Source organism: Diadema antillarum, unplaced genomic scaffold, assembly GCF_040938485.1.
Source record: "Diadema antillarum isolate AM-2024a unplaced genomic scaffold, OU_Dant_1.0 scf00000081, whole genome shotgun sequence".
Classification (NCBI taxonomy): domain Eukaryota; kingdom Metazoa; phylum Echinodermata; class Echinoidea; order Diadematoida; family Diadematidae; genus Diadema; species Diadema antillarum.
Window position 1 is genome coordinate 506171 of NW_027270970.1, and position 72089 is coordinate 578259.

Sequence of the window (72089 nt, forward strand, 5' to 3'; positions counted from 1 at the left end):
AATCTTATTACGTGGACCAAAAGGAACAAATCAGTGAAAAAAACGCCAACTTTTGATTTTGATCCTGTCATTTGTGTAGGCCTAAATTAAAAACAAAAACAAAAACAAAAACAAAAACCGATGATATCCTGTACCCGGATCTAATAGTCACTGCTGATGTGCATTCCATGGAGTGAATTAGAACTCTTCAAGGGGTCCTTGTTCAAAAGAGAGGTTCATTGTCGACTTTAGTCTGGAACATTATGATTTATGAATAAAAAAATAATGTCAGTGATGGATTTGGAGTGGATGGCTTGTCAGCCGATTTTGGGAGAGAAGAAAGAAAATGTGAAGACATTTTTTTTTTAATGTACAATGAGCCATCGTTATTTGGTCACCCCCCCCCCCCCCCAGCTAAAAACTTAGAGCCACCCCTGAATGGGCTTCATGTATCCTAAAGGTGGTCGAGAATATATACAAACATGATGATCATGGATTTCGATCATCATATTCAAAGTAGGCATGTTCTAACTAATTCCGGGGTCATTTCGAAGTCTGAGGGAAATTAACTATGTTACGTTTGTCATCATTGCAGAAATAAATCGAAAATATGAAATATCAAATATGTACGAACATTGACTGTCATCTTGGACTGCCAAACCTGGAATGGTTGTTTTCTCTTTTTGTCACGATCTGTGTTCGCGTTTTTTGTTTATGTTATTATCGGGGGGAGGGGGTGGAGGTTGACCCACTGCGAGCACCCCCCACACACACCCAAACATGACAAAAACCACGTTATACGTGGCCCCTGATAAATGTCTTATAGTGTTCCATACAATTCGTTTATATGTATCCAACGTCTCTTTGTCACGTAACGTTTGCGCAGGTAGGCATCTCATCAGATAACAGTTTCATTATGACCACTAAATGTTCCTTTACACTTATACTTCATTATAATTATGTTATAAGATGGAGTGTAAATTCTTTATACGTACTGAGAAACCATTTGTCTGAGTCAAAGGCATCTATAGGCATATTTTGTAATTGATAACGAAAATGAGAAAGGCATGGGAAATATAGCATTGCCGGCGGGGTTGAGGTGAGGATCTCCAAGAGTTTAACTTTTTGCGAGATACTTAGAAACTACTCCATGAAATGTCAAAGAGCATGCAATTCTAAGAAGAATTCAAAGTTTATTTGATGAAAATCAGTTTTGAAATGGCTGAGATATCCAAAAGCAAAATAAAAGAAAGTGATCCTAATCGCGGGTCCAACATTTTATTAGGATGGTTTTATTTTGGACATCTCAGCCATTTCAAAACCATTTTTCATCGAATAAACTTTGAATTCCTCTTAGAATTATATGCTCTTGCATGTTTCATGAGAGGTTTCTAATTATCTCAAAAAGATAAAGGCCTAATCGAAAAACTTTGAAAGAAACCCCACCTCAACTAAAACTGTATCATCCCTTTAAGCATCTTGTGTGGCTTTTGAAAGATGAATGATGAAGCCGGCGTTCAAGCAGTGTATGTTCGTACAAAACTTTTCGTTTGTTTGTTATCCTCGGTTATAGCCCCATGCATGGTTATCTACAATCGGGTGTAACCGTGTGAGCAGTCACATGTTTGTTGTTCCTTTTCATTGTCATGTGAAGTCGTGATATGATTATACACCACCTATCACACCTTAATAGGTTACCGAAGAGAGAGAGAAAAAAAAACAACATGTATACAATACTTTGCCATTGTGTTTATTTTGCTTGTCATTTTCTTTTGTAAAAGATATTCCATTCTCACCATTTAGGGATCTAAAAAGATTTTCATTGAATTTTGGCGGAGATTACCACACATATGCGTAACAAATGAGCAACTGGAAATTTTGACATCTGTGGAGCTCTATGCTCTCCTACATTTGAGAGATTGCCCATTTTTTCCATCAAAGTAAGGTATTCATCGTCTTGTTGTCTACATTGACGAGCACTGCTGAAAGCGAATGGGTCACCTACAAGCTCAGATGGCGAGGTTGGTTGCGAGCTTGTACAGCCAGCAAGCAGGTTAAAATGTTATTGGATTCGTCCAACAGACTGACAATGGCCATCCACTCTCTAAGTGCGAAGGCTAAATACAAATGCGAATAAGATTTCAATCATCTTTTAGAACATACCGTAAGAAGTGTACTAATTGAAAATATTTAAGCGATACAGACATTTTCAAGATCCTTATGAATGCTATTAAACCGGATATTGGAAAGAATTACACACCCTTCTCCCTAGAATTCCCCTACGTAAACATTGACTATTCCGATCATGCGCAGAATACTTTTGAGCTGCCATCTTGGCGAAGACGTCGTAAATTTACGTGGAAATCTGTGGATCAAAAAATTGTTTTTAGAGCACGAAACAGGGTTATGGTGAGTGGATTTTGATGACAATACCTACAATATATACTATTGCAATGATAAATATGATTCATATGAATTGGGAAGCAGTTTTCTAGTCTTATTTTCAACGCACAAATTTGTTTGTGGGCGTGTGTTATTCAATAAACCAACAAGCGTATTCATTCTACTGTGTAGTGGTCTTGCAGGAACACCGATCGGTAAGCCAATTACCCGTAACTTATTTAACGTTTTTTCGTGTGTTATAGGATATGCCTCACTGTCCTGCCATTTGGAAAACCAAAATCGATTACTTGACTAAAGTTTTCTCCAAACTTGGAGAGTTGGCCACATCTCTTTTCACTGCAGTTCATGTTATAATATTGTACGTCAGATTCGCCGTAGTTCAAAAGTAGACACAGTACACGAGGATTCCATGTAGAATGTTTAGTATTGCCGTTTGTTGAATATGCTAATATTAGTGGTGCACATGCGCGCTCTATGTATTCCCCGAGTAAACGGTGCTGGAGAGGCGCGCTGCCCTAGAGGCGCTAGGCGGAGAGAGCACGAAAGAAATGTACGTATGCAAAATACAAGTGCTACTGTTTCACGAGGACGTAGGAAGCATAGTGTAGTGTGGTATGGAGTAAGGGATTTCTGTATTGAGTAAAGGCAAAGCTTCGAAGGGAGGCATACCCGAACAACGTTCACTGTTTTTGCATAATATGTAGTGAACCACTATATTCTTTTCTTCTGCTCACTTTGTGTTTGGAGTTGGTGCAACATATTTTGGCTGGACTTCATCCAGTTTGTTTTATTTATTCTTTTAAGTTTATTAAAAAAAAAACTTTTTTCAACATATTATCTGGGCAGGATGCATCATACCAAGGTACATAATTATGATAGATTAACATATTCCTTGATTTGTTTTACTTTGAAAACTAATCTGATATGAAAGCAATCAGTCATCCAACCTAACTTGTGTAACTTTGGGTTCTACAGTTTGTTTGGTCTTTTTTTTTTATGTCAGCATCTACTAGCCACATTTATACAATTTTAGAATGTACGGTAGGCCTATAGGGTCTAGTAGAAATTTCTTCTTGCACACAAAATATTTTCATACGGGTATCTCTGTATCAGCGCTGTATAGTTTATTGGCCTACTGAATTATGATGCTACAAATAAATCAAAATCAAGGACGCCTGTGTAAAAATAGGTTGTGTTCTTTATGATTCATTTCCAAACTAGTTGTCCTGAAATGGCATTTTACTCAGGCATGAGTAAAAATTACGATATTGAATACAACATTTAATTGTGCTGACAGCTAGTGAATGGGAAAGCTTGCAATGTTATACTGAGTTTACATAGATATGAAATGAAGTTGAATACCCAACCGATAATCAACTCTTTAAAAAGAAAGAGAGAGTTTGGTAAACTAACATAACATTAAATTCAGTTGTTTGTTTTGTATCAAGATTTAAAAAAAAAATCCACATAAAGTGACACTTATGTTATCACAAGCTGTGATTGGCCACAGTCCATATCATGTGCATGATTGATATGCACTTACACAAAGCCAAATGTCAGTGCCTTGTAACTCTCCCATTTAAAAAAAAAAAAAATTTTACAAAGATATAAATCCGTTCTTTTTGTCAATGCAGTAACTCTAACACTCTGCCCTTTACAAAGTCATCAGTACTGAGTTTTTCAAGCTCTTTAACAGTTTCATGTGAGGAAAGAATGAAATTTCATCATCTTGAATTCATCACATATGAGAGAGGGGTATATAGTGAAGATTTGTGTGCAGGTTTATGGGAGACTTGTGACGTAATGACTTCATTATAATATATCTCATTTGAATTTGACATTGGCTGTGACCAATGTCATGGTGTCAACTACATATGTCGAGACTTCAACTTTGAATATCATGATTCTTGTTATTTTGTCTTTCCTTTAAAAAGTACAGAAGCATGTTTGAATTATTTGAAGTCTTTATCACATATAGCCATATCTTGTCTATGAATGCAATTGTCTTTATGATCCGTCTAATTTACAGTGTACCATGCAATCATCCAGTAAGCATATTGTTAGTGTTTTAAATGTCCCTGAGAAATTGTAGGTAAACCTATGCATGATTATAGCAACAGACATGATTATAACGCACGAGTCAGAGGGTTGGTTGAGACCAAAACAACACTGCAAGAATGTTCTATGTGCCACTTTATTAAACATTTTGGTCAATATCGTCTATTTGTGCTATGATGAAATTTTAGATGTCATCATTCCATATGATTCAGGACATATAAACAATAATATATATATATATATATATATATTTTTTTTTTTTTTGGGGGGGGGGGGGGGGGTGGGGGATTTGATTTAAGCTTCCAGAACAATGCAAGTGTTAATAGGAGGCTCTCACAAGTATGCTTAAAGTAGATGTAACTTTGCCATCACATGATGCTAGTTTAGCTGTGTCATTCAGAAACACTGAACTCTGGACTGTGAGAGAGAAAAGAATCATTAAGTCAGACACTGCTCATTATATAAGACAATCACAGTTGATAATGCTACGTTTACACCAAGTTCACGGTGACCACGAGAGCCCCGTTTGCCCAAAACATAGTACGCCTTGGATAGATGGGACATTCTCCTGTTTTTTTCCCCTCGGTATTCTAGTCTTGTTCATTCCAGCTCTCACTCTGGTTAAAATATAGCTATCAGATGCTGTTCTCATGGCATCTGGTCAGGCTAAACTACACAATATTTTCCGTCGCGTCTCATTAGGAAAGGCCTCCAAGTTTTGGTACGACCTATTGGGTTCCATCGCATTTAGTTGCATTCACCCAGTTTAATATAGCCTACAAGGTTTCTCATCAACACTGGCACTGCAGTGGCAAATTTTTTGACGGTTTAAAAATCTGACATGGCATCCACGGCAATCACGTCCTGGCAGTTTGCCTTTACCATCCCACCACGTTGTCTCACGTTCACCCCGTTTTGTTCATGGTGGCTCAAAACGTGGCTGCCGGAACATGGTGTAAATGCTGCATAACATGAAGTTTAGAGAGTTTCACTCCATAATGGTACATCCCTTCCCTCAACAATCAACAATTTTAAAACCATTCCAGAAATTGCCTTGGAGTGAAATGTTTTAGTCTCATCATTTGTCATGAAGGTATTTGATCTGATTTGAATTGTTTTTAACAAGCATGTGTTTGAATTATTACCACATGTATGACAATACAGCTTTGCTTGTATACATTTTCAAGAGATATGTTGTGTGCTACAGGAAAGATCCTATTTTGACAGCCTTAATTCCGAAGTTCCAATTTGTTTAAAGGTATAATGTTTATGCGTGGACCTACTACACATACATGGTCTATGAATGAAGCTCTTTCTTTGATCCCATCATCCCCGCCGCCGCCTGATTATATGCATCTTAGTGAGTACATTCAGATGTTTGGGTATTGAAGATTGTGTAATCATGCATCTTCACTGACAAAAGAATGGTTTCCCTCATTTTAGTCCTTCTTGGATGAGGTGCCTTTTCAGACTCAACTACCTTTGAATAAACACCAATGATGGGAAGCAGCAAACCTCAAAACAAACTACCGGTACTGTAAAAGAAGGAATGTTCGCGTGCATTCTAATTTCGTGAGTTTCGTGAGAGCCAAGATTCGCAAAATTAAAATGCACACGAAAGTTCTTGTCTCCACTATATGCATTGAATGCTTGAGGCAACTCGCGAAAATTTAATGCCACGAAAAAGGCCGTCGGCTCCAATTTGCGAAAATTTAATGCCGTGAAAATGTCGTGTTTTACAGTATGTGTCACAAACTTGGTAACTTAAGTGAATGAACAGAGTTATTATCTTCTGATTTAGATTTCTCTAAGTGCTGTATTGTTTTTATCCCAGCTGGCTGTCAGCAGTGATGACGAGATCAAAGCAGGAATGCATGGTTACATTTTTATTGTGATGCTTTTGACAGAAATAAGTGCATGAATAATTTCACGAGCAATGGATGTCCGTGTGCAGTAGGTCCATAATTTATGGAAGAGAGTCCTCGATTGGAGGCACTTTGTTAATTGATTCTAAAGGCAGATTGTGATGACAGAATTGGACAGGTTCAGTGCAAAAAAATTGAGAAGTAAATGTGTCAGAGTTAAAAATGTCAGGCAAATATGGCAGAGGTACTAACATGAGGGATAAAAATATCAGTAGTATTAATGTCTCAGAGGTAAAAATGTCAGAGGTTTTGTACATGTGTCTGTCATAAATGATTTTCATGTGACCCTTACTGGATGCAATTACTTTCATGTCATTTCCTTTTCCTTTTCTTTGTATCAACTGGAAATCACCTTTCTGGGTATGGCAGTGTTGATCACCGATACACAATTTGCATCATAAAATGTTGGAAACTTCAAGAGATGATATTACATGGCAGTTGCCTGAATTTCGCTATTTTCATGGGGGGGGGGGGGGGGGTGGCTGCAGCCCCCAGCATCCTAGCACCCCTCCTTTTACAGTTGTATGTAGTATATTTCTTTTACATTGTAAATTGATGAAGATTATAGGGGTCACATTTTAGTGTAGATTTCTGTATCAACTTTTTATACTGGAAATAACAGTATAGTTTGATAAGTAATTAAATGAATTTGAATAAATGGATGAAAGCATGATATTTGTACCATTTTTAGCTCACCTGAGCCGAAGGCTCAAGTGAGCTATTGCGATCACTCTTCGTCCGGCATCCGGCGTGCGTCGTCCGTCATGTGTAAACTTTTTACATTTTCATCTTCTTCTTGAGAACCCCATAACAGATTTTCACCAAACTTGGCAGGTAGCATCCCTAGGGGGATAGGATCTCAATTTGTTCAAATGTGCACCATGGCCCACCTGGGGGCCCCAGGGGGGCCCAAACACCCTAATATTAAGGAATCTTTAAAAATCTTCTTCTCTAGAACCAGAAGTGATAGAGCTTAGTTAATACTATGAGTTAGTACATTGATGACTGTAGTTTCAAGTTTGTTCATGGGGGAATCAGGGGTGCCCCCCTTGGGACCCAGGGAGGGGAGTAGGGAGGGGTCCTAATGGTGCCTAAATTGTACATTTTCATCTTCACTTTGATATCCCCATGTCTGATTTTCACCAAACTTGGTAGGTAGCATCCCTAGGGGGATAGGATCTCAATTTGTTCAAATGGGCACCATGGCCCACCTGGGGCCCCCCAGGTGAACCCCCTAAAATTAAGGAATCTTTAAAAATCTTCTAGAACCAGAAGTGATAGGGCTCAAATAATACTACATGTATGAGTTAGTACATTGATGACTGTAGTTTCAAGTTTGTTCATGGTATTGGTGGAATCAGGGGTACCCCCCCCCCCCCCCCCCCCTCTTGGGACCCAGGAGAGGGAATGGAGAGAAGTCCTACAGTTGTAATGGGGCCTGATTTGTACATGTTCATCTTCTTCTTGAAAACCTCATGATGAATTTTGACCAAACTTAGCAGGTAGCATCCCTAGGGGGATAGAATCTCAATTCCTTCAAATGGGCACCATATCCCTCTTGGGGGGCCCCTAGGGGGCCCACCCCCCCCCCCCCCCCCCCACATTAAGGAATATCTAAAATCTTCTACTCTAGAACCAGAAATGATAAAGCATAGTTAATACCATGAGTTTGTACATTGATGACTTTAGTTCCAAGTTTGTTCATTGCAGATCCAGGGCTGCCTGCCCCCCCCCCCCCACCCTGGAGTTGAGGGGGGGGGGGGGGATCCATGTGCAGACCTAAGTTTCCAATGTTCTCAGGTAAGAGTGTGCAAGAATGCATGGAAGGTAAAATTGCGATACTCAGGTGAGCGCGTGACCCCCGGGTCTCTTGTTTTTTCATCTGACATTTTTACTGCTTACATTATTACTTCTGACACTCTAACGTCTGAGATTTTTACCTCTGACATTATTACCTCTGATGTTTTACCTGGCACCATTGGACGGCCCTCTACAAATAGTACAGTACATATGCTGTTACTGCCCTTGGTAAAAATAAAGTTAATATGTGAAGTCATGTACCTCAGAAAAGAAATATCCTGAGCATCTTCTGAAATATGAATGAAAAGATTCACCCCAAGTATCACTCATATCAACCTTTATGTAATACATGCAATCAAGTATTTCATGTCCGCGATATGATGTTTCTTCTGCTTATTGTATTTATGAAAGTTCAATCTGAAAGATTCATTTGACTCTAACTCTTCCATGAAACAACACTATATTTCAACAATGTCTAATTTTGATACAATGGCGATTTCTGTTCTCTATGATATTTTCACAGGCCAAATGATTGAATAGAAAGCAGGAGGAGCTATGGAAGGAAACGGAGTAGGTGACACTGCACCCTCAGACTCGGAGAGTTCTGTACCCACTGTGCCCTTGCCAGCGGGGCCAGGTTCACCCCACCAGCAGCCGCCCACCGGGCTGCAGCCAGCTGCACCTGTCACGGCTGTCAGTAGCGACAACAATGGTGGGGCACCAGGCAAACAAGGTATCGTCATCCTGCAGCAGCCACGACCAGGATTCGTTAGATCCTTCAAACAGACCTCTCTACCACCAATCAGGATGAAGCCAACCGGAATAATGCCAAAGAAAAATGTTCTCAAGGAGAGGCCAGTTATCGTCAAGAAACGCCTGCCGTCACCTGGTGCTCCCATTCTTGCAGTTCCATCCCAGCCTCAGAAGATAATGCCGACCGTACCAGTAGACGATGAGGCTGCTGCCATAGCTGAAGCGAAAGCCACTGCTTCTGCTGCCGCAGCGGCTGCTGCAGCTGCAGCTGCAATAAGAGCAAAGACATCAACAACCTGTACCCTTCCATATTCACCCACTCCTCCAAAGTCTGCTATAAAGAGTCCTGTCCCCAGCCCAATCCCAGCTGCTCCAGGTGTTGCCCTGCAGAGGCCTGTAATTCCTTCAAAGAAACCTCTTGACACCCCTTCTGCAATCGTTCAACCACCTGCTCCAAGAATCCAAGCCACAATGGTAACACCACCTCAAGTGCAAACACCACCAACACCAGTACCAGTCCAAGCGCCTGCTAACTCTCAGCAACCTCCACTTAAAAAACTAGCAGTTCTGGCAGCTACGCCAGTGCAGAGTGTCCCAATAAAGACAGAGGGATCTCAGGCAGTTAATATCTCTCAGCCTGCCCAGATTCCTATTTTGCGTCCCGATTCACAATCTGAGCAACAGCAGTTACGTCCGCTGAAAGTACTTGTGACCAATCCTCAGTCTCTTGGTACAGGAGATGTAAAGGCACAATTGCAAACTGCCATTCCCACTGATGCCACTAGCCAAGTTCAGTTAGGCAAGGTGCTGCCCAGCCTACCAAAAGCAAGGCTTGTACCAGCCTCCATATCACCAAAAGTTGTGGTTGGTGCTCCTGCATCACATGGAAATAAAGGCAGTGCACCTCAGCAGGTGAATATTTCTGGAATACAGGCTGTGCAGCAGCCAGTTCCAACAGCACAGCCAAATACCACCCAAGTTGCCCAGCAGATAACAGTTTCATCGGCAAAATTGCAAAGTGGTCAGTTCCAGTTTGTGGCTGCAAATGGACAAAAGTATGTGCTGACATCCTCCCTGTTTCCCACTTTCACAACGACCTCACAAGGAAATGTGGCTCAGGTACAGACGAGTGCATCAAACGTGCAAAGTCCTGCATTGCCTGCAGTCAACCAGCCTATAACTCTTCAACTTGGTGCTGCCAATGCTCCAGTGAACTCGGGCAGTGCCCAGATTCAGCATGGAAAACAAACCCTCCAACAGGTGTCTGGTGCTGTTATTAAGGGTAAACCAGTACCAGTCCAGCAGGCTCTTGCCAAGATAGCCACATCAGCCCACGTCAGTGGTGGACAAAGGATTCAGATACTTCCCACCGTCCAGGGTAAGTCCAACCTCAGCCTGATTCCTGGCCTAACCCTTACAAGTGGTGCCCAAACACTGATAACCCCAGGTATAAAATCACCACAGGCAAAGATCACCACCTTAGGGCAGGTGGGTGCTCTGACCAATAACCCTCAGCCAGGGATTCCTAAACCTCAAGGTGTACAGTCCAGTGGAACCATCAACCCACCAACCCCAACAACAGTACCAACAACACCAGTCAGCGTCATCTACCAGCCTCCAGTTCAGGGCTCAAAGAACACTATTGTCATGGCCAAGCCTGCCACAGGCAACCAACCTGCCAAGACCACCACCACCACTCTGCAGCAGCTAATACCACACCACATTATAGCCGGAGGGAACAATCAGATTCTCCTTCAGAGCATACAGCCAGTTCTTGCGGATGGTGCCCATGTCACTCCCAACTCTGGCAACATAACACCACAGCAGATGAGGACAAAGATTGTTCAAGCCCCTGTACAGGTAGGTATACAGGGTAGCCTGCCTTGTAGTCTGGTATCAATGTATAGATGCCTGTAAACATATGCCTTCTCTCTGTACAAAAGCCATCGAGGAGAAAATTGTTAAGTGTAGAAGCAATTTTTTTTTTTTCAAGATGATTACACAAAACTCTAATCATGCAGATTTTATTTTATGATGTTAAAAATGCATATTGCAAAACCAAGTATATCAGTAGATTAATTTATGACAGAATTGTGCATAAATGTCCATAGTACAGTATACCTCAATTCTGGATGTGCAATTTAAGTCAATACATTTCCCCTCATATAACTAATTTTCTTTTGAATAAAAACACATCAGCATTCAAAAAAAAAAAAAAAAATGCTGCCATTATCCTTATCTTAATTCTGTAAACTCAGTAGATGACATTTGCCCTGACCATTACCAAATAAGATAAAAAGTGGTAATCTGGACCCTATCAGTGTATCAGATGGTGCTATACCCACCCTTGGTGCGATGTTTTCTGATAAGTCCTCAGACAGCTGATATTGACTCTATGATTACATTATCTTATATGACTAAATCTCATTAACTCATTTTTATTCAACATGTGTTCCTTTTGTTTAAGAGACTGTGATATTGTAGAATATGATATGTTTATTATACAAGATGTCTCATTGTAGAAAAGCTGCATGACTTCAGCTGGGTGAAAGTTGTGTTGATTGGTTTCATGATTCAATCTTGCTATTAGTAGAATCCACCAATTCTCTCATTGCTTGACAATTTAAAGGTAGAATGTAGAATAAAAGACACAAATCAAAGTTGATGTAACTTTAGCTAAATATGCCTAGGATGATGGATAAATAGTTGGCTTAATCACTCCGGTGTCAATTAGACATTTTCTGCAGCTCCAAAGCACATCCATGGTAGTGTTTTAAAAAATTACATCAACTGCTGTAAAACCATCTCTGTTTAATTGACTATCAAACCATGCATTAATTAATAAAACATTTATGTTCATAATGTGTCAGGAGTTCTGATATCTGCATAAAGTTTGTCATGCTATAGAATTAAAGTCAGGTAAATTAAATATCATGGGACATTCAGAAGTATTATTTTCAGTATTGTGATGTGGAATATACAGCAATTGTTTCTTCATTGTTAGTTATTTGGCTTGCTTGATATCAGTCTATTTCTAGATTCAGAACCTGTGAATTCTGAGTATATTGTGATTTATTTCAATCCCTTCCAAAGATTGCGAGTGCCCCTGCAGCCAGTGCACCCAACAAGCTGCCCGACACCAAGCCTGTAGTCTTGCCTCCACCAGCTTCCCAGAGTGGAGGTGGGACCCTAGTGACGCAGCCATCCACCCTCATGCAGCCCCAGCTACTGCAGACCTGTGGTGCTCAGGCTACCATTGGACTGATCCAAGTTCCCATGGTAACATGTTTCTTCGAGGCATTTTGTTGTTGTCTTCTTTTTTATGGGCTTATCTGTATGTGTGCTTAAACAATTTGTGCCAATCTTCTTACCAGGCATCGTTACAACTGATGGCTGTATAGAAAGGCTTGAAAACAGTGCGCTGTCTTTAGCTTTATTTCTTCATGTCAGTATTTCATCACATGAGGTAACTTTAAAAAAAAAAATGGAGAACTAGAGAGAGGCCATACCTATAGATTCAGCTTACTCAAATGAGAAAATGGCAGGTTGATAGAAAAACTAAATTTTTTTAAACTGAAAAAAAAAATGCTCTGAGTACAAAATCAAAGGATGTATGCAATCATGCAAAATGATCAGTAGAGTGTAATTCATTTCTTTAGCATCTATTGTATGTTTCAGCTATTTATGGGTTATTGTTTGTGTTACCTGTGCATTTCATACAATAATTTTATCACAAACAATCCTATTTTATTGGAAACTCTTTGTATCGGAGACATGAAGTTTCTACTCCGTGGGATATGATTGTAAGGTGAAGGAAACCCTAGTCGTTAGAAATGGAAAAGGAATGAAAGTAGAAAAGAATAGATATATGTGTGCTCTTGTGTATATATGAGGATGGTGGATGTTTGTATGTGATGTGCAGTTAGGAATGCATTCACTTTTAGCTAGGAATGATCATGACAAAAAGAAGAATGTCTTGTTATCAGTGTTTGAGTCCTCGCTTGGCTTGCCGTTTTGACATAGGAGACAGAGAGTTTTACAGGCACTGACTCATGCTGGCATCAAGCCACAGGCATATTTGTTCAGAAGCAAAGAAATTCTGTTTTGGAAGCAGAAGAATAAAACTCACCCATGTTTCCACATGGTTTGTCAGTGATTTTTGTTATTCAAAACAATTTCAAGGAATGTTGTCGAGGCATTAGTGATCTAGAGAATATTTGTCATCATTGGAATACAGTGACCAAATTGTTTAGACTCAAAGACCAGGTAACAGAAGGATCCAGGTTAAGGTTACAGAAACAAGGATTTTGCAGTTAGCTTAGGTTGCTTATCAAAATGAATGAGATTTCTTTAATTCTTGTTTCAGCATGCAAAACATTTGGCTTTATATCTCCTTTGTTAATATAAAGTTTTAGGATATGGAGCAATATATTATGTTCATAATGCTGGTGAATATTTTATGATATAATGGTAAACATTCCAAATTCACCGATTATTTATTTTTATGTTTGAGCTCACTCTCATGTGCATCCTTCTCACCCAAAACCTTTCAAACTAGGTGAACCTGAGCCATCCTATCCAGCTTCCAACAACTGCTGGCCCCTCTGCCCTGGCACCCAGTACCAACACAGAGCTGGTGAAGAGCAGTAGTACAACCCCCCAGCTGGTTGCTAGCAACGCCATCTCGCCAGGCCAGATCTTTCAGCTGGTTCAGGCCCCTGGGAAACTCCCCATCCTTTCCCCGGCCCTCAAAGATGTGAGCACTACTCTTTCTCCCTTTCTTCACCCTGTATCTGTTTTCTGTCTCTCTCTCTCCTCTATCTCTTCTGTTTCTCTTTCTCTGCACCCTCTATATCTGTCCTCTCTCTCTCTCTTCACCCTCTATCTCCTTTCTCTCTTTCTCTTCTCTATCTCTCCTCTCTTCTATCTCTTCTATCTCGCTCTCTCTCTTTAAAATATCTTTCTCTTCACCCTGTACATAATATGTCTCTCTCTTCTATCTTCTCTCTCGTCTCCCTCTCTCCCCCTCTCTCTCTTTATAATCGCTATATCTCTTTGCCATCTATCTCTTTTCCATCTTTCCTCTCTTCTATCTCTTCTAACTCTCTCCCTCTCTTTTAGATATCTTTCTGTTCACCCTGTATCTGTCTCTCTCTTCTATCTCTTCTGCCTTCCACATTTAAGCAAACATGAAGGTCACCTCAAGGTCAAAGGTCACAGGCAGGGGTCATTGAACTTTAGGGCCAAATGTTAAGTTTTTACAGCGCGTTTCGATTATGGCTCATAACTTTTGATGTATATGTCCGTTTGGTACCAAACTTGGATGGTAGATGTCCCTTGGGGAGTTGAAGGTCACCACAAGGTAAAAGGTCGCAGAAGGTCAACGAACTTTTAGGGCCCAATGTTAAGTTTTTACGGCGCGTTTCGATTATGGCTCATAACTTTTGATGTATATGTCCATATGTTGCCAAACTTGGATGGTAGATGTCCCTTGGGGATTTGAAAGTCATCACAAGGTCAAAGGTCACAGACAGGGTCAATGAACTTTTAGGGCCCAATGTTAAGTTTTTACGGCGCGTTTCGACTATGGCTCATAACTTTTGATCCATATGTCCGTTTGTGACCAAACTTGGCTGGTGAATGTCCCTTGGGGAGTTGAAGGTCTGCACAAGGTCAAAGGTCATAGGCAGGATCAATGAACTTCCAGGATTTAGAAAAACATTGATTTCTTCTACACGAATGGGCGAGACACATTTTGGCACTTGCCTTGTTCTGTCTTTATGAGGGTATCATGGAGATTGTTTTACATTGTTTATGGTTCAAACATTAAACTCTGTTGTGTGCATATGACTGGGATTTATCATTCATATTACTGGGATAAATAGTGCTGATTTGAATTCCACAGGGGCATGTTATATTGCCATTATAGAAAACTGCATTGTATGCTATCAAGCAAAAGTGCAATACTGATACTCTTCAGTGTGATAAAACATGATGTTTTCAGTCACCATGTTGATAATAACTATCTATACTAGGTAAAGATTATGAGTGTTAATCATATGACTTTTGTCACGCGGTACTAGCATCTGGAGTATTCATAATATATTTTAATTGGATATGTTTACATCTTAATGCAGAGAAGGAATATAGAATTATAGGACCATATGGGCTGCTGTGACATCACGTGTCTATTATGACACTTGGCATAAGCTGTGGTGTCAATACGTTGTTAAATTTGAGAGGGCTTACCAAGAAAGAACGATGAACTTTGATGTTGCTTTTGTAATTCTGTGTGTGTAGATTGAAGCCAAGCATGCTTCGACGCCTATCCCTATTGCTCCAGCCATCAAGCCTGCTATCAAGCCAGTGGAGAAGGTAGAACAGACGGTGGTGGTGAAGGAGGAACCCAAGGAACCACTTTCCAGTATTGATGTTGCCATCAAGTGAGTCTGTCTTCCGTACTCCACCCAGAAGAATGCCATGAAATTTACTAGTGGTCCAGACTGTCTCTTTTGTCTTGTTGTGTAATATCAACACAGTATTGCCTAAACTTCAACCAAGTACTTGTGGTTTAAATCTAAGATATAGAGTCTCAAGAAACATTAGTTAGTGTGAATACATCGGCCTGCTTTTTTTAAAAAAATTGAATACTATGTAATGCTGATATATTGGGTAATAAATAAATTTCATTGGTACTCATGTTTTGTTTTATTTTGTTTTTTTCATACTCTTGGCATTACTACCTTTATTAGATACAGGCAACTCCCGTAATAACGAAGTCCTCTGGACCAGTAGTTTTTTTTTTTTTTTTTTTTTTTTTTTTTTGTTAAAGCTGAACAAAAAGTATATGCAGATATATAGATGATAATTCTGGGATCTGAAGTTCACTTTGTTTTATCCGGAATTTCATTCTAACCCTGTTCATTATTTTGGGAGTGCACTGTGTAGGTAATACTGTGTATTACATTCACCAACCTCCCCAGATCTCTTTAGGATATTTATATATTTCCCACAGTGCTTTTATTTCCCAGTACTTGGTTCTGTCCTTCTGCTTTGAACCACAGGTATGGAACTTATCCCCAAGCCCCTATTCCTATGGGCAAGCGAAAAGCTGCTGAGATGGAGGATGACGTTGGGAAGGATGACATGAATAAGGTTCTCAAAGTAGATGGTAAGTACACAGTGGAGGAGACTTGATCAGCAGTTCACTTTGAGAGTGGATTGCATAATGAGTTAAGCGCCATTTTTAAACAAGTAAGTCCATCATCAGATAGAGCAAAATGAAACCTTTCCAGAGATAACTCACTTGTAACAAACAAATATATATGAAATATTCTTGAAGTTATTGAAAATATCCCATAGTTTCTTATCATTTACATTTCTTTTACAGCTGCTATAATGGCTGTTATATTTTGCATCAAAAATTTATCCTCTGATGATTGGTTGAAAGGGATTCACGTGATTAAAGGTATTTTCAGCTATGTCAGAAAGTTGACACTCCATAAGTACTATTTGCAAAATGACGTCACTTCTATGACGACATTTTGCAAATGGTAAACTACTGTATACGCCAATATTTTCGCGTACAGATATTTTCGCGAATCACGGTATCAGTGGCATTTTCGCGTGTTGTTAAATTCACGATTGATAGTAGTAGTAGGGTCTACTGCCAAGAAACACGTTCAAACACTTGCCAACGTACTCGTAACGTTTTTCCATTTGCATTGTGACTCCCAAACATGAAAATAGAAACGACACAGTAGAAGATTTATAAAATGAAACAATTACGGCATTCACCAAGTACTCAGTACCTACCAAATGTTGCAACAAATAGACGACAAAGTTTCAGAGCTGCGCTAGCGCTAGCGAAAGTTTTACATGCATCCTATATACACGGCCCTGTCGCTGTACACAAGTGTCGCGCTAGCTACACCCAGCTGCGCATTGGCGTCTGCAAGGCCCTGCACACACGGCGTCTGGTCGGGCTACATGCATCCCTAGGCCTCACCCGTGTACCCAACCACGTTGAGCCGGTGTTCGTTCGCATAAGGTAACGTAGCACGGAGATTACACATTTTAAATGCACGTTTAGCATCGTACTACACTTCCACAATCGGTCGCACCGTAGCGTACGTACTAGTAATATAGTATGTGTATGTACTGGCCGATGTAACAGCCGCGTTCTGGTCCGGCCAGCGTTGGATGCATCTTGTCATCAATTTGCACATAAGGTATGACAGAGTAATATTTTCGCGTGTCTTTAATTTCGCGATCAGCCCAAAGCTCGCGAAATTCGCGAAAATAAAACCCTCGCGAAAATAACGGCGTATACAGTATTTGCAAAATGATGTCACAAAGCAATTCTGAAACTGTGCGCAGCTCTGTACCCGTCAATCTGTAGAATGTAGCAATTTCTATGAAAGCAATTGTTGCGTAAAATCAATTTTGACATTGCGCACTGCTCGAAGCATCAGTCTGTGAAATGTATCAATTTCTAACAAAACAATCATGACGTCATAAAAACACTTCAGACTTTGCACGTTGCTTTGCACTGTGCGTCACGCTTAAAATGTAACATTTTTAACAAACATCACAAAGCAGTTCTGACATCGTGCGCTGCTGCGTGTAGGATCCCTTCACAACATCAATTCCACCATACGACTTCTCGCTTTGCATTCCCCCCCCCCCCATTTGCCCTTCTTTCGTCTGAATTTTTGATCCAAAATATAAAACAAATATACTTTGCCTAATTTCGAGTTTCTTGTTAAAACTATGGGCCTCGGTGCCTACAAAAGAACTATTCACTTCGGGGCTGCACCCCTCAGTGAAAAGTTCTTTTGGAGTCACCTCTGCTCAGTCTTAACAAGAAACTCTCAAGGCCAAGTATATTTGTATATTCTATCTCACATTAACAAGAATGAAGTGAACTCATTTTGTGATCCAACTCTTGGTTCTTCCAGCCTTGCATGTAAAAGTGTCAACATTCCATAGTGCTGCAGAAAAATATGTATTTTATATGCTAAATTGTGTCACCCTCTATGCAACATGTGCAAATACACCAAGGGGACTGAGAAGGAGATTGGTGTCAATTTGGTGTTTAAAGCAGCCAACATTCCTAGGGACACTTTGCCATCATTTTCTTCCTTATATGTACACTGTAAAGCATGATGGATTGATACTTTGAGTCTGTTTGAGCCCAGTTAATGGAACCACAGAGGTGTGATTTGCAGCAGATTTCAATCTTTCTGTCTTGTGCTTGCACCGTGGACTTATTTTCAAAGAATATCAAAGTGCAAAGATGAAGTCAGTAATGGTTATATCTGACAGAAATGAACTATACATGGATGAATGCTTAATATCAATCCTCTATGCTAACTTGGAATTGGATTTGATGTGTGTGGTCTTTTCTTTTTTGTCCCCGCCGAACGAGTTCGAGCAGGGGACTATGAAACGGGCTCCGTACGTGTGTGTGTCCGTGTGTCCGTCCGTGTGTCCGTCCGTCCGTGTGTCCGTGTGTGCGTCTGTGTGTGATCAAAATCTTCAATTTGCTACTTCTCTGTCATTTATGAGCCAATTTTGATTCTGTTTGCTTTATATGATAGCACTACATGGGAGCTTTGAAAGTTCTACACAGAATTTCAGTCGTGACCTTTGACCTTGACCTTTGACCTATATTGTACATTTTGCTACAAAATGCTACTCCTTCGCCATTTCTAACCCGATTTCGATTCCGTTTGCTTTATGTGATGGCACTAGGTGAGGGCTTCAAAACTTCTACACAGAATTTTGACCTTTGCCTTCTTTGACCTTTGACCTTGATTTTTGACCTATATTGTACATTTTGCGACAAAATGCTACTCCTTCGCCATTTCTAACCCGATTTCGATTCCGTTTGCTTTATGTGATGGCACTAGGTGAGGGCTTCAAAACTTCTACACAGAATTTTGACCTTTGCCTTCTTTGACCTTTGACCTTGATTTTTTACCTATATTGTACATTTTGCTACAAAAGGCTACTCCTTCGCCATTTCTAACCCGATTTCGATTCCGTTTGCTTTATGTGATGGCACTAGGTAAGGGCTTCAAAACTTCTACACAGAATTTTGACCTTTGCCTTCTTTGACCTTTGACCTTGATTTTTGACCTATATTGTACATTTTGCTACAAAATGCTACTCCTTCGCCATTTCTAACCCGATTTCGATTCCGTTTGCTTTATGTGATGGCACTAGGTGAGGGCTTCAAAACTTCTACACAGAATTTTGACCTTTGCCTTCTTTGACCTTTGACCTTGATTTTTGACCTGTATTGTACATTGGCTACAAAATGCTACTCCTTCGCCATTTCTAACCCGATTTCGATTCCGTTTGCTTTATGTGATCGCACTAGGTGAGGGCTTCAAAACTTTACACAGAATTTTGACCTTTGCCTTCTTTGACCTTTGACCTTGATTTTTGACCTGTATTGTACATTGGCTATAAAATGCTACTCCTTCGCCATTTCTAACCCGATTTCGATTCCATTTGCTTTATGTGATGGCACTAGGTGAGGGCTTCAAAACTTTTACACAGAATTTTGACCTTTGACTTCTTTGACCTTTGACCTTGATTTTTGACCTATATTGCACATTTTGCTACAAAATGCTACTTCCGGCGGGGACATATATTACGCACCGCGTAATTTCTACTTTTCCTTGTTTTCTCATAAAGTGGAATCCAAACCTGAGGAAGAAAACCCTGATTTCTCGTGGGATGAGTACCTGGAGATGACGGGAGCGACGGCAGCACCCAGCCCTTGCTTCCCCCATGTAAGTTTTTCAATTCAATGCCCAATGCCCGCTGTGTGAGGTGCATCTGCAAATTCTCATGAATTGATAGTGACCTCGGATCTGTGTGAATCGCACTACTTTACCACGAGTCAGTCAAATTTAATGCAGTTGAGGCTGACCTACTGTGCAGCTCTAGTGTGCGCACTTCTGTAAAGCAAGAAATATTCGGGGCATGAAATTTTCACAAGTTTCCCCTGGCATTCAATGCTTATTGTGAAAACTAGACCTTATGCGTGCATTTTGATTTTGCAAATCTTGACTCTCTCGAAATTCGTGAAATTTAAATGCACGCAAACATTGCTGGTTTTACAGTATGCTTTTCTGCTTGGTCACCATATATTGAACATGTTGAATACCCATTGGTCACTACCATCACCACCTGTGTGGACACAAGCTACAGTCAAACCTTCCTCAGTGGTCACCTGTCTATAGTGGCCGCCTGCCTATAACGGCCACTTTTTCCGTCTCCCTTGGGTGGCCTCTATAGACAGGTTTGACTGTATGGTGCTCAGGTACCACAGCTGGGTGCCCACTTCATGAATTTTCCATTGATCGGAGGAGATTGCTCCCACTCTGGCAAGATCTCTCTAGATCGCTAGACACAAATCGCACAGTGAGCATTTGGCGTTATGTTTTGAATGCATTTTTCATTGCAAGATCTGACAAGTCAAAGCAAGACAAGCACTCAATCTAATTACTGAGAATTTGAACCGTTATTTTTCATGAGAATCATTTATTACAGTCATTACTGTCGTGGGTAAATATTCTATCTTGACCAGGTATGGTTTCAAAGGGTCTGTTTATTTCTGAAATATCCCACATCACAGAGGTGACACCTTTTATTATTTCATGAATATTTGTTAGGTATTTCAGAGAACCAGGATATTTTTGAAGGCTTGAAGAGTGTAAAGAAGAAAAGGAAATTGATTCATATCATAATATCAACATGGTCTTGAAAGGATATGACATCATCTTTTGTGTGAGAGATATCATTATGTCATTCAAGAAGCTTTACAGTCTAAATGTCATCAAAGCATTCTTTGATTTAAAGTCCTTGCTCTTTCCTGACTGACAATATGCTTACCCTTTCCATGAACGCTGACGTAGGTGGAGGCCAGCCTGCAGTGCTACGTGAAGACAGGCATGAAGGTTGAGGTGCCCAACCCGGTGTTGACCTTCCCGATCCATGTCAAGAGCTACTGGGTGGCCACCATTGTGGCCGTCTCTGGCTCCCTGATACTGCTGCGCTATGACGGTTGGGATGAGGGGGACCGATCAGGGGACTTCTGGTGGGACCTGGTCAACATGGAGGTTCATCCCATTGGATGGTGTGCACGAAATGGCTACGTCCTCCAGCCTCCCAATGGTCAGTTCCTGCTGTCTGTCATCATTCTTATTCAGCCATCCATTATTCAGAGACTCCAACTCTCCCGCTTTAGACAGGAGATCTCCCGCCAACAGCCCATTTTCGCGAAATCTCCTGTTCTCCCACTTGAGATTTAATTTTTCCTGCCAAAACACCTTTTCTTAAAACCTGGAATTAAATTTTGATGAATCCAAGGGATTCATGGTCGAGCATCATTAGCTCTATAACATCTGTCTTCATGATATGATGATTATGATATGAAGTTTTCTCAAACCAAAATATGATTTTATGATTTGAATCATTGAATCATTATTTAGTGCCCTCGTATGTTGAAAAATGCCTGAGATGGCACGAGAGAACATCTAGAATCCTAAAGCTGGACCCTGGCCACAAGGGACTTTTGCACTCATGATGTGCGCTTTACCATTCGCGCACATCAAGTTAGAGTCTCCAGTTTGCTACGGGTTTCTGGCAGGAGAATCTCCAGATCAGAAGGTGCTTGGGGTTGGAGTCTCCGATCATTTCTTGGTTGGCAGTCTAGAAGAAAGTATTGCACTGTTTATCATCATCATCATCATCATCATTTTTATCTTCTCATTCTTCCACCTTCTTTCTCTTCATCAGTAATGTCATCGTCATCTTCCATCCCTTTCTTCTGCTTTTTACCATCATTATGGACATCATCTTAATCATTACGATGTCTTTCCATCATTATCATCAAAATTGTTTGCAAACCACAATTTGATTTAGAGCTATGACAAAGAATAAGAGGAATATTCAAGATATGGATAAAAAATAGCTCTCAAGTTTACATTTCATCTCAACATGAACAGACAACTACCTCGATCTCCAAGACCTAGTTTATTTTCAGAGGAAATTTCCACTTTTTGACAGTTTTGCCGCTTTTGAATGACTTGACACAAGATCTCAGTGCCAGGTTGACATAGGAGATCACATTAGACTTGCGAATCAAGAGATAATTGATATAAGCACAGGACGTGACACCACCCTGCTCACCAGCATTACTGCTCTTCTTCTGGCTTTCATGTTTTCTCATCTTGATGAATCATATCCCAGCCGTCTATATTCAAGATATTCTAGAGAAATTTTGTTTTCATTCACAATTTACATTTTACATTCACAATTTACATTATTCACAATTCACAATTCACAATATCTTTATTTATATAAAGATATATAAGTAAATGCTATTTAGACAGAGCTTTTTAATCATGTCCCTTTCCCCAGTTTTCTGTGATCAGACTTTTGAATTGATAGATCCAGTGGGAGATACCAAGAATGTATACACTCGTGAAGACATTTACTTAAAGTTGTGTCAATGTTTTTTCTTTCCAGCCCTAATCCAAAAACCCATCAACTGGCAAGAATTCCTGATCCAGACACTGACAGGAACAAAAACAATTCCTGAGCAAATCCTGAGAGAGGTAAGGTCAATTCTTTCCTTTATACTCAAGATTTAAGAAGCTTATGTTAGTCAGATAAGTAGTTCCATTCCATTTTGTTTTAGAAGTGCAATTTCAATGAAAATATGGAGAATTTGTAATTCCCAAACATATTTAATGTCTTCTTTATAATGAAACTTTTACCATATGTCTTCTTTTTGATAAACTTTTAGCATATGAACCATACTTGTTCTGTATGTTTTGATTTTACTTTCGATATTACAGGGAACATGTCATTGTTCTCTAGTTTGCTACTATCAAACCGCGTTACATACAATTATGTGTGACACTTTTTGCTGGAGAGATATTCTACTCAAATAGAATTACTATGGTTAAGTGCTCCATCCTTCTCTTTCTAGTTTTCTAGTTTTTGAAGCTGTCTTTAGAGGTCTTGCATATGATATTTGAAAGAATTTTATATAATGACGAACAGGTGTCATGACAAAGCATGTAACTAACGGAAGATTTTTCTGAGAGTGGAAAATCATTCCATAATCCCCTAGCAGTGCATCTGACTCACTCCCAACCTTCGGTTGATTTCAAAACTCTGTGATTGATTAACAGGCTCCAGCCAGCCTCTACCCAGTCATGGGACTCAAGAGGGGCCTACAGGTGGACGTCATCGATGAACGCTGCCCTCTACAGGCCTGGATCTGCACCATCATGGAGAACTGTGGGGGCAGGCTCAAGCTGCGCTACCTGGGCTACACCCACGAGGACCAGGACTTTTGGCTCTTCTATCAGTCCTGGCGGGTCCACCCACTGGGCTGGGCTAAGGACAGAAAGGTGGCCATTGGACCTCCTAAAAGTAAGCCCTGCTTCATGAATAAACCTACACAGACTGGACTACTGTATGATGTCTGTTGTTGAAGACTGATCTATATGGTCTAGTATCCGTGATGAGAATTATTCATAAGCAAGCATGAATTAAATATTTAGTTTGACCATACAATGTGAATATGCTGGCATATCAGCATTCATTCTTTCTTCAGAAGCCTTTAGAAAGCATGTAAAACAAATCATAAAGCATAATTAGATAACGCCTTTAAGTCTAAACTTATCACTGGAAGCAGAAGCATCATAAATTGAATCCAGATTGCATAAATTGACCACCTCATGGATACATCACACTGAACTCCTCAGGCTCAGGATTGGATCTGTGAAATGGCCCTCTACAAGTCTTTGCCTTACTGGGCACCATCATAGGTAATTCAGGTAATAATAATGATAATGATAAGAACATACTATTGAAAGTTTCATGCAGATTAAGCAATATTCATTACATCATGACTCTCACTATGAGACGATGTGTAACCCTTTCTGTGTGACTATCACCATTCATGACTGCTAGTTGTGAAGGACCAGAACCCCCAGTGCAATGCAGGTAACTACCAGTCCCTGTACAAAGCTGCTCTTACTAAGGCTGGGATGGACCCTAGTCTACCACCAGAACTCTTCAAGGTAAGATACCTCCCCTCCGTCTCAGTCTGCTGCATCTTTCTCACTGGCATTCCCTCCAACCCTGCACTGTTTGCTCTCTGCCCCCCCTTTCCCCCAATTCTCAAATGAAATGTCCGACGTAAGATAGCAAAATAACGTATGTCGAAAATTCATGAAAATTGACTTAGTCACATATTTCAGCTTATTTTAGTATGATCTAACTCTTGACCAAATCTTGGAATCAGAACCCGTTCCATTACTGAGATATGACGCCCCCTCCCAGTGGGAATTGTTCAAACTTTGTTGGCAAAACAACTTCAGCGGCAATACGCTTGCTCTTGCTCAACACACGTCGGGCATGGACTTGGCAAAACAACGTATCTACATGCAAGACGTTGTTTTGCCATATACATGTTTATGCAGTAATAGGCTGCGCGCCGTGTGTGGCTGCAGCAGCGCACGCATATTGACGTTGTTGGACATTATATGTGCGCCAGTGATTGAGACTTGCGTTGTTTTGCCGTAGCAATAGCAATAGCGTGGTTATGTTGAGACGGCAAAACAATGTATGTTTTGATTAAATGCAAATTATTCTAAATGTGAAGGGTCTAGTGAAATCAATTTGCATGCGCTGTATTACTGATACTGTTGGTCCTTCTAGTTTAAGATATGAAGTGTGTAACAAAAACTGAAAAAAAGCTGTAGGATTGCGAAACTTCAAACTCGATTTACTGGAAATAATGTTGGATGTAGATACGTTGTTTTGCCATCTCAAGGCCGATGTGTTGTCTATGTGTCACAGGGTCAGATATGTGACAGCTGTTATTGTTCTGCATCTGCGTATTTTTCATTTTAATAAATTTGCCATTTCATTTCATTTTCTTTACTGAATTTCTATTACTGCATATTGTTGTCTATTATGTCTTGTTAGACCATAGTGATTGCACAGAAAGACTGTTCAGTATTTTTATGCCTCCGCCACGAAGTGGTGCCGGAGGCATTATGTTTTCGGGTTGTCCTTCCGTCCGTCCGTCCGTACGTAATCAATTTTGTGGACAGCGTAACTAAGAAACCATGTGATTTATCCTAATGGAACTTGGCATGTATGTGTATGAGGGGGTGAAGTTGTGCCTATCAACTTTTGGGTGCATATACTCAAGGCCAAAGGTCAAAAGGTCAAGGTCAAACGCTCAAAATTTCACTATTTCCCCCATATCTTTGCAATGCCTGAAGATATTTTCTTTGAACTTAGTGTATACATGTACTACCCAATTAAGATTCTCTGGTGAGAGTTTTGGGTCATGAGGTCAAAGGTCAAAGGTCAGAGGTCAAGTGACAATGTTAAATTTTCATTTTTTCTCCATATCTTGGAAATGTTTCAAGGTATCTTCATGGAGCATAATATATATGCTTGTACTGACCGGTAGTGATTATCTAGGGAATTTTGGTTCATGGGGTCAAAGGTCAGGGGGTCGAAGGTCAAGGTCAGCTCTTCAAAGTTTTACTATTTCCCTCATATTTATGCAATGCCTGCAGGATTTTTTTAAAACTTGGTGTATACGTACATTACCCAATAGAGATTCTCTGGGAATTTTTTTTTTTTTTTTTGCTACAGCTAAAAAGGTCTAAGGTCAAAAGGTCAAAGATCAAGTGAAAGTTCTGAACTTTACTTCTTTCCCCATATCTCAGAAGTGGCTCAAGTTATCTTGAAATTTAGTATTATTTATGCATGTTCTGCCTACTATTCAATACAGAAATTGCACTTTTTATCCATACCTTGAAAATTACTCAATGCATTAACTTATAAAGTCAATTAAAAGTCCTCAAATCCCCAAATACATGCTCCTTCATTCATCCAATTTTAAAAAGCCTAGGTCAAGGAAGGTGAACATTCAACACATTTGTGACAAGCATGTCATTTTAATATTTTGCCAATTATGTGAAACTGTCATCACACATTGTCCACATGTACTATAGACCTATTAGGAGAATCATGCATTATGGCGGAGGCATACCAGTCGCTACATTTCTAGTCTTGATTTACTACTGTGCCAGTATTACTGAATAAAAGCATGTATCACACTTTTATACATCACAATGTTTCAGAAGAAGTTTCAGAATCTTCTTATTGTTACTGAAGTGATGCTACTATCATTTTATTTTTGTTTTCACTTGCTCTGTTGACTGACAGGAGCACAATAAGATTAATGTCCACAAGTTCTTGGCCGGCATGCGCCTGGAAGCAGTCAATCCTAAAGCCCCATCACAAATCTGTCCAGCCACTGTGACCGACGTCTTCAATGTGTACTTCTTCCGGGTGACGATTGATGACCTTCGACCCGAAGTAGAGAGGGAGGAGATTAGGGTGACGTGTCATGGCATGTCTGGCGGAATCTTCCCTGTCGGCTGGGCTCACCAAAACGGAGTGGCAGTAACGCCACCAAAAGGTATGAATAATGTAAACACTTTGCAGCCCCACAATGATGCTGGCTTTGAGATTTGTAGGCTACTCACTTGATGGTAATCTTGCGCTGTGGTGATCATCTGTACCTCCTGAAAATATTATTAGTTTAACAAGTTGAAGAGTAACTGCAAATGCACAATATTTGCAAATGACAAGGTGGGAATGGAGTTCGACATCCTCTACCTCATTGCAAATTATCCAAATCTTTCCTCTTGGAATTCTTTTTTCTTTTGGTAATGTTAAGTGAAACCACTTGTATGAAATTAAAGCCTTACATGCAAGAGACACCAGTTTAAAAAAAAAAAAAAAAGCAACAAACAAAACTTGATGATGACAGATATTCCCCAAAACAGATAGTAGTGAAATGGAGTGGCGTGACATTTTGTTGATTTTTGCTTGCAGTCCAAATGTTTAGCATTTTTTACCTATATAAGTCTCACAAATGTCTCTCTAATTTAGCAACCTGTAATATCAACATTAAAACCAACCAAGATGAAATTCTCAACTGATAACACACTGATGCTATGGAAACAGATGCATACTTCATGTATTACTTTTGTTGATTGAAATAAATAAAATTGAATTGAATTGAATTGAAATAGCTCTGCTCATGAGCTCCTGTAGAGTTAATTTATGGACTATGAATCTCATCTCTAACTAGAAAAGCAATTGGAGAGCACAGACCTCCGCCAAGGTAGCAACTCATTTCCACCCTTACATGCATGCAGTTTTTCCCAAAATAAAGCCTTTTGTTTATGTCATTGTACGGCACCTTCATCCAGCAGAGCATGTGCTTCAGTGCGTGTATGTAAACCTCCAGCACGCACAGCTTCAACCCCAAGTTCGTTGACCTTAATGCCAAAAGATGAAAAATCCTTCAAAAATCCATCAAAATTCCCGGATCACTACCAAAATTGAGTGAGGTGTTCCTTATGTCAAAATCGACTTTTTATGCACGTTTCATTATAATCCGTACACAACTTTTTGAGTTATTTGCAAACAGACAAACCAGCGCCGATGATCACTTAACCTCCTCCTTCCGTGGCGGAGGTAACTATGCTAGGATTCTTAGTGTATGCAATGCTCATATGGTCAGAGGCTTAGCTGCATTCTTATCCCACTGAATAGTGCTGTCCAATGGTGTGACAGGAACCAGGGGTCTGTTTCATTAAGTCATCATATAAAAGTCTTGACATAAATCTCAGAATGACAAAAGTCGCTCATTTGTAGCTATGTGAGACTTTCAAAGAGAAGTAAAATCCATCTCATGAACTCATTCATAAGTGTGTCTTATGAGCGAAAAGTATCTCGTTAAACTTTCATGAAATGTACCCCAGCATGGCAATCCTGTCTCTCTGTGCTACTGTAGGTAGAAATAGAATACACCTGACCTCTCACATTTGACATGAATTATTCCTGCACTCTTTCTGGACGTGTTTTACAGGTTTCCTACAGCAAGGAAACCACTTTGACTGGAATGCTTACTTGCGACACGTGAAGGGAAAACCTGCTCACAGAGCCCTATTCAAATTGGTAAGTGTACAGATTGTCATTTGTGATGACAACTTTGGTATCAATTAGTCTCAATAAAAGCCAGTGTCATCCTGTATTTTCTATCTATATGTTTAGCTATCTATCTGTCCATCCCTTCATTCCTCCATTTTATTCATTCTTTCATGCATTTATACATTCATCTTTCACTCCATCAACCTATCTGCTTATCTACAAATTTATCTACTGATCTACAAATCTATCTACTGATCTACCTATCTATCTATTTATCTATCTATGTTTCTATCTATCTGATCTATTTTGTTTTGTTTTGTTTAGTTGTGATGATTTTGTTTGCTTCATATCATCCCAATTGATTCCCTGACCAGAAGTTTGAAACTTTGCATGTTTTCTATCGATGCCTCTAAAATACTTCTTTCTTGCAAGGAGATTAGAGTTTGGAAGTACAGAGATTACTTACTATATTGTGGCATGACACCTCGAGATTAAAGAATAAACATAACAGTTGTGATGGAAATGTCTCCTTGTGTTTGTGATTGCCCACAGAATACTGAACATGACTTCCAGCATGGGATGAAGCTTGAGGCCGTTAACCCATTCAACGCCAACCAGGTGTGTCCGGCCACGGTGACCAAGATTGCTGGCCGCCACATGTGGCTCCATTTCGATGGCAGCAAGTTGCCAAACCACATCGTTGACGTGGAGTCTACGGATATCTTCCCAGTGGGTTGGTGTGATAGCAGTGGCCATCACCTACGCACTCCCAAAAAGCTGCTGGGTGAGTCAGGGTTTGTGATCAGTTTGCCACCAGGCTTAAAGGGGAAGTCAGGGCCAGCTGAAAGTTAGTCTCAACAGAAAGAGTAACATTTTATAACACAACATTAAAGATGTGATTAGAATTGAATGTAAATCAGGGATGTTGTGAAATTGTTGAAGTTGAACAGTTGAATTAATGATTTCCTCACATCAATATTTCCATGGATCATGTTCTAAAAAAACTGATGATTTTTTTTTTCTTTCTGCTATAGAAGTGTTAAACATGATATAATTCTTGGCTGAATAACTTCAAAATAATGATTTGATAGTTAGAAATTAAGATTTGAGACTGGGGCATAATTGAATTTGAACAAAAAAAGAAGAAGAAAAGTTTGAAGTTTGAAGATTTGTGTCCGAACTATGCAGCAAGTTATTAGCAAGTGACCGCTTGCTTCACAAGGATAAATGCATGCGACATTTAACCTAGTGTGCGTGAAATAAACCTCTGTAGAAGCACAAAGTAATTTGCTAAACATTCATTTCTTTTTTAACATATCAACGATACAACGGTCTCTGTATGAAAATTGTGTTCATGGTCTTCTGATGTGAGTATGTTGTCTATTTTTGCTTCTGCCAGTAACGTGCCATACATGATGTATGTATTTCTTTCCACAGCACGAAAGACAAAGAGGGTGGCTATCGTATGGCCAGAAAAAATGAGGTGGGTATGGCTTTGTGACTTATTTTTTGTTTGTATAGCTGTGTAAGTGCTCATCAGTGAGTAATATAAAGCAAAGAGCCCTGAAAATTCTTCTGTTTTATGAATTATCTTTACATGATTATGGTTAATACAGTTATGTATGCTTTTTACAGTGAAAGATAAAAATGAATTATAATATTGTTGTGTTTTAAGTACATTTGTGAGCATTTCTCTGGGAAGCTATAACACATCACCTTTAGTTCTATCACAGACATATTGAGTACAACAGAAGTAGATATGTCTGCAGCAAGATTGCCAGAAGCATGTAATGGAGTAGTTTGTCTGTCCCAAGTATGTCGTGAGCAATTAATAGGATATAGACCCATCAGATTTGTGTTTAAAGGGGATGGCTAGTAACTGATCAGTGGGAATCAGTGGGAATGCTGGGGGATGATTGTTCCAATCCTTGTGGGATTCATTTAAGAGTACATTATATATCTATTGTAGTGTGAAAATTATTTACTTCAGAATGGTCTCATTTTTAAGTTATGTGCAGTGCAGTTCAATGTTTCCAGGTTAGCATGCCTGTACAGTGATGGGGCGATCGTTAACGGGCCGTTAGGGATTGGAACAATCATCCCCAGCATTCCCACTGATTCCCACTGATCAGTTACTGGCCATCAGTGGTCAGTGAAGTTGTATGGTGTCAGGAGGAAATTCATAAAGTTTCAAGGAATGCAATATCAACCTGAAGTAGATATGGTATGAAATGTGAATGTAAGTCAGGAGACACGTACAATCCCATTCTTCATCAGTTTGTAAGCTGCTTAATGGTCTTGCACTGATCACATTTGCCATTACTATGTCTTTGTAGGTTGACCCCAATGAGCCCAGGTCGTGACCTCTACCACAGAGTTCGGGAGGTGAGAGAAGCAGCTAGAGACGAGGATGGAGCTGAGGAAGGTATGGATGATCATTAAAGGACAAGTTCACCTTCATATACATAAGGATTGAGAGAATGCAGCAATATTAGTAGAATACATCGGTAAAAGTTTGAGGAAAATCGGACAATCCGTTCAAAAGTTATGAATTTTTAAAGTATCTGTGCAGTCACTGCTGGATGAGAAGACTACTACAGTGTGTGATGTCACATGCGTACAACGATATAAGGAAAATACAAAGAGAATTTCACAAAACTTTACTTTTTTATTAAAGTGCACACTTCTTCGACTTGTTACTGACGTATATTAAGGGTAATATTATTCCCCCTGCCTTCTAAAAGAGAGAAGTCGAGTGCTCTTTTGTTATGCGAGAAAAATGGAAAAACATTGATTTTTCTTTATTCTTTCTTTATATCATTGTACTCATGTGACATCACAAGCTAAAGTAGTCTTTTCATCCAGCCGTGACTGAGCAGAAACTTCACAAATTCATAACTTTTGAACGGATTGTCCGTTTTTCCTCAAACTCTCACTGATGTGTTCTTCTAATATTGCTGCATTAACTCTACCCACATGTCTATGAAGGTGAACTTGTCCTTTAAATGATAAGCTTACAATGAATGATGTGCAGGAAGTACTGACATAACTTGCATTAAATCCAGCATTTTTGTCATATGTGAGGTGCTTGTATACTTAGGATGCTGGGCTGTATTTATACACTGGCCCAGCAACTCATCAAAGAAGTAATATGCTTCCTTGTCAAGAAATATCAAAGGCAAAGTCTACTCCATGTTCAAGTTATTTTCAATAAAAGAAAAAAGTCAAATAGAACGGCAACAGTTTGAGTAGAATGATATCGAAAGTAAAAAAGATCTGGAGTTGAAGGTTTTATATTTTTTTCATATCGTGGTTGCATTCACACATGCAATTTAATGAGGGGAGGAAGTCAAACTCCCATTAGTTTTACAAACTGAAAATATAGATTTTTATTAAGTATTAAGGTCTTTAAGAGGAAAGAGTTGAGCTACATTTTGAAGACTGAGATAATTTGATAAGAAGCATTTAATTTTTAAAAAGTAATATTTAAAGAGAATTTAGGCAAGATTTGTAAACAAAAAGGATATTAGCAATTCCTGCAGGCGTAGTTTTTGGGTAAGTTTGTATGAGAACTTATAGACAGTTCAATGATTTGAAATGACACCAAAATTTCTGTGTGGTATCTAAAACAAATCTGTCATGAATGATGAACCCTTTAAATGGTAGATCCCAATGTCTTCTGGTGCAGAACAATTCAAATTCTGTCTGTGATTGTAGTGCTTTATCTCCATCATGTCTTTTTAAGTTTTCAAATCTCTGTGATTTCAATTCATGACTGCTTGTAGCTAAGCCTTTTTTTCAAGCAACAGATTTCATCAATGATAATAACCTCATCCTAAGCATCTGTTCCACATTTAAATCTTCATTCATTCTCGTTTGCCTTATACGCTCACCAGACTGGATCGACAAGGTGTACTACAACCACAAGTGTTTCTCAGGCCCGTACCTGAACAAGGGTCGCATCGCTGAGCTGCCCAAGTCAGTGGGGCCTGGTATGGTACCCCTGGTGCTTCGAGAGGTCCTCCATATGCTCATCAATGCGGCCTACAAGCCTCCCAGGGTGCTGCGGGAGCTTCAGGTTGAGAATGAGGAGACAGCAGGGATGAATGGTTCCCTACACGTCATGAAGGCAAAGTTAGTGCAAACCAACTCTTGTCACTCTAGCGTTAGGCAGAAATAACCGTAGACAGCTAGATTTTTTCCAAATGCATGAAATTCTTCCGTCAAGATGTTTTCATTGCAACTGATTGACAAATTGCCCTACATCGACAAATAAGCACTGAATTGATCAGTGTTTTAGTAGAAGCCATGATAAAAAATCATGGGTGTACATACTCGAGCAGGATTCAAACTTAGGACCTCCGGACAGGCATCATCTCCACTAGACCACTGAGCTTTCGCCCGACAGTAAGTGTTGGTTCTAATCCTTATGACATGCAATGGGTACTGCGTAATCATTCAAATTCATGAAATTCTTCCATCGAGATGTTTTCACTGCAACTGATTGAAACTTGCTGTCGAGCGCAAGCTCGGTGGTCTAGTGGAAATGACACCTGTCCAGTGATCAGGAGGTCGTAGGTTCGAATCCTGTTGAGTATTTACGCCCATGATTGTTTATCGTGGCTACTACTAAAACACTGATCAATTCAGTGCTTATTTACGTCGATGTAGGGCAATTTGTCAATCAGTTGTGACAGCTAGATTTGGTGTTCAGATAGACTCTGCTTTGATGGTTTCTCGTATTGATGAAAATTGAGCAGTTAATATACTCGTAATAGAAATATGGATAGATAACTGGATGAATAGGAAAATTGTACTTCATAGATACATAGTTTGTACACTGTACACTGTTTTCAAGGGAGAGAAAGAATGTGATGAAATATGATGGTATATTAATAGTTGCTGTTTTTGTTTATAAGAGTTGTGCTGTTTTTGTTAATTTCTCCCAGTCCTCAATTGCTCTTTCAGTCATAGGGTGATGAATCAATTAACCTATATCGCCATATTTTGCAGAAGTTGAGTGAGTTATTTATTGCATGGAATTGTAGAACTTTGTGATGGGGAGAATGGGGGTGAATTACAAAGAAAAAATTCTGGAAACAGTCACAGTTGACAGGCTTGACAATTCTCCTAGGTGGTTATACAGTCAGCACGTGTCTTTAATAGTAATAGTACTGTGTATATCAGAAGATGAAGAATAGGTGAGCAAGTTTGCATTGTGGGTTGTAACAGCATGTCATTATTGATTTGTGTGTGTGTGTTGAATATTCCAATGTGTTTTGATATAATAATCATTGTTTGGTCAATTTGATATCACACAAATTAAAATTGCTTTGCATGAGGTGCAATGACCACTTTATCCACATGGCTTGAATGACTTATGGACAGATATGTTGGATATTTTTAAAAATTTAATGTGCTGTGCTTGCATGAAATACCTTTTTTTTTTTTTGTTCATTTGGAGTTATGAACTTTAAGCTAAACTGTCAAAAATACTCCATTTTGCAGGTACAAGGGCAAAAGCTACCATGCCATGATAGAGCTGTGTAAGACAGCCAGTGAGGTGCCAGGTTTTCTTCGCAGCACCTGTCTGAACCTGGAGTGTTGTCCCAACCTGGTCTCCCTCAACCAGGTCACTGACACCTGCCCTGAACAGTGCTTTAACCTGACCAAGAGCAAGTACAGTGAGTTTAGCTCTACCCACCTTTTTATCCAACTCCAATCATACCACACCCTGCTCCACATACTTCGTACATGTCAGTCATTTTCATAGACCCCCTGTATAGTATTTCTCATCTTATTACAGCCTATTACAGTCTTACAACAAATCACTTTTAATACCTCCTCCTGTCAATACACAATCTTATGGTTCTAGAGCTTTTCAGTCAGCATCACCTCAACTCTGGAACAGTTTACCTGAATACTTGAAACAAACAGACTCAGTAGACAAATTTAACTCCATGTTAAAAACGTAATTGTTTATTGAGTAGTATTATGAGTGTGTCTTATGTCTTATACCCTTACTGAAACTGTACCTTCTTCTTCTTTCTCTCTTTCCTTTCCTCTTCCTCTCTTTCTATTGTTTTCTTTTTCCAATAGCGCTTAGAGACATTTTATGTAATAACGCACTATATAAATGTTGTGAATTATTGATTATTATTATTATTATTTGTGCAATGCAGAGTGTGGTACTTTATAAGTTGTTATTTTTGTGAATGATGAGGTAATAGACAATATTTCGCGAAATGTTACTTTTTCGGATTGACACAAGGCTATTGTAAATGCACTATTACCCTAGTGCATGGCGATATTTTCGCGTGTTGTTAACTCTTTATGTGCCACGTTCGCACGTCCCACTCAGTCGACGGCGTGCCAACTTCGCATATTCCGCTCAAACACACTAATCCGCTTAAGCCGATCAAAAAATCGCCTAATCCTGCGGTACAATGAAAGTTTTTCTCGCGCTTTTGTTCCTTTTACATACAGCCTGCATTCTATGTGGTGATTTACTATCAAGCGGTGTTCCCAACTAAATTTGCATGTAAATTTTATGTTTCTCTCATGGTTTCATGTGCAAAAGCCATGCCTTTACAGTAATGTAGCAACTGGTCATTAAAAAACTAAATAGAAATAGATTTGTCATACAATTTATATCAAAGCAAAGCTTAGCATTCCTCTTCAACTTTGCTCACTATTATGTCCAGCTTAACAGAAATTTGTAGAACTTATATAGATTGGAAAACAGAATTCTTTCTCAAAGCATGACTACTTTCATGTCTCAGAATAACGTGGCACACAGGGGGTTTCCACCATGGCAAATAAAGAGTTAAATTTGCGGTCCATCTGTGATTTGCGAAATTCGCGAAAATAACAGCTTACTAGTATACAGTATGTCTGCTGCACTGCTGTAGTTATCTTGGTATAACTATCTGCTGTTTATTTTCATCTTTGCCTTCTGTATCTACATCTTAAAACATAAGATGATATATTGATATCAAAACTAACAACAGTTCCACTCATCATGTGTGTTTCTTGGTGAAACCGAGTGCTATTGATTTTTGACAAGTGAGCTCTCTCTTAAACTGAGATGTATTTTTGACATGACTGCTCCTTCTTTCAGTCCAAGCCTATGGCAGGAAGCACAAGATGGTGCGTATTGGCAGACCTCCGGGCTGCAAGCCAGCAAAGACGGCCGAGAAGAAGGGAGGCCCGGGACGAAAGCGCAAGAAGCGCCGGCAGCTCTTCATCCACCGCAAGAAGCACAACCTAAAGACGGAGTCTCCAGAGCAAGGCAGGGGTGACCCAGCCACACCCAGGGGTGATGGGGTTGCTGGTGGTGGGGGTCCCGAGGCTGAGGCTAGGAGGAGAGAGGTGATGCATTCAGCCAAGAAACCATTGGTCAGTGTGGCCAAGGCCTTGCTTGACTCGGCCAAAAGAACAAAGGTCAGTTGCTATACTGATATCCGTTACATTCTTGACTAAAATGAAACTTATAACATTATTATTGATGAATTCTTATTCACAAAGAAATAAACACATGAGGAGTGTCTTTGAACTGATTGAACACACATCCCTGTGGAAACTTGTATGTAAAGTTTTATCAGAAGGATTTCAATGTACTAGGAATCATAGATTTCAAGAATGTTCTTAGACTCCGGGAATAAACTACAGGAACACACACCCATCCACTGGGAAATTCATTGGTCACTGTATTGTCTCACAAGATACTCGCCTGTCGTTATTTCCTTGAGTGAAACAAACATGTTTGGGAGTTATATGCCCCTATATCTCTTTTAGTTTCAGTCAGTATTGATTTGATATAGACAAATTTACAAAATGGGGATTTCAATAACGAATGTTAACACAAGAAACTTACTTTACTCATTGCAATATCTCTCTCTCTCTCTATCTGTCTATCCACCAATCTATCTGTCTATCTTTATCTATCTCCACCTATCTATCTCTCTATATATGCCACCATCTGTCTCTACCTATCTTTCTCTCTCTATCTGTCTGTCTATCTGTCTCTCTATCTATCTATCTGTCTATCTATCTATCTATCTATCTATCTATATCTATATCTATTTATCTATATCTATTTCTATCCATCTTTCTATCTATATCTATTCATCTATTTCTATCGATCTATCTATCTATCTATCTATCTATATCTATTCATCTATTTATCTATTTCTAACCATCTTTCTATATATATATATCTCTATCCATCTCTCTATCTATCTGTCTGTCCATATCTTTCTATCTATATCTCTGTCTATCTATCTATCTCTCTATCTATCCATCTATCTATCTATCTATCTATCTATCTATCTATCTATCTATCTATCTATCTCCTGTCTCCTGTCTTTCTTATTATCCTTCTCCCACAGCTTCAGCACAGTGCCCCCAAGCTGGTGCTCCCCCACCGAGAGCGAGGCACCAAGATGAAGACGTTTGCTGCCCGCCTGACGTCCTCCCGGGCCCAGAAGAAGGAAGAAGAGCGTCAGAGGCAAGAGGAGCAGGAACGGCTGCTGATGGAGCAGCATCAGAAACGGCAGAAACAGCAGCAACAGGAGCAGGAGCGCCACAAGCACAAACATACCAAAGACAAAAAGCCTGTGAGTCCCTCTCCTCTTCACAAATGATGATGATGATGATGATGATGATGATGATGATGATGATGATGATGATGATGGTGATGGTGATGATGATGGTGATGATGATGGTGATGGTGATGATGATGATGGTGATGATGATGGTGATGGTGGTGATGGTGGTGATGCTGACGATGGTGATGATGCTGATGATGGTGATGATGATGATGACGTCTTATTTACCCAGGGTAGCCTACCAGATGGCTGTGCCATTGTTATTACCCTAGCGTCGCCAGGTACCCATTTATACACCTGGGTTGAGGGACATAGTGGGTTAAAACATCTTGTCCAAGGACGTAAGCACTGGGCAGGATTTGAACTCGGGTCCTCGGAATGAGAGTCAGGAGTCTTATCCACTATGCCACAGCGCCTCCATGATGATGAGCTTTATTGCAAAATGGGTTAAGAACCATTTCTAAACAATTAAATGTAAGTCAGTCATCAGACGGAGCAAAATAAAACTTTCCATTTATGCCTCGCTTGCTATAAACGAGGGATATTCTTGATGTTATGATAAAAATATATTCCATATTTTCTTACTATTTTCTTGTCTTCTAGCAGCTTTAATTGCAAATTTCTCAAATTAAGGAGAGTGGAGTTAACTCTGTTTGCTATCAAACTCTTCATTATCTTTAGTCTGAACATTTGATTTGAGAGTGACAAAAGTACAAACCAGGTATACAAAGAAGCATACAACCCTTTCCCACACTATCCTATGTTTTTATTCTAATTTTTGCCAGTGTCAAGGTACCTACCCCCTTAAGATCTTATGTTCTTGCAAGAAATTTGACACCCACTGTTTTGATCTGCACTACCACATTCAAGTAAGATTTAGTGGAAGTTATGACGACTTCCTAGCCTTCATTGTTCTTCCTGCCTGCCAAAATGATATTTCAACTAGGAGATTCAAGTGTGAAACTTCCTTGCTGTCACCATTTCAGTTTTTTATGAGACTGCCATAGTCTTGTGAGTTGACTCCTTTTGCTATATATGTGTGTTTGTGTTTCAAACTATTGTAGTTTTCCTTAGCTGCATTTATTGAAACAATGTTCATAGCAAAAGTGGATAGATGTGGTCCAGCAAATTATTTGCTTTTACCCTCTGATAATCTAGTGACTATTTTGGAAATTTAAACTTCTACAGAATACGGGCGTTATTCAGCGACCAAATGAGAGCGAAAACACCCTTCACCTTGACAGCAACCCACTGCACTGGAGTGTAGACAAAGTGGTCAAGTTCATCAAGAAGACTGACTGTGCCCCTCTTGCCAAAATCTTCAAGGAGCAGGTAAGATTCTGCCCCCCTCTCAGACAAACCATGACCCCCTCTGCCCCCCCCCCCCCACAGACCCTGCCCGCCTCTCAGACCCTGCCCGCCTCTCAGACAGCCTCTGACCCCCCCCCCCCCACCGACAGATTCTGCCCCCTCTCAGACAGACTCTGCTCCCCCCCCCCTCCCGACACACTGTGCCCCCCTCTCAGACTTGACATGCAGATGAAGTGGTGGTTGTGAAAGTATACTTTGTTGGAAACTAGGCAAACTTTGTTCAAGTCATTTGTTCACAGTACATGCATTCTCTTAACTCTTCAATGTGATTGAAAAGTTTGAACCAACCATGAGTGTGTATGGCAGTGGAATAAGGCATTTTATCCCCAATGCGTAAAAGTTCTCTGTCCCATGGTTGTGTGCTTACAGCCATTTATTCAATTTTGGTTTGCTTTAATTCGAAGGATGTGCATAGGAGTAAGCGTACGTGTGATGACATGATAGATTTCTTTTTAATTTTCATGAATGCTCTGTGCTTGTGGGCAAGAAAAAGCTTCATCCCAGACTCTTATCTCATTTCAGTCTCCTTTCATGCAGATGGGGTGAGATGAGGCGATGTTACATAGAAGTAGATTTTTATTTTTCCATTCTTTGGCATCAATGAAGGGCAATTTATCAATCAGCTGCAACAATTTTTTTTCTTGCATTTTACAGCAGTACCTATTTCTGGCATATACTCTTTGTCATCTTCAGAAGCCATAGACATATGATATACGTCAAGAAATTTGCAATCAGAATCACCAGACTTTTATGTCCGTGGCATTTTAGTCCCCATGTTTTCCTTGATATGCAAAAAAAGGTTAACATTTGCACGGCATCACATTGCTACAATGTTGCAGAAAAGCAGGACTTACATAACTGATTCCAATGGAAATAAATTCACAAGTAAAACTGGGTTGGATTATTTGTTTGCCATTTGTACAATTCACATGAAATCTCTGTATCGTAGAATAGGGTATAGAAGATATCATAGCCACATGTTGTTTGGTGATAAACAAGTTTAAAATCCAATTTCGGATTAAACTTTGCTCGCTGGGAAAAAAAAAAAAAATTCCACTGGTGAGGAAAGATGAATGAACCATACTGTGAAAGCACTGGGTATATGGCCAACTTTCTTTATGTCTTATTACAATGGGTCTGCATTTTAGAAATCTTGATCAATTTGTAACAAGAGAGGGCTGCATAGACTTCACAAAATAGTTGTTTGCAAATCACCAAAATAGAAATGGGATTTATTTGAAGCAATATAACTATTGATATGTATGGCCTCTTGCTTACGTATGCACCGGTCTCTATGGGTTCACATATTGATGCTTCTGGAGCAGGTATGTAGGAGTTTTGTCCTTAAGTGAAGGCCTGATGCAAGTGAATGTTGAATGTCAGTGTAGTCCAGAAGCCATACAAATTCTGTCATATTTGTACGTAATGATAATGCTTTACTTATTCACACACCCTTTAAAGTTACTGCTCTCAAATTAGTATAGTTTCAGTCGTTTAGAAAATGGTAAAGTCATGACATTTCAACATTATTGCTTATAACAGTAAAACTTTACCAGTAATTATGATCAGGATGAAAGTAATGGAGCATGTGATTGATGTGAGTGAATGCAGGTTGCATGTTCATCCTTCTTTAGCATTTCCAAGTGAATAGATGTCTATTCTCTTATAAATTACTTAAGTCGGATGGTAAATGCATCATGTAATGCTTTACAAATGACAGTACATATCACATGGGATTTATCTTTGAGGCCATCAGTTAATCTTACAATGAGATTTCTTTATTCATGGACTCTACCATGCTTTATAAATGAACACTGGTCTTGTTTCCTTTTTCTTAATTTCTCTTTGTTTTTCATTAATTATGATGATTGCAATTTTGACAAATTAGAAAGCAAGAAAACACATAGAGCATGTAATCTGAGAAGCTGTTAAAGTCATACACACCGTGCAGATTTGCAATATGGTGCAATGAGTGGGCAGAGAACAAGCCAAATTATTCAGAGCCTTTTGGGAAAGATGTTGCGAGATACATAACTTAGTTGCCTGAATGAGATACACGTATTGATGATATGTCTGACGCAGTTTGGGATCACACTGAAAATTTGATCATATACAGCGAGCTTGGAGGAATTGAGCAATAAATATTTCACTTTTCAAAACTGCCCAAACGTAGTGAGCTATCCATTTGAAATATTTACAGTGCACCCTATTTTATGAGCTAAAGGCTTTTGTGCTCACACAGATATGCATGATTGGGACTACCTGAGCAAACCAGAGAGAGATGATTTTATAAACCCCAAATTAGAATGTTTAAATCTCTGTAGAGAAATAGTTTGAACTCATGTTCATCAGGTGATATGCTAAAAAAATATATTAAAAAAATAAAAAAAATCATGCATGTACAGGATCACTTACTTGATACAAATTTTTACCTTTAAATCCAAATGTTTATTACCACCCATATGACTCCACACAGAAAGAAATGAATGCACAGATAAACACTGACAATGTTGACAAATTTTTTGTCTTACGTTTGTTATCGTGTGGGTTTGTTTGTTTGTTTGTTTGGTCAGGAGATTGATGGTCAAGCCCTGCTGCTGCTGACCCTACCCACCGTCCAGGAATGCATGGAGCTGAAACTTGGACCGGCCATCAAGCTGTGCCACCACATCGAAAGGGTGAAGATCGCCTTCTACGAACAGTATGCATCGTAGCGTGGCTGGCGGGAAATCTTTCTCTTCTCCCCAGGAGTGAGGTGTGAGGAAAAATGAGTACTCTGGAAGACATGAAGTGAGCCCGAGGGCGCTGTTTGCAAAGGATGATCAGTGCAAAGAGTGTATGAGACGGAATACAGCTTACCCAGTGATCTCATACATGTGATGATGTCACCTCCTCCCCAATGCAGAGCATGGTGTCTAGTTTCTGCTCACCCTAGAGGACCTGTGCTGCCAAAAAAATGCAGTTTTTGTGAGAGTTCACACTGTGAATTGCATTGCTACAAGCTTTGAGCATTATTTCTTTACTCAGGAATGCCACATCTTTGTGCGGTTGCAACTGACTTTTGTAATGACGGACGAAGGCTTTGCTTGCAAACCAATGAATGGAGTGGGACTAAAGGAGAGGAGAGCTTTGCTTCACTGTGTAGTTCAAACTTTCAAACAAGTGCCACATTGGAGTGCAATACGACGATGAACCCATGAGCTTCATGCATTCAAGCGTATGGTTCAATGTGCCCGGTTGATACCATTTGCTGACTATTGCTAGTCACCGTCACCTTTTGTGCTTGTGCCACATGAGAGGATAAGAAAATTAATGGATGATTCAGATTATCATATGTTATATTTCCCCTTTCAAGCTTTTGCAAGTGCCAAAACGAGCAGACATGCTAAACATAACCTATTCTGGATAATCAGTGTTTTGTCCACTTCAAGAGAAAACAACCCTCCATCAGCGAATTGAGTCCATTGGTTGTCCATTTGAAGATGCTGTGGTTCTCTGTTACATCCCTGAGCTACGGGAAATCGATGTAAAGCTCTCCAGCTTAGTCCAGACATGATATGACAAGGCATAGAAAGCATGATGCAGTACTGGCACTGTGTGCATAGCATACAAGGCCTCTCTGTCAGTGGTGTTACTAGACAATATCGGTCATAGTTTACCTCCTGATTTCACCCAGTATGAAACTATTTTTAAATTAACTTTGAAGTGACATGTCATATTGATGGGCGTTAATATTCCACCAGAACTGCTTTTTGTGACAGGTGTTAGTTACTGCCCGACCTTCTTTTTTTTTTTTTTTTCAAAAATGCAGCTTAGGGTGAGGGTACATGCCATCATATTGGCTGGCTTACCAGCTGGAAAATTCTTATAACAGAGTGAGTATGAGAAAAAAAAAATCTTAAGATGCACTTTGGTCCTACCACTGTCTTTCTATAGTGCTTCAAAGATATGGAAAAAATGGTATCTGTGCTTGTAAAGAGCTGATGTAAACATTACATTGAAGCTAATTCATATTTGGCTGCCTCATAACTCTTGTCACATCTATCTGTGTTTGAATTAGTTTAGAGTAGTACATATCATGTTTCATTTTTGGTTTTGTGTTTTGTTTTGTTTTGTTTTTTACTATGGACATGCTCAGTGCTAGCTGGTGTTTTTTATAGTGGACAATTCAGTACAGTGTGTGTCTGTGTAGATTTTAGTGAAGGCAAAAGAGAAAAAAATAACACCATCAAGTTCTGATTGATTGAATGTAGGAATGTATCTTGTCCTCTTGTACATGCCTATTGATGGATGTGATATGTCATGCTTTGTCAAAACTATGATTTAGACTGGTCACGTTGCCACTTTTAAGTTACCTGCATGTCATTGTTTTGGCCACTCAAGATTTATTTGTAAATTTTGCTTTCCTTTGAAAAGACGAAACTTACTGCATTACCTGGTAGACATTAGAGAAGCAGTCAAAACAGTTCCCTGTTTTCTGTTTCTGAATTTCACATGAGGTGTGTTGTCATGGGAAATACTTCAAGTAGCTCATCAAGCTTATATGAAATCATCTTCTAATCTGTCCCAGGATTCATTTCTTAGTGGGTCCTGCTTTATGAAATGAATTGCTCAGAGAGATTCAGTTTACAACAAAAGTGATGAGCCTGCATCAATGCAGTACTTTTTGTTTCATTTGGGAAGAATCTACCAGAAAACCAAAATCAAATGCATTGATTGAGGATGGCAAAAATAATTGTTTCATTTGTTGATGAATGAAATGTGAATATTTTTTTGTGACGTGAAGCGGGACTCCATCTCATAGATCAGGTATCATGACACGAGCAGGATTACAGTTTTTACTTTCACAGAGTTGTATTGAATTTTAGCCTTTGGATTGTGCAGAATTGACTTGAATTATTATCAAATGATATGAAAATTGTAGAATTAACTGCAACAAAAAAAATTGTTCACTCACTCTCTTTTTGTTGGAGACTTCATAGCTGTAGTTGAATTGTATGGAATATATTTAGACGAGAGTTATTATTATTATTTTTTTTTTTTTAATGATAGGCATATATGATTATGCAGCATTAGCATATTATTGTTGTGTTTTACACATATCAAAGATGATGTGGAGTATAGTGCACAATGATATTGGTAGTGTCTACCCTAGTTTACAGAGCAGTGCTGAATTCATGTCACACCATGTGATCATCATCAGCCTAAAATTACATTTGAATCCAAATGTTTTCTTGATTGGGTGACTGGTGAATGGATGGAACGTGTAGAGAAATTCAAACTCATGAAAGTGGTACCCTCGACTGGTTAAAATCAGTCTGATGAGAGAGTAAAATTTATAATCTCAGCTGTGAAAATTTGATCAAAATCTGAAAAACATAAGAAAGATATGAAATTATAGAGTTTCACTAATTATTGCAAAATAGTTCTCGAGGAGTTATGAATATGCAAATGAGTGAGGTGATGATTATCATCACTTCACAATTTTCCATGCATAATGTACTAAAATCTAACAAAAGTTCAGTTTTTCTGAAATAAAAGTTTAAAACATAGCATTAGTCCTGGCCATATAAGTTCAAAATAATGATCAGGCCGATATATTAGGATTCGAGACTGAGACATATTTGCATGTAAACAAAAAAAAAAGAAGAAGGAAATTTCAAGAGTGGTCACAAACTCTATGACAAGCTGTGGGCTGTGACTTTATCCGTGCACTCATTTCATTTTCATATTGACTGGTCATGAGGTGTTTTGTGAAAATTCTCACAATGATACAAATAGAAGGCATTCCACCAAGATTATCAGGAAAGCAGAAAAATGAGTAATGTTGGAAGTAGAACTTTTCAGGCAGAGGGTAAAATATTTTAGTATGCTCCACTTTGTTTCACGTTGTCACAATACATGATACTGCTGGAAGATAAAGTTGTGATGATGATACGGTTGAATTAAATGAAATATGCAAATTTCATTTTGAAATGATATCAATATAGAGAGTGGGCGTCTGGCCCAGATTAAAAGGGAGTAAAGTCCTACCCAGTTGTTTCAGTTCTAAGCAGAAATAGTTGATGTAGGCTGTGCACTATTTTGCTTGTCAAAAATTATAGATGTCTATATAATAAGGTGAGGAGGTTTTTGGTTTAACGTTCCAATATATATGTGTTTGTCTGTTGCACTACGAACATAGAATGATTCACATCATTGACATTTGAACTGCACTTAACTAGTGCAAAAGTCACAACACAAGTATTTGGGGAGATGTTTTGAAACCATTTGTATAATAACTGTCATTCATGAAATCATAAGTGACATTCACCAAACTTAGCTCAGCATGAAAAATTATTCTTGCAAAATTTTGCACTTATGCAGTAGCATGTTTGAAAGTGGTAAAAATCATGTTGGTGTATTGTAGCATTTGTTCATGGAGGGAAACTACAAAAATCAACTGTTTGGCTGAAACTGAAAGTCATGTACGTCGAGAGATCTTTGAAATTTAGTAGCAGTGAAGTATAAAGATTTGTTTGACAAATATTCTGCTATGGTAAGGCAGGTCTGATGCAGTAGTGTGGGTATAATGAATATGTTGCTTACAGGTATGGCAGGGTACAGATTCCCATGACACAACATCAATAGCCATTTGTCTTGTATCTCGATAGCATTGGGTATCTCTTGTAACCATAGTGAACTATTATCTGTCTGAGGGATGGTTAGGAGATATACACAGGAGTTGAGGAAGATAAACAGGAGGCAAACCAGGAATTAATAAGAGTGTAGAATACATGTGGCAGTGACTGGATTTTTTTTTTTTCTTAGTGGAAAAGGTTCTGAAATGAATTGTGAAATCACCAATGGTAGTGATTTAGCAAATGTAAAGTCTATTCGTATTCAGATTTCCCCACCATTGTGGGGCCGAAAGGCGTGAAGAAACGACACAATTATGATGTACATAGCTTCATGAGACTCCTCCCCTTCCCCGTAGGCCTGGATGTTTACTGATGGCTCCTAACACGTCAGGATACTTCCCATCCAAGGAGAGGAGGGGGAGGAGGTTACTTCCGGTAGCCCGTGAAAAGGTTAATCACATAATTATGTGTGTATTTCCATTCTATCGGGTATTGTGTAGGGTGACCTTAATATCTGTTCATTTGTGGGTTCACGTCTTATTTGGGGAGAATCTTGCAATTCCTGCACAGAAAAAGAAAGATCATCTGAAAGTCATCAATTTTGTTTTTTGTTTTTCGCTAAGGTGTGTTAGTGGGAGCCACACAAGAAGCCATATAACTCGCTCTGACAGATTCCACACTTTGTGGCATCTATGGCTTTGTAGCCTCCCACAGGGTCATTAGTGGGAAGGTTGAGGTATGCTGAAGCTCTAGGCAGAAGTGATAGCTTCAGAGACTGATAAATAAGTAATTCTGTGAAACTGACCCGTACTAGGAGGCGAATTAGTGTGGTATCATTTATGTATCCTACAGTATCTCATCATCAAATCTCACAGAAAAATTCTGTCTCTTTTAGAGATTGGCTTGGTGACTCCCACATTAGATTTTGGTGCAAATATTCGATCTGACATGGTTGAAATAATAACAGAGTTTCTAAGTAACTGATCATGAAACAAGAAAACACTAATGTACATGCCATCTCATATTCCTAGGCTGTTGCCAACAGTTGCTTTGTGGTGCATTGAATCTGACAGTACATATCAAATATTGAAATGATTTTGCCTTTGCTCTAACCACACTCTGCAAGCTGAAATTGAAAGCAGGTAGTTGTATGGCAATCATGAGTAAAACAGATAATTAGAAATATTAGGAGGATATCTAATCTGCCAGTATGAAATGTCAGTAGATGAAATGCAGATGTTACAGGTGGTGTTTCACGTCGCTCTGTGTGAAATTGCCTGTCTTTAAAAAAGCTGTTCAAAATAATGTTAACCATTGTGAATGATAAAGATAAGGTTTTGCACAGCTTGTGGGTTGATGCACGGAAGGGAATACCTTGACAACGATTTCATGACTCATTTTCACATTGAGATCAGCAATCATACAAGTCTTGGGACTTTCTGAATATAAACTGGTGCGACCACACCAAGTTTTCGGATGAACACCTGCGCAGTTGAATAGATCATATCAAGGATGTACAGATAAACCTGGCTGTGAAGAATTAGTGAAGTGGTCATGTTTCAGTTATCACATTTAACCAGAGCATGCTAGGAGGGAAGTGATATCCAATGCCCATGGTTGATGATAACATTCATTCATCAAGTATTCAAGCAACAGGTGTTGTGTGAAGTGGTTCTATTTTCTTTGTCGTGCTGGTGGCATAGAGAGAACAGTCATTGACCTGTACTTGTTTGATTGATATTCCTAGTCAGATACCAGGGACTTACCAATGGCACATTAACCTAATTGGTTTGCCTTGAATGGTATTGAAAAAATAGAGGAATACTTGCTGGAAATTTGGCCTGAATCTTGTGAAGTAACTATATATTTTGGGTTCTTCAGTTCTGTGTAGACATGCATAAGATAGGGAATCTATTTTTCATCCTTTTTAAAATATAAAAACATCCACAACATGCACCCAGTTACCCACTAGATCCTATTGCACTTCACAAGGCAGTAATTCTTGTTGCCCATAAAACAGGATTGTTGGGAAAAAATCCTTGTCATACTACTTTTGGCAGTAATCCTAATGCAACTTTGATGAGAAGGACTAAAAATCATTGATTTCCCGTGCACACATGGGCACTTCCACACTACTGTAGCTTCATCCTCCTTTTTTGAGGGACTCAAAACTATTTTTTTTAATGATGAATTTACTATTTGGACCCTATCTAGGAAGAAAAATAATGTAAGATGGAGTATATTGATGTTGAAATGTGTGATGGAATCTTAGGCAGATAACGACAAAAAGATGAAGAAAGCAACAAGCGAAGTGATGTTTTTGGCTAGTCTATACAGGTTTTAGCTTTGTCCAAGATTTTATGAAATTTATCATTGGAGGGCAGAAACAGCATTCCTATTGGTACTAGAGTCGATTCAAAGCTCAGATTGTTGTTTTCTCTCAAGAACAGTTAGATTGATGGTCACTCTGTCATTCAGACTTGTACAGATTTGTGACAGCCATCTTGTTTCGCATTGAGTATGGACCAGTGTTATCTTGTAGCTTGTGAATTGTGCTTATGAACATAATGTTTAATGTCTTTACTTACAGAGGTAACATACTTAAAAACATGGCTTGTATATAATCTAAAGAGTTTTGCTTTCATAAAAAAAAGAACAATAAAAGAGTGAAAATTCCTAGAGAAGAATATAATGTAAGTACAGATGAAGAAGACTTTGTATATATATTTTCTTATCACTTGATTTGGAAGATAAACTATTGTTTCACTACAAATGATGTGACTGTTATTCAAAATGTCAGTGTAAATATGATGAAATGGACCAGCATTTCTTTTGCCGGTTCATTTTGTGATGTACATAGCAGTGCTATACCACGGTGTACTGATATTTCTTTTGCGGAAGTATATCAGTGGCTGAAACGAGTGTGAATAATATGATGAAGTTTTACTCTGAGGAAAAAAATATGATATTTCTGTAATGAAATGGTGACATTGGCTCTGAGTGAAAGTAGGTGTCATTCAGTGAAAATGTAAATAAAAAAGAACAGGACTGTCATCACTACCTTTTTTAAACCTTCGATTGTTTTTACTGAAGCAGTCTTTCTTATTTCTCTATCTGTCTATATGTATACATATATATATATATATATATATATATATATATATATATATATATATATATATATTTGTATATATATATATTATATGTATAGTTATCAAAAACTATATATATATATATATTTTATGTATGTATATATATGTATATATATATATAGATAGATAGATATATATGATATATATATATATATACATATACATATATATATATATATATATATATATATATATATATATATATATATATGTACACACAAATGAAAAAATGGTAATGCATTTTTGGCCAGCCAATAATTATAGATGATGTTTAGTTGACTCATATTTTTAGGGTCCAATGCCTTCTTCAGGAGTCTTGGCAAAAATGAATTACCAGTTTGTTTTTTCTATTCCTTTGTGGTGGCAATAGTATACGTGAAAACTCAATTGGATACCTCTGTATAGTGTGTAAGTGTGTACACTGTATGTGCATATACACCAGCTGTGAGACGGGGAGAAAGAGGAGTCCTTTGTGTGCAGGAAATGACGGCTACAAATAGGTCACGTGACCATTATGTGTTTGCTATTTATCGAGTACATTAAAGGGATAGTACAGTATTGGTGAAGATGAGAATTGGGCTTTTAAATTGTTGCGAGATACCAAGAAAACACTTATGATATGGCACAGAGCATACCATTTTAAGAGGAATTCAAAGTTTATTTGATGAAAATCGGGTGTGGAATAACTGAAACATCCAAAAACAAAGTAAAACAAAGCGATCGTTACAAATTGTGGGTCCCACACTTTATTAGAATTGCTCTTTTCTGGATATCTCAGCCATTTCAAAAACAATTTTTATCAAATAAACGTTGAATTCCTCATAGAATTACATGCTCTTTCATATTTCATAAGAGATTTCTCATTATCTCATCTAAAAATGTTAGAAACCTGAAATTAGGTCTCAACCAGAACTGTACGATCCCTTTAAGCTAAACGGATCAATATATCATTTTATACGGGCCGGCTAAATATCAGTTGACGACTTGACAAACATGTTCAAGCAATAGCGGATCCATTGAAATGTACATTGTACTCCCATGGACTGAACGTTCTTTGAGATGATATCCATTTTTATTTAAAGATGATATCCCTACGGGGGAACATTTTGTGTACACAAACGGCGAACTACGGAAGCGTAATAAAATAATGAGGCGCGAAGACGTGGGAGGTGCAATAAGTTTTACAAATCCAGCTAGTGGAAAATAATGTGTTTGTTAGTAATGCTGCGTAAAGAACTACCACGGAAGTTTAAAGTTTAAAATATTATTGCTTATGCTCTATATTCTCGAAGCGCTTTGACAAACATGACTTTTTATGTCGGGAATATACGGATTTAAGCAAGGCTTGAAATGTTACTTCGGGGAGGTTATAGACCACTGTCTTCATCCTGGGACTTGTAACCTCAATTACATTTCAAACCCTTTGGATGGATCATGACTGTCCTCTCCTATGCATGTCATCCTACGTCATTATATGATTTCCCCCATGAATTAAATTTAGCAAAACTTGTCTCTTCGATATCTCCGCTCCCCTTCCCCTCCCCCCTCTCTCTCTCTCTCTCCCTCTCTCTCTCTCTCTCTCCTTTCTCAAGAATTATGACTTTGATAAGAAAGTTATTTGAATAAACGTCTTGACATTTAAAAAGTATCTGCAAAATTATTAGAGAAAATAGGAAATTAGTGACCTTTTGCCTTTGCATGCAGTCATTTCATGATTTCTTTGTTGCGTCGAGTACATGTATAGGAAAGAAAAACTTCCGATGAAACGCATTGCCTTTACTGAGAACTCGCTGTCAGAAAGCATTGTATTTTTTGCACATCTTGACGATGAACTTTACTGCCGAGATAAGAGGACATTAGTGACATTTTATGAGCAGACAGCATCCGGGATATAACATAATGAGCGTCACAGTCAGCCATTATACCATTGTAGCCAGTGTGCTCTTTTCAGATCCATAAACCTTTCTTCATGTATACTTCGGTCGATTACACCTCTATTCATGGCTATTTTCCGAAGCGTTATACATATTTTATTCAGTGTTTCATTCTTGCTGCTATTCCTTTTGGTTCGTTTTCCTCGGATAAATCAGACACGACTGACGTCATCATTGGCAATTCTGCAAACTAAATCATAATGTGTCTCAGTCAACACAGCGACGTGAGGGAACTACGGATCACGCCCTTTCCCACAGTAAATATTATTTGCCATGTCTAGACCCAGCAATAAAGGAAATGGCATTCTCATTTCCTTATACATTGTGTTCATCACTTCCGAAGGGTCCTCTATAGGGACTATAACTTGGGGTACGACGAAAGTGGACGATATTTGAGTTTCCATAATTACACAATTTGAATTAATTCGAAATGTGGATTTGAAAGTTGTGCTGCGTTTGATGTCTGCGCGGTTTGATGGGGGAGATCATTCCAAGAGTTTTACGGCTTTGTGGCGAGACAAGAGATCTGTGTTTGGCATTTTATATTAGAGGTGTATCCAGAATCAATGAGCATTTGATTATCAAACCGTTTTAAAGTATAAATCTAGGTAAATCTGGTTCAAGTATAAGATGTATTTTTGTAAAACTTTGTGAAAATAAAACTCTTACCAATGAGGGACCCATCATCACGATAATCGTGATTATCATTCTGACAAAGTTTTATTTTCACAAAGTTTTACAAAAAAATACATCTTATACTTGAACCAGATTTACCTAGATTTATGCTTTAAAACGGTTTGACAAATGGTTTTGTAAAACTTTGTGATCATCATTCTGACGGAGTTTAATTTTCACAAAGTTTAACAAAACATACATCTTATACTTGAACCAGATTTACCTAGATTTATACTTAAAAACGGTTTGACAAATGTTTTTGCAAAACTTTGTGAAAATAAAACTCTGTCAGAATGATAATCACGATTATCGTGATGATGGGTCTCTCATTGGTATGATATACCGTACATAAGCATTTTCCATCTGGGATGCGGACCTTGGCAATAATCTAAAGTACATGACAAATTCAAACGAGTGTACTCTTTAAAAAGAAACTATCATTACATTAACTTTTTTGTTTTTCCTTGATCTTTATTGATTTCATTCAAATCGTATACATGAATTAACCCATTCAGGGTATATCATAAAAAAACATTCACTGACACACACACACACACACACACACACACACACACACACACACACGAGGAAGGAACACTCTAAAAAATGAAAGTATAAATCAATATTTTAAATGTCCTTCCTCCAAACTCTTAATGTAAAATTAACACTCAAATTGTTAAAATTAAGCACTTAGAATATTGAACTTCCATTTCAGAAGAAGTATAAATCCAACATTTTGAGTGTCAAATTTTACATTAAGAAAAATGTTTGAGGATCGAGTGACAACATTTAAAATGTTGATTTATCATTTTTCACTTTGAGAGTGACGAAAGAGAAGGAGGGATGCTAATTTCCTCAATACATTTTCTGTCTTTGTCGATATATTCCTGAAACGCCCACATAACATTATTTAGGGTAAAGGTCCATTCATCTTCTTGCTGCCTTTTCTTTACTTCATTTCGCGATACCCGGAACACGTAAACATTTTGATCTTGCAAACCCTTGATAACAATATTGGTTGTTAGTTGACACACAGCACACATGTCACCGTATCGCTGACAGAATATTTTCATATATGTTTCTGACAGCTGACGTTATTCAGGAAAGGTCAGTAAGAACCATAAATACATCCTGGTTGGACTTGCGTCAAACTCCATTCCTGCATTCAAGAGACAGCGCAATATACTTCCTTAAAGCCAAGGACTGGCACAGCAATAATTGGCATGCTCGGATGAGGGAGTACTATTCAACACGAAAATAGACACGCCACTGACACTACGCTTTCCAATAAAGAATAATAATACTGAAAAGGCAAACTGTATGCACTAAGTTATCATTAATTCAGGTCATGAATGTGTATTTGGAGCCTCACTGCGAACTATTTCCAGTATGATGAGTAACTCGTCAATACAATGTCATATCGTCATAGGGTGTACTCCATTCACTGGTATGCGGCGTCTGCCGCTCAGAAAATACTAGAATGTTTACACACCGTCACCATCTCAGTTTTAATGATGACGTCATAACCTAAAGTTCGCTCCGCGGGGTGCTGAACCTGGGTTGTTTGTTCATACTCGCAGGGATATTTTTGTGTGTGTATTTAACATTTGTTTGTTAGCAGGCCCTACACGTATATTGTATTCAGGTATAGTATGAATATGTTTTAAAGTCTTGTGGGCGGACACACATGAAAAGAAACGCATCGCCACACCTGTGAATTATTGCTATTCATTAAAATACAATACGCATTTTCTTTATAGCTCATTGTTTAACTATGTATCCGGTTCCATGGTTAAGTCGTATAGTTTCTGCATCTGAAATAATTTGGGGTATAATGGATAGCTCGACCAAGATTGGCCGGGTCGCATTATTATAGCCAATAATCGCTATAGTCTCAAACTCTGATGGTAGACCTAGATTTGACTTTCATATCATTGATTCATAAAGGAAATGCTTATATCTCAGTTATTAACAGTTACTCTCCCCCCCCCCCCCATCAAAAACCACTATTTTTAATGAAAACAACCAGTATTATCACTGGGCCATCTCCGATATGAAGAGATGCCCATTCGAGACAATATTGAATCAGGGTGTGGTGCTGTGTATAGGCCCCCTTCTATTATTTCCATTGAATGTGTCATCAAGGGCAACGATAATTGAATGGGTTACAACACCGCTCTCCCGACTTCGTCACTATAAGCATTATAGTACACACTGTAGTCCATAGCTTCTATTGTGGTTGTCTATTTTATGGCATAGGAATGTGATGTGATCAGCGAACTTTCTTACAGTGTAGTAGACCACACAGAAATAAGACCTACGACATCGGAAAGTTACGAATTTTGTTACTATCATTTTTAGAGATTAAATGTCGCAACGACATGGTTCATATATATAAGATGATATTGTTTCACAAGTGAGTGTCATATATTCACCTTGGTATACAAACATCTTCACTAAATTCCTGGCCTTTCTTGTTGTTTTAAAAGCTGCATCACGCTCAAGAAGAAAAGTTGTTAGATTTCAAATCAAGATTTTCAATCAAAATTGTAATAATGACTGCCAGAGGATCAAAGCGCAGTGCTTAAAGGGATGGTACAGTTTCCGTTGAAATTGGGCTTGAGGTATCCAACGTTTTTGGGTTTTTTATGATGATTTTGTGAGACAATCAATGCGAAACCTCTTATGAACCATGGAAGAGCATATAACACTAATTGAGAGAAATTTAAAGTTTATTTGATGAAAATTGGTTTGAAATGGCTGAGATATCAAACAACAAAGCAATTCTAATAAAAGATGGGCCTCATCTTTTTTGAAGGGTTGCTTTGTTTTACTTTATTTTTGGATACAAATTATCAGCCATTTCTAAATGGATTTTCATCAAACTCATAGAGAACATTGGATTCCTCTTAGAATTGCATGCTTTTTTACCTTTCATAAAGTGGTTTTTAAGTATCTCGCAAAAAAAAAAATCAAACGCTTAATCTTCACCTCAACCAATACTTTAACTATCCCTTTAAGTATCCACCAAACACAATGATCTGTGTACATCCACATCATGTTAACAAAACATGTACAGTGTATCTATACAATGAACAGCTTGTGCGACCCTAAAATACCATAACTCTCAATCTTATCTATGCCCTAGATAGGCTGAAGGAACCTTCCACAATTCTTTTTTGTTTCATGTTAGCGAGATCAACGTGAATCCATGAATTTGAACGTTGAATTCTTGGCATTGTCTATACTAAAGGGCCATTATGCCATGTTTGCTTCTAGAACAACGAAATTTACGCATGACTAATGAGGTGACCCTTTTACAGTCAATCAGCCAATATAATAGTTTATCCTTAGTTGGCACTCAACCAAAGAAACGCCCCTATATACATCAAGTCCAATCTATAAGCGCCATGAATAAACAGCGATGACATAAATACACACGTACATTATGTGAATGATATAAGTGATATGAATAGAGTGATTTTTAGGAATTTATACTTAATGGGAATCGAGAATGTACTTGGGTTTGTGTTTATAATGTACACCAAGCGCATTCTGTGTGTGATATGTTTGTATTGTGTATCTGTGTAGGCGCTTGCATCGTACAAGCGGTCCATGTCCAAATTTTCTACTGTCAGAAACGGAAAATCAAATAATTGGACAAACAGAAAAAGAGAATGGACTGATTGAGAGAAAGATTGATAAACCATGTCATTTAAAGAGAATTATGTTCCTTTTCCATGGAAGTGATAAGTCACGGTAGCATTGTAAGCATAAAGGGAATTCAGTGAACGCAGAAACACTGGTAGTATACATAAGTGAGGTTCGAGGAAAATCGAACGATCCGTTCAAAGGTTATATTACTAAGGTTTTGGTTAAATCCATATCATCGCTAGATATTATGAAGAATATAACATCCGTGATGTTACTGCAGTTTTATAGGGCAACGATACTAAAAAGAAAAAGAAAAAAAAAGAATAGAGTGGTCCGCCAAAGTGTATAATCTATGAGAAGTGCAAAGTTCGTCTATTTGTTACTGACATCAATGTAACGGATAATCGCTTCTATCTTATGAAAGAGATGATTCAAGCGCTCTTTCATTATGCTAGAGAAATTCAAAATATATTGAATTCTCTGCATATAAACTAAATATTTCTGCATTCGTTGAATTCGCGTATTATAATGTGATAAAAAAAGAATTACTCCAAAGATTTTCTATTTTTGTTCTGTCGTATTATGAAAAGACAATAGTAATGTTTACATGCATAATGAATTGCAGACATCCTCATCAATCGAGGTTAGAAAATTCCAGATCTAATTTTTGGGGAGTGGTTTTTATTAATTATTATTATTTGTTTAATCAGAACAGCTTTAATGTCGCCCATCACTAGAGAAGACTCCTTTACCGACAGGTTACAACCGAAAGGTTGATTATTGCACGGTAGGGCCTACATGTATGTCATTCCTCTTTTTTCATTCTTATTGTTGTTGTTTTTTCTTTCTATTTTGTTAAAAGTTTGCATGGCAATGAGTTCCCGGGTTGCACCAGACCCTGAAACCACTGATCTCTTCAGAATGTTTGCACAGTGATCAGCTACGCCCTGAAACCCATTGACATCTGGCTAACAGCGACCGAGATGTGCAAATAGATTTACCGCCCTCTTGCGTCGATGCGAGTCCGCAAGTCTCGACCATTTTCCTTCCCGTGCAGTTGAAAAGTTACTGCATGTATAGTTCGATAATTAGGAGTAAAATTTTCGTAGCACAACAGTGAATATTTGATCAAAATCAGATGGAAAATAAGGAAGTTACGACATTTTGAAATGTCGCCAGTTTTCATAGGGACTGTACAGTACTGATTGAGGTGAAGTTTCTACGTGTAACGTTTTGCAAGATATTTAGAAACCACTCTATGATTAAAGAGCAGACAATTCTAAGGGGAATCAAACGTTTAGTTGATGAAAATCGGTTTCAAAATAACTGAGATATTCAAAAACAAGGTAAAATAAAGAGATACAGATAAAAGTTGTGGCCTGTCCATTATAATAGGATTGCTTTTTTTGTGTGGGTATCTCACCCATTTCAAGACCAATTTTCATAAACGTTGAATCCTTCTTGGAAATACATGCTCTTTCATATTTCATTAGAGGTTTCTCATTATCTCACAAAATAATGTTGAAAACCTGAAGTCAGGTTTTGGCCAAAACTATACGATCCCTTTAAGTAAACAGTTCTTGAATAGTCAGTGATCATGAATATGTCATCCCCTCGCAACTTAAGTTATGGAAAATTCCAGTTTTTCATTCAAACAAATCCTGATATGAGCATTATTCTGAAGTTATTCAACCAGGAATATCACGTTTTAAACTTTTATAACAGAGGCATTGAGAGACATGCAAAATTTGTGAGGTGATGACATCATCAGCTCATTCATTTGCATATTCATATAAACTGTACGAGAACTGTTCTGGAGAAATTGGTGGAACTTCACAATTTCATAGCTTACATAGATATTTAATTTCTATCAAATTTTGATAGATAGATTTTGATGAAATTTCACTGTTGTGTCCGCATGATTTTACTCTTACTTATCAAGTCCCGACCCCTAATAATGATAAACATAAATAAATGAATGAATAAATAGATTATATCAACATATATAATAAATCAATGACTGAATAATGAATAAATGAATTAGTGTCAATAATTAGTAAACAATTCATGAATTGATAAAGAAATAAATGAATGAAAAACAAACTCGTTCGAAGTCTATGTCAACAGCAGCGGTATTTTGTACTTCAATCATTGGGAAGACATTGGTTCGATTCGTAGGCATATGAAGACAGTGTATCGATGTACGGAAGTGGAATGGACCCAGGAGGTTACACAGTGTGCGATATATCCTTGAATTGACCATAGTACATTGTACTGCACATTGTGTTTAATCACTTGAAAGTGATGAGGTTATCGATTGATAACACCCCGAACATGAGCTAACTGCAAAACAGACTTCTCGAAGCCTGTTGTAATAAATTCACCGATTGCAGGCAGTTAAGTGAAAGAATTATATTTCCCACAAAATAATGGAAGTGAAACTCTGGTTTCTTTACGACTGTGAACTCATATCCCTCTCCATGTCGTAACTATAGTTACTGTTACGGAAAGTACACGAATCATTCGTTCTTCCTCCTTGCAACAGTGACCTTATAAGTCGTGAAAAGTTCGATCTTTTTGCGACGTCCTCCTCTACTTGGATCTCCTTGATCTGCACCAAAGGCACAGTGGTGAAACTTGGCGTGTTTGGGTCATGTACCTTATAACAGAGAGAAGTTCTCGACAGCTATAGTATGAATATGTAAGCAACTTGTATCTCTATGTATTCAAAGATATATCCGTCTATTTTGATCTATCTCTTTCTCGCCCTCTCTTTGTCATATTTGATTACATTAAATACGCATCTATAAAAGTTTACATGAGCTCAGTTGGAAAGCATTGTCATCGTATACTGTAGTCACTTGTGATGCAGGAGCGGGATTATTGCTTGTCGAAACAATTAATAACGATCGCGATATCGTTCGATATTCTTCGTTTGTAGCGCCGCCGTCAGTATCAGCAAACCGCTGCCCATACCAAGGGCAAAATGTTATCCAACCTGAACATGAAAAAGCAGAAAATCTTTCTTCCTCCCTTGTACCCCCCCCCCCCATCCCCTCCCCCAGAGCTCCCCATTTCCCATCAATCCTCCATTTGCGTCCATTTGTGTTCTGGTCCAGACATGTTTGGGTCGTGGAAATGTTTTTGTTCTCATTCAGTGTATCTCCCTTCTTACCTGAGCTGAGAGAGATGCGTGTTCATGGAACAATCATCAAAGCTGATCTCAAACTCCTGGGATCGCTGAAGCAAGGAGGTGGAACCACTCGATGGTTTGATAACAAAGATTGTTTTGTTACCTCCAGCGCAGGGTAAGCCTTGGAGCAAAGTGGGTGTGTGCCCGAACTTTTCCCTCACCACACACGGACACACACCGATGAACAATATTGGTTATTGACGAAACCAGGGAAGTGTAAGCTGTACCTTGCTTTTCTTTATACTTGTCGTTTACGCAGAGTCCCCGAATGGTACCGTCATCAGTGAGCATTGCTCAATACATTTGACGAGGATACTCAAAACCGCAAAATGCCTATTGTCTCTCCCCCCCCCCCCCACGCTGTGGATAAGGCCAAGAGTCGATTGTACCATGGACCTACAACAACTTGTTGTAGGTCCATAGTACTCATGCTGTAAATACTAACAGAAATGATTGTTATGATGCTTTATGTACAACTTGCTGTACAAAATTCCTTTCCACCCGGATCATGTTTAAAACATTACGCAGCTCAACATCTTCTCCCGCCTCCCAACTTACTGGGATCAAGTCTATCTTGCCGTCTTCTTGCATTATCTATAGTATATGTATTTATCTATATCTCGTAATGTATCTTTCTACCCGAATATTCATCTATTTCTATGTATGTATACCTCGCATCTCTCCCTCTCCCCCTGTCTCTCTAGCTATCTCACTCCCCATACAATTACAATTTCTCTCTATTAATTCATTCTTTCACTGATCGATGGATAGTACAAACTGGTAGGCCTAATCCTATGTATTATAGGAGTCCGTGCATGGGGCACAAGGTATTGGTGCATGTTTAGCAAGCGTTTGGCTCGACAAGCCGCGCCATGGGTAGACAGGCATACCCAGTGCATAGATACTATTGTAACCATAGCAACAAGAGCAGGCGAGAGAGAGAACAGATTTTTGATCGCTGTCGTCACACACAGTTCAAGACCCAAATATTTCATTCTCGGTCCATGTCTCTCCCCCCCCCCCCCCCCCAAGTCATGCCATGTGAATGACTCTTCAACACCTTGAAATTTACCAAGTGAGTGCATTAATTATGGTGTCAGTAAACTGATCATGGTTTTTTTATACAAATTTACTGACCAACATCATTCCTGAGCACATGCGCTGCTGACTCTCGTTCACCCAGGGAGGTGAGAGGAAACCTCCCTGCGATTCACCGTACCTTTTCTCGTCAGCGAGTTCAGCACAGTGACCTTCAATCTATAGAGTTTCAACTTTTTGCCCATATTATCATGTTTAGTAAGAATTCACAACTTTTGAACGGATATTGTCCGATTTTTCCTAGACTTAGAGAACTAATGTGTATTGCTGATAATGTTTTCCACATTTTTGTTAAACTCATAGAAGATGTAATGATTTTTGGTTAATTCTCCTGAAAGTTTGCAATGCTAGACAACACTTCCAAACATTTATGTACAGGACTAAAGTCCACAGTGCTAGCTTCTATACTCTTTGGTCCACAGCCAAGACAGGTCAATCCCGAATGACGTCGTGTTTGTGCTGGTTCAAGATGACCCATTATAATGGAGCCGATTACAAGGAAGAAACGATCAGATATCGACCTACCAGCTGTGCAGACGTCATTTTTATCACAGCGTAGCAAACATTGATATCCAACTTTTATCACTACCTCGTACTTCATACATGTACATTGTACTCTGTTTGTGCTGGAAGGTAGGGTCCATGGTTTGGTTTGGTTTGAGCAAACGTCCAAACACCAAACAAGCACTGGCTGAGTGCACGTACGTAACTCGTATTATCAACAAACCGCAGTAACAAAGGCGAGGGTCAAAGGGCACCGAGAGGCGTCTTCTAGAGCCCTCCAGTGGTTGCCACTGTAGTGCCCTCTGGACTGGAACGAAGCACTGAGGTTGTCTCCATAGTAAAATAACACTTCTCTCTACGAGCAAAGGAAACAGTTGGGCAATATTTCGGAAAAATCATTACGAGAAGCCCTTTTGAATATATCCCCTGTATGTCTGCAATACAGGATGCATAGCGATTTCTCGGGTGACTGTCTGAAAACGACAGTAGGGCCTGTAACGATAGGCTTTCCGAAGAAAAACAAAGGCGAAAAAGGAGAAAAAAAAATACGACAAACCAGGGAGGTGTCACGTCCTTGGACAAACACCAAGGTCCTGACATGCTTTTATACTTTGAACAGAGAAGTGGGTTGGTTGTAGGTCTGCATGCTTCGTATAGGCTACACGTTTATAAGTTTTGTTCAGATACATTCTTGAAGAATAATAATATAGGCTATCATACAGGCAAGACATAAATTGGGCCTATATTTACTACGAGTGACTCCTATATATTGTAAACAAATTCTTGTGTTTGGTGTTTATATTAAACCGTATACTAAGTGCAGTTTATATGAATCTTTTCGCTTTTGCTATGTATGTACATGTGGGACTATTAATAGGCTTTTCTATTAGCCCTATTACTGCCCTATACCATGGAAGGATGATATAGGCTATATCGAGGAGGTATATTGTTGTCACGTTTTCATGATATGTGTTTGAGGCAAGCCAAAGACATTGTTAGTGGTTCGTACGTTTGATGATGGTTAGAGTCGGAAGCATATCGTGTTGTGAAGCGTTCGATGCTCTACTGTAGCTTTCAGTATTATTTACGTCCAGCTTTGCAATGTGTTGCCCATTAGACTGCACACATCTTCGCGGAATCCTCACTGCAGTCAGTGTTCCAAAGCAAGCTCGAGGACGATGTCTGCCTCGTGCTAAACCTGTTTTTCTCCTCCCCACCCCTCTCAGCTCAGCGTGAGTTCCCCGTCCGTGTTTCTTCCCCTGTGGTTTCGAGAACCCGTATGCATGTGAACAGCCGATCACGTTGCTCGCTCCGATAGCCACCACAAACATGCCAGTGAACTTGGGGCTCCATTATTTGTTTGTGTACTGGAGCTCTAGTTGATATGAGCGACGATTCCCGTGTAAAGATCGCAGTGCACGTGACAGTGAAACGTGAAGGGAGAGAGAGCGAGGGAGAGGGGTAAAAGACAGTCGGAGAGATGATAAAGGCACTGCGCGATGTTATTGTGGAGAAAAGGCACTGTAAAGCTGTGAGCAACACAATACCCCATGTAGGATGACTTGTAGCTACAGGAAATTTGCTGCAACGAAAAAAAAAAAAAACACGATCAAAACAACTCATGATCTTCATGCATGTAAACAATGTAGGCCTATACCATGGTAACTTATATCCCGTTATACATTGCTAGGTAAGAAGGTACACAACTCTGAACAAACTCAAACTTTATTGAAACTCAGAAGACGTTCAGGTCACAGACGAACGGAGGAAACCGGATTTGTTGTAGGTTTCAAGGAAAACCGAATTATTAGAGTATGAGTGAACACAATAAGAGATGTTCTCTCACATAGGGCGTTGAGACCAATGAAAGGATGAAATAGGATCGAAAGACGTGTAGAAAGAGTCCTAAACTATAGGGTCTACTTAGCATCCACAGCAGTAAAAAATACCAAATATAATATGGTATGCAATAATATACCCCGAACACGACTGACTGTTTTCACCGCCATACCTCTCCCTCTAGTGCCAAGTTGTGTCAGACATTTTGTTTTCTGTTGTAGAAATTTAGATGAAGAAAACTAGACTGTATAGATATTCTGCGAGTTTTCACAGTTATAGGCCCAAAATGAAACATACATTTTGTGTTCGTTGTAAGAAGTAACGTTCATTGAATAGTATAACAATCTAACTAATCCATCCAGCAGAGTTTATTTTCGGCTCCAAAAGTAATATGAGTTTGGCAAGGGATATTATGAACAAGACAAACATCAACCGTTCTAGTGAGCACAAAGTACATATTCTGCAAGATTTGATTGATGGAATATTAGTGATTTATATAGACCAAAATGACTGTACGTATAGTTATAACACAAAATGAATATTATCGATGCACGACTTTAGGGCTTACAGTTGATGGAAAATTACATGCACGAATGTTATAAAAAAGATGATGCACATCAATAAAGCAGGTCATTTCGAAAACTGCGCGTGACAGGGTTTCATAACTCTATATGTGACGATGTATTTGCCTGGAGGGGAAATATCTATACCAATATAAGTATGACTCTTCACCTACATTGCATAATCGATACCGATTCCTTTTGTGTCAAATATTCTTCACCATCACAATCGACTGGTTTCGAGTTGGTAAGTAATTCTAAAGTAGAGCCTGTTTGGTAGTATTGATTCGTACATGATTCGTATACATCCCTCCATTCACGCATTGTAGCAGTCAAGTTTTTATTATGTCCATCATCTCTTGTACTTCAGTGCACGATCTTTGAAGCTATCCCCTATATTGTCTCGGATGCTGAAATAGCTTTGGTTGAGATGGGGTATTCACATTTTCACTTTTTGTGAGATACTAGTAGTGAAAAATCTCTTATGAAATATCAAAGAGCATAAAATATTCGGAAGAATTCAGAGTTTTATGAAAATCCGCAGTGAGCGCTATACTTTCACAGTCATCATAAAATAAGGTATATGAAAATCAATCACCTTTAATGATTAATCTTAATATGCCATTCACAAGATTGACTTTCTTAACGTTATAAGGATATACTGTTAATTACATCGTAAACAAAACAAGGCTTTGCTGAAATTTTGTTTTAAGCGGAAATGTATAACCTTCAAACAAATCGTAGATCATTAACGAGTGTCTGCATGTAAGCTCTCCTCACAAAATCCGCTGAAATGAGCACGTAAACCGCCTAAAAAAAAGAAAAAAAAAAGAGAAGTGTGGCACGAACCGGAGGGGGGGGGGGGGGGGGGGGTTCCATGCGACTCTTGTGTCACTGTCAGACCTGTTGAGTGTTGTAGACGTCATATCTTTTGAGAACACCGACTAAAGGTCAGTGCAAACACTACCATATTATCATTATACCATTACTGCAAACACACTCCCTAAACCCTTACCAAATATCACATGGACTTCGATCGCTAAATGGAACACATGTTTCTTACTTTACACACTGCACCAGGCATAAGGACTGACATAGATATCCTTCACCTCTTTAGGCCACCTTGATGAAATTCAAAAGACTTCTTCGGAATTTTGTAACCTTTGTCATCACAACAGCTGGTGACAGAATTGAAAAAAAGAGTACACATATATAGACCATGGAAATGGGTAAAAAACCTTATAGCTGTAAAGCATATACTGGACCTACTACACACATGACTATTATAGTAACGAAGGTCTTTCTTTGATCCTACACCGCCGCCACCTGATTATGTGCATCTTAATTAGTATATACAGGTGCCCTGATATATGATTGTGACATCGTGCATCGAAATTGGATGACAAAGGAACCATTTCACTCATTTAAGTCCTGATGAATAAATAAGATCGTAACAGAAATAATTTCACATATTTAGTGATGGCATTTACAATTTTTCTTTAATTTTCCCTATTTCAAAAGAGAGGGGGTATAGCTCAACTATAACCCGAGTCTCCCTATCATTATACTTGTGTACATCAATGTTCTATCAACCAGATGATTTTCTTCAACAGGTTATCATGGATGACTACAAGTACATGGTAACAGTATAAAAAGTTAGACAGATGTCTCTGCTGTGGGATCCAGAACATGCTGACTATAAAAACAAGAATCAACGACAGCAGGCATGGGACAAGCTCGAAAAAATGCAGCCGCGCAATAAAGGTGTGTGATATTGTATTTAATTTAAATCATTTTGGGGACGATATACCGTACAGTCTGAACACATGCTGATGTTGCCATTCCACACTCCCCTGCGGGTCAAAGAAAATTCTGTAATAGCATCTCAGGCCAGCGTCGTCAGCAAACCTTGTGCCATGAAGAGCTTGGAGATCGATGAAACCAAAGAGGTTCAAGAGATGGAGTAACAGCAGTGTTATTCCCTCTGATCCCATGTTATGCCGCAACTAAGACATATTTGAAGTACATTGTACATGTGCTGAACCGGAGCTGCCTCACAGATAGGAAGACAATAATTGATTCATGTGGCAATGCATCATGGACTCGTCACTCTCAATGGAAGATAAGAAGGTCTTGAGCAAAATATGCTGAATTAAAGATGAAAATTATTCGACTAGGCATACCCGGGCACTAATCTGGTATATCTATCAATAAAATTGAAGATTATTCCATATTAGTTTTATTTGTGGAAATTAAGCAGAAAAGTGATGAAACCAGCTTTCCAGGATGGTATACAGTTTTAAACATTTTCACGATATGATACAGCTCTGATTTACACTTTTGCGCAATTTTCTGGACGGAATTGACTTTTGTTTTACATGCTTTATGATTAAGTGAAAATTTCATTTCATTTAATAAATGAATAAGCAATGGCCAACATTTTGATAACGTTCAAAATGAATCTTCAGATTGCTCAGCAAGACGGCGGCGTCGAACATCGATCATCAAAGGCACAATCGTATAGTGCACCTGTGGAGTTCTTTTGTACATCAATAGAATTTACTGTTTGAATAATTACAGCCAGTTGGAACTCCATGTATAAAACCTCCTTGATGAAACCATCTTCTGCATGGTGTCTGGAATGTTTCATATACTTCACAGAATGATGTGCGATCTTTCATGTGGCCATCCCGTACTCTTCTGACATTAGGCCTACTATAGTTGTGAAGATCCGTGCCTGCATTCGTAACTACAAGTGCTTTGTCCTGCTGAAGGTGCATAAGGCGTTGGAAAAATTTATTTTTCTAAAAAAATATTATTATGATTATTTTTTAATGCCGAAAGCGCATTCAACACGACGACGGACTCTGGAATGTCCATAGTTTACGTCTGTCATCATTCAGGGTATACGGGCTGCAAAAGGGCGCATCAAAATACGTCTTCAAGGGGAACGCTTCCAGTACCCGACAATCAGCGGAATCTGTTCATCTGACGTGTTACAATTGTGAAATATGCCTTTGGAATAAAGCTGATTCCTTTCCAAAAGATCAGATATCACTGAATTCTGGAAGACGCCGGCATCACAAACTCTTCCATTGACCACTCGTCATTAACCAAGGTGAAACAAGAATGTGCATCACCTTGCCTTCTCTCTTAAAAAAATCGAGTGAAAATATTCACTCTTAAAAGAGTGAATACAAAAAAGAGTGAATTTCGAGTAAAATTGGAGTGAATTTTGAGTGAAAATGTTCATTTTCACTCATTTTGGAGTGACGTCAGGGATCACTCCAAAATCTTCGAGTGATCCCTGACGTCACTCCAAAATGAGTGAAAATGAGCATTTTCGCTCAAAATTCACTCCAATTTCACTCAAAATTCACTCTTTTTTGTATTCACTCTTTCTAGAGTGAAAATTTTCACTCGATTTTTTTTAGAGAGTTGAGCATATTTTAATGCTGAGAAATGACCCACTAGGTGGGTCTTAAAGGGATGATACAGTATTGGTGGAGATGAGGATTGAGCTTTTAACATTTTTGTGAGATACCAAGAAAACATTTATGATATAGTACAGAGCATACCATTTTAAGAGGAATTCAAAGTTTATTTGATGAAAATCGGTTTGGAATGGCTGTAACATCCAAAAACAAAGTAAAACAAAGCGATAGTAATATTAAAGTGTGGGTCCCATACTTTATTAGAATCATACTTTTTGGGATATCTCAGCCATTTCAAAACCAATTATCATCAAATAAACATTGAATTCTTCATAGAATTATATGCTCTTTCATATTTCATAAGCGGTTTCTCATCTCACCAAAAAATGTTAGAAATCTGAAATTAGGTCTCAACCAAAACTGTATGATCCCTTTAATCAGCTTGAAGAATTGCCCAGTTTCTGATCCAAAGAATTACCCCGATCAGAATATAGCCCGCTAATTTTGCTGCTAAGACCAATACGCGCTCTTCCGCTCGGAAAATAAGCCAAAGAAATCTTGGGCTTATTTGCAGAATGGTCAGCTAATTCTCAAAATAGCGCGCAACAGCCAATCTAAACCCGTCTTATCAGCAGGCTCGAGCTTGAACATCGGGCTTATCGATCCCATCATACAACGCGTGAATGTTGATTTCCGGGTTTTGACAACAACGCGATCACACACGGTATGTATCCGTACCACGTACTCGTATTATACGCTACCCGTACACATAACACGTGTGTACCTCGCGCCTTTGACTGTAATGGATCACGCTATTCTTTACTGTACCGGTACTCAGCTAAACGTCAACAGCAACATTTTTCGTTGATTTCGTTTCGACCTATTATTTGGCGGATATTTCGGCTTTATCAATAGCTCGCTATGTCGCAGTGGTGGACCATATATGAGACTGCCATCCTCATAAATTTGTGGAGGGAAGACGATATTTTTTCGCGGGTAGCAGCGACAACGACAAGAAGTAAGAAAGTGTACGATGCCATCAGCGAGAAGCTGAAGAGTGTTGGTATAGAGAAGACAGCGAAACAGGTGAAATCAAAACTAAAAAACTTAAAGGCTGAATACAAGAGAGAAAAGGGCAACAACAAAAGAAGTGGAAATGAGCGAGGAATAAGTAAGTACTATGATATACTGGATGAAGTTCTCGGGGGTCGCCATGTTGTCGAGACCATGCCCATGCCTGCATCTGTCAGTGACAGTGTGGATCAGGATGACCCCGATCCTGAGGAAAGTGAGACCGACGAACTCCGACTCGAGCTCGAAGACAAAGGAGGTGGCAACCCTGGCCACAATGCGCTGGTGGACGTGTTGGAAGGTTTGTGTGTTTGTTTGTTTACTTTTTTTTTTGTAATATCCCCCAACAAAATTGTTTTCTTCTGTTTGAATGAGAGCCAATGCTGCTGGTGTTACGAACTAAAAGAGTAGAAACAGTTTACTACATGATGTAGGCCTTTTTTGTCAGTAAATTTACTCTGCCTTAAGTTGCCCTTTTGGGTTTTACTTGCATGGCTCAGCCTCAGCTCTGCCTCTGGTCTCGTTTTGTGTCGAGCCCACCGGAGGTTAGGGGAGCTTGGGAGACTACTAGTATAAAGCAAAGGATCGCCTGCGGCGTCTGTCCGTCCGTCCGTCAAAAAACTCCAATAACTCTTAAAGGACAAGTTCACCTTCATAAACATAAGGATTGAGAAAATGCAACAATATTAGTAGAACACATCAGTGAAAGTTTGAGGAAAATTGGACAATCGATGCAAAAGTTATGAATTTTTTAAATTTTTGTGTTGGAACCGCTGGATGAGGAGACTACTACAGCTTGTGAGTCATATGCGTACAACAGTATAAAGAAAATATAAAAGAAAATTCAACATATTTTCACTTTTTTCGCATAATAAAAGAGCAATTGACTTGCCTCTTTCTAAAGGCAGGGGGAATGATATTACCCATAACATTTATCGGTAACGAGTCAGGGGAATGTGTACTTTTTTCAAAAGATGGAATTTTGTGAAATTCTCTTTATATTTTCCTTATATTGTTGTACGCATGTGACATCTAAGTTATTCATACACTGCAGTAGTCTTCTCATCCAGCGGGTACTGCACAAAAACTTCAAAAATTCATAACTTTTGAACGGATTGTCTGATTTTCCTCAAACTTTCAATGATGTGTTCTACTAATATTGCTACATTCTCTCAATCCTTATGTTTATGAAGGTGAACTTGTCCTTTAAGTTTACTCTGGGCTTCAATTGCAATCAAACTATGAGGGAAGAGGGGTCATACAAAGTTTCACATTTTACCATATATGTGAAGTTCACCTCAAGGTCAAAGCTCAGAGGCAGGGGTCAATGATCCTTGGGGCCCAATGTTAAGTTTTTATGGCGCGCGTTTCTATTATGGGTCATAACTTTTGATCCATAACTCCATTTGTGACCGAACTTGGATGGTAGATGTCCCATGGGGAGTGGATAGTCACCACAAGGTCAATGGTCACAAGCATGTGTCAATGAACTTTTAGAGCCCAATGTGAAGTTTTTATGGCACGTTTCTTTTTATTTGGGTCATTCATGTACATGTGTAACTTTTGATCCATAGGTCCGTTTGTGACTAAACTTGGACGGTACAAAATGTAGATGTCCCTTAGGGGAGTGGATGATCACCACAAGGTCAAAGGTCACAAGCAGGGGTCAACGGACTTTTAGAGCCCAATTCTTTATGGCGCGTTACTATTATGGGTCATAACTTAAAATCCATAGGACCGTTTGTGATTAAACTTGGATGGTAGATGTCCCTTGGAGAGTTGATGATCACCACAAGGTCAAAGGTCACAAGCAGGGGTCAACAAACTTTTACAGCCCAATGTTAATTTTTTATGGCATGTTTCTGTTATAGGTCATTACTTTTGATCCATAGCTCCATTTGTGACTAAACTTCGATGGTAGATGTCCCTTGGGGAGTGGATGGTCACAAGGTCAGTCAGTGGGCACGAGCATGGGTCAACGAACTTTTTGAGCCCAATGTTAAGTTTTTATGGCGCGTTTCTAATGTGGGTCATAACTTTTGATCCATACATTGTAGGTCCGTTTGAGACCAAACTTGGATGGTAGATGTCCCTTGGGAAGTGGATGGTCACCACAAGGGCGAGACACATTTTGGCACTTGCCTTGTTTTAAGAAGGCCCTACAGGACGTACATGTACATAAGTGTAGGCCCTAGGTGGGCAAGTCCAAGATAAGGTCCCCTCAGAAGGCAAAATTTCATCTTTGCTCAATGTTGACATGTTTGGTATCATTTTAAAGCTTATGAGTTGAAGTGATATCATGTAAATTTATGCAAATTTCAAGGGCTTCATTTGCATAAATGTGAAGTACATGTACAGCGTTAGGTATGGGACATTTATAAAAATTCAGTTATTTATTCAAAGGAAAGCAAATGATATTTGATTAATATGTGGACCTAAGTTCATCAAGTAGTTAAGCTTGGTATGAAAATTTAGGGATTATGCAAATAATCATGCAAATTAGCTCGTGTCCTATCATGGGATGTCCCATACGTAACAAATTGAGGTCATTTTTTTAGGTTTTCTCTGAAATTTCTAAGGTTATTTGAATGCCCTTTTGGAAAGTTCTGATTTATTGTTTAGGGAAGTTAAATACTGTAACACATCATATCTGTCTTTAATTAGAACATGTAATTAGAGCTTTGCCTCATGACATGAAACTTGCCTCTAATACACGTAATCTTGAGTGTTGTGGCTTTAATCACAGTGAGTTACAAGTTGTAGAATGAAATACTTTCAGAGAGTTTTGAGGTTGAAAAAAATGTTCAAAAAAACCCAAAATTTTTCTGGTCCCATACGTAACGGCACATATTTTCTCTTCTAGAATATAATTGTGAAGGTCATTTTTCTCCATTTTTTACATGATTATACATCTCCTAGATATCAATCACCATGAAAAAGTTCAATTTGATCAAAGGCCATTAACACTATTTTTCAGGTCATAAAAGTCTCTGAATGTCCCATACGTAATGCGCGCGTTATCTTGGACTTGCCCATATTCATTTTATTTAGGGTGTATTTATTTATATATTTATTTATGTAGGGCCTATTTACAGTTAACAAAGACTCTTCTTGGCCTTAAGAAATACCAAATTTGGCAAAAAGATTGTTTTATGTGATTTCAATGTTTCAAGGTCAGACATATAAAGTTATGTAGAATAGTATAGAAGGAGGTTGCGGTTGCCTAGGTTAGTTTCTAAAATCAAATTTGAGACATTGAGATAAAAAAAAATGTGAAGCTAACAAACGGGAAGCAGAAACTGTTAGTTTAGTGAGCACTACATTTGTAGCTAGTCCAAAGGCTTCAGACTATAGCCAGTGTTTTGTCTCTTCGAGGAAGAACGAAGATACAGTGTACATAACTTGAACAACAAAACACTGAAGCCATGAGACTCAACGTTGGCTATATTTTGGCGAGCTCTTGCCATGGCATGGACTTTAGAAAGAAAACAAAAAATTTGACGTACATGTAGTCTATACTAGGATAAAGAGGTTGACCTCAAATGCAGTCTATTCCACATCAACCCGTCATCCCCCAGAAAAAAAATAAAATAAAAGTGTAATAAGTTTAAGAAACATTGTATAATTTTAAAATTATATGATATTTGTGATGATGTTTCTTTGAATATAATATTAGAGTGTAAATCTAGACACCAGCCCCTTCACCATGCAAGAATGTCCCGATGATATTTTTAAGTGGTTCTACATCTGTAGCGAGAATACATGAAAAAATAAGGGCAAGTCCAAGATAACACGCGCGGTTACGTATGGGACATTCAGAGACTTTTATGACCTGAAAAATAGTGTTAATGGCCTTTGATCATATTGAAATTTAGCATGGTGATTAATATCTAGGAGAAGTACAAAACTGTATAATCAAGTTAAAAAATTGAGAAAAATGACCTTGACAATTATATTCTAGAAGAGAAAATATGTGCCGTTACGCATCGCACCAGAAAAATTTTGTTTTTTTGAACATTTTTTTCAACCTCAAAACTCTCTGAAAGTATTTCATTTTACAACTTGTAACTCACTGTGATGAAAGTCACAACACTCAAGATTATCACAGGTAAGTTTCATGTCATTAGGCAAAAAGCTCTAATTACAGGTTCTAATTAAAGACAGACATGACGTGTTACGTACATGTATGGGACAGTTACGTATGGGACACTTTGTCCCCCATTCATTTAGTGTGTGGAGAACCATGTTTATGGGTATTTTGCATAATTGTTGAAGTAAAATCAGTTGAAACTACTCAAATACTGATCCAGATTGTCAAGGAAACAATATTCCCCAAATATTCATCATCATAGTCATATTCAATCATATTTTTATGACCAACCTGAGTATGCATGCCCTTTGTCCCCCATTCGTTTAGTGTGTGGAGAACCATGTTTATGGGTATTTTGCAAAATAATTTTGCAAAATACCCATAAACAAATTTTTGCATAATTATTGAGGTGGAATCAGTTGAAATTACTCAAATACTTATCCAGATTGTCAAGGGAACAACATCCCCCAAATATTTACCATCATAATCATATTCAATCATCCCAACCTGAGTATGTATGCCCTATTTTTATCAGGATAGTTACTACTAAAAAATTGAATAGTTTAAAGTGTTTACTTCCATTGATGAAGGGCAGTTTGCCATTTAGTTTCAATAAAAAACAACTTGACACAAGAAATATTAATTTTAATAGATAAGCAATACTTGCTGCGTGGAATTCCAGTAATCGAGTAGATGTATGATGTCTGTCTAGCAGTCGGGTCATTGATTTGAGTCACACCTCAGTATGTATACCCATGAATTTTGTTGTGGCTACTATTGAAAACTGACTAAGGACAATTTGTGTATGACATCACTTGCAATTTAAAAAAAAAATCATTTTACTTTATTTTATTTTTTTGATATCACAACCGTTTCAAATTGGATCTCCATCAAATTAACTTTGAATCCCTCTAGTCTTAGAATTGTATGCTCTTTAGTAATTCATATTATTGGTTTGCAGTCATCTCATAAAATGTTGGAAACTGAATCCCCATTTCTACAAAAACTATACCATCCCTTTAATGCTAATTTTTCATTGTGTATTTTGCCATCTTCCCCTCCCCCTTTCTGAAAATTGTTCAGGCAAGTATATGTATTGTTTCAAGTGTCTATAACTCAAAAAGTAGCTACAAAGTTGGGATGCTTTCTCCAGGATGATTGACCATTTGTGTACTGAGAGACCTTCTCAGCTAGCTACATGCATTCACATGCAATATATATGAGGATGTCCCATTGTACGTAACGCATTTGTCCCATACGTAACATTATTTCAATGCCTGATAAAGAATATTTCTTGTACTGTTTTTTCTTTTTTCTATGGTATCTAATTTCTCTAAACAATAAATTAGAACTTTCCCAAAGGGCATTCAAATAACCTTAGCAATTTCAGAAAAAACCTAAAAAAATGACCTCATGTTGTTACGTATGGGACATCTCATGATAGGACACGAGCTAATTTGCATAATCATTTGCATAATCCCTAAATTTTCATACCAAGTTAAACTATTTGATGAACTTCTTATGTCCACATATTAAACAAATATCATTTGCTTTCCTTTGAATAAATATGAATTTTTATAAATGTCCCATACGTAATGCTGTGTTTTACATTTATGCAAATGAAGCCCTTGAAATTTGCATAAATTTGCGTAATATCATTTTTTCCTCCATGGAAATCAAAACTTCAACTCATAAGCTTCAAAATGATACAAAATATGTCAATATTGAGCAAAGATGAAATTTTGCCTTCTGAGGGGACCTTATCTTGGACTTGCCCATAAGCATTTTGTAGCCAGAGCTGTAGTAAAATAAACAGTGTCTGTCTGTCTGCCCCATATTATTTGCTATATTGTGATATTTGCTATTTGTTATACAATATTATGCTACTCGACTGTGGTATTGCAAGGAAACTACCTAAATGAAAGCTTGTTTTCCATGTTGTTACGATCCTGTTGGGATTAAATAAGCATTGATTGATTTTCTTTTGTTTTTTTTTTCCAGTTCAATTCAGTGATTGTTCAAATACCGTAGATTCTGGTGCAGAGTCTGATGTGCTAGAGCCACAAGCGGATGACCCGAAAGAACCAAACATAGATCCAGCGGATGATGATGCTGCTGTGGAAGCTGGTGAGATAGGCCTACACAGTTCTTGATGTCCATGGGTGCGTTTATCAACTCTTTTTCTTGGCAGAAACAGGTTTTCCAAACAGCTTTCAAGGAATTTTTATGAGTTGATAAACGCAAAGCTGTTTTGAAAGCCCTTTCGGAAAGCCTTTTCGAAAGCCGCAAATTTGTGCTTTCT

At 38.6% G+C, this 72089-nt stretch overlaps 1 protein-coding gene across 1 annotated transcript; it reads left to right on the forward strand.

The window, feature by feature from the left end:
- The first annotated feature begins 2304 nt into the window (after window positions 1-2304).
- LOC139717694 (uncharacterized) lies at window positions 2305-41629 on the forward strand. The gene is made up of 22 exons (XM_071629195.1): window positions 2305-2388; window positions 8689-10778; window positions 12012-12197; window positions 13477-13674; window positions 15219-15361; window positions 15983-16089; window positions 19626-19723; window positions 20852-21110; window positions 22467-22555; window positions 23138-23381; window positions 23925-24034; window positions 26205-26460; window positions 27922-28010; window positions 28536-28767; window positions 29421-29466; window positions 30320-30408; window positions 31880-32117; window positions 33492-33667; window positions 35104-35426; window positions 36374-36601; window positions 37781-37924; window positions 40537-41629. The coding sequence occupies exons 2-22, from the start codon at window positions 8721-8723 to the stop codon at window positions 40675-40677; spliced, it is 5454 nt and encodes a 1817-aa protein (XP_071485296.1). The 5' UTR covers window positions 2305-2388; window positions 8689-8720; the 3' UTR covers window positions 40678-41629.
- The last annotated feature ends 30460 nt before the right edge of the window (window positions 41630-72089 follow it).

Excerpts from the sequence above, each read along its gene's own strand:
- LOC139717694 (XM_071629195.1), top strand. The coding sequence starts at position 8,721 with ATGGAAGGAAACGGAGTAGGTGACACTGCACCCTCAGACTCGGAGAGT. Across the intron at positions 28,768-29,420 it reads CACTCCCAAAAAGCTGCTGG|CACGAAAGACAAAGAGGGTG; the intron begins GTGAGTCAGGGT and ends TTCTTTCCACAG. Across the intron at positions 29,467-30,319 it reads GTATGGCCAGAAAAAATGAG|GTTGACCCCAATGAGCCCAG; the intron begins GTGGGTATGGCT and ends ATGTCTTTGTAG.